The sequence below is a fragment of the Heterodontus francisci genome, chromosome 18 (genome assembly GCF_036365525.1).
Source record: "Heterodontus francisci isolate sHetFra1 chromosome 18, sHetFra1.hap1, whole genome shotgun sequence".
NCBI classification, from domain to species: domain Eukaryota; kingdom Metazoa; phylum Chordata; class Chondrichthyes; order Heterodontiformes; family Heterodontidae; genus Heterodontus; species Heterodontus francisci.
The window spans coordinates 95,165,214-95,233,257 of NC_090388.1; positions in this window are offsets into that span (position 1 = coordinate 95,165,214).

Sequence of the window (68,044 nt, forward strand, 5' to 3'; positions counted from 1 at the left end):
AGAGTGTCAGAGAGTGATAGAGAGTGATAGAGAGTGTCAGAGTGTGTCAGAGAGTTTCAGAGAGTCATAGAGTGTCTTACAGGTTGTCATTGATTAATAGTGAGTGTCAGGGAGTGTCAGAGATTGATAGAGAGTGATAGAGAGTGTCAGAGAGTGTCAGAGAGTGAAAGAGAGTGATAGAGAGTGTCAGAGTGTGTCAGAGAGTGATAGAGAGTGTCAGAGAGTGATAGAGAGTGCCAGAGAGTGTCAGAGAGTGTCAGAGAGTGATAGAGAGTGATAGAGAGTGATAGAGAGTGTCAGAGAGTGATAGAGAGTGTCAGAGAGTGTCAGAGAGTGATAGAGAGTGATAGAGAGTGACAGAGAGTGTCAGAGAGTGATAGAGAGTGTCAGAGTGTGTCAGAGATTGATAGAGAGTGATAGAGAGTGTCAGAGAGTGATAGAGAGTTACAGAGAGTGTCAGAGAGTGATAGAGAGTGTCAGAGAGTGTCAGAGAGTGATACGGAGTGTGAGAGAGAGTGTCTGAGAGTGTCAGAGTGTGTCAGAGAGTGTCAGAGAGTGTCAGAGAGTGATGGAGAGTGATAGAGAGTGTCACAGAGGGTCATTGAGTGATAGAGAGTGTCAGAGAGTGTCAGAGAGTGATAGGGCGTGTCAGAGAGTGACAGAGCGAGTCTGAGAATGTCAGAGAGTGATAGAGAATGTCAGAGAGTGATAGAGAGTGATAGAGAGTCTCTGAGAGTGTCAGAGAGTTTCAGAGAGTGCGAGAGAGATTCTGAGAGTGTCAGAGAGTGTCAGAGAGTGATTGAGAGTGATAGAGAGTCTCTGAGAGTGTCAGAGAGTGTCAGAGAGCGAAAGAGAGTGTCAGTGAGTGACAGATAGTGTCAGAGAGTGATAGAGAGTGTCAGAGAGTGTCAGAGAGTGTCAGAGAGTGACAGAGAGTGTCTGAGAGTGACAGCGAGTGTCTGAGAGTGTCAGTGAGTGTCAGAGAGTGATAGAGTGTGATAGGGAGTGTCAGAGAGTGTCAGAGAGTGATAGAGAGTGTAAGAGAGTGATAGAAAGTGATAGAGAGTGTCAGAGAGTGATAGAGAGTGTCAGAGAGTGTCAGAGAGTGATAGAGAGTGTAAGAGAGATATAGAGAGTGATAGAGAGTGTCAGAGATTGATAGAGAGTGACAGAGAGTGACAGAGAGTGACAGAGAGTGTCTGAGAGTGTCAGAGAGTGTCAGAATGTGTCAGAGAGTGATAGAGAGTGTCTGAGTGTGTCAGAGAGTGTCATAGAGTGATAGAGAGTGTCAGAGTGCTTCAGAGAGTGATAGAGAGTGATTGAGTGTGTCAGAGAGTGTCAGAGAGTGATAGAGAGTGTCAGAGAGTGATAGAGAGTGTCAGAGAGTGATAGAGAGTGTCTGAGAGTGTCTGCGATTGTCTGAGAGTGACAGTGAGTGTCAGAGACTGATAGAGGGTGTCTGAGAGTGTCAGTGAGTGATAGAGAGTGATAGAGACCCTCTGAGAGTGTCAGAGAGTGTCAGAGAGTGATAGAGAGTGTCAGAGAGTGTCAGAGAGTGATAGAGAGTGACAGAGAGTGATGGAGAGTGATAGAGAGCCTATGAGAGTGTCAGAGAGTGTCAGAGTGTGTCAGAGGGTGTCAGAGAGTGTCAGAGAGTGATAGAGAGGGATAGAGAGTGTCACAGAGTGTCATTGAGTAATAGAGAGTGTCAGAAAGTGTCAGAGATTGATAGAGAGTGTCAGAGAGTTTCAGAGAGTGATACGGAGTGTGATTGAGAGTGTCTGAGAGTGTCAGAGAGTGTCAGAGAGTGTCAGAGAGTGATGGCGAGTGTCAGACCGTGTCAGAGTGTGACAGAGAGTGTCTGAGAGTGTCAGAGAGTGTCAGAGTGTGTCAGAGAGTGATAGAGAGTGACAGAGAGTGATAGAGAGTGTCAGAGAGTGTCATAGAGTGATAGAGAGTGTCTGAGTGTGTCAGAGAGTGATAGAGAGTGATTGAGTGTGTCAGAGAGTGTCAGAGAGCGATAGAGAGTGTCAGAGAGAGATAGACAGTGTCAGAGAGTGATAGAGAGTGTCTGAGAGTGTCTGCGATTGTCTGAGAGTGACAGAGAGTGAAAGAGAGTGTCTGAGAGTGTCAGTGAGTGTCAGAGACTGATAGAGGGTGTCTGAGAGTGTCAGTGAGTGTTAGAGAGTGATAGAGACCCTCTGAGAGTGTCAGAGAGTGTCAGAGAGTGATAGAGAGTGTCTGAGAGTGTCAGAGAGTGATAGAGATTGGCAGAGAGTGATGGAGAGTGATAGAGAGCCTATGAGAGTGCCAGAGAGTGTCAGAGTGTGTCAGAGGGTGTCAGAGAGTGTCAGAGAGTGATAGAGAGTGATAGAGAGTTTCAGAGAGTGTCAGAGAGTGATGGAGAGTGTCAGAGAGTGTCACAGAGTGTCAGAGAGTGATGGAGAGTGATCGAGAGTGATAGAGAGTGTCAGAGTGTGTCAGAGAGTGTCAGAGAGTGATAGAGAGTGATAGATAGCGTCAGAGAGTGTCATAGAGTGATAGAGAGGGATAGAGAGTGTCACAGAGTGTCATTGAGTAATAGAGAGTGTCAGAAAGTGTCAGAGAGTGATAGAGAGTGTCAGAGAGTGTCAGAGAGTGATACAGAGTGTGATTGATAGTGTCTGAGAGTGTCTGAGAGTGTCAGAGTGTGTCAGAGAGTGTCAGAGAGTGATGGAGAGTGATAGAGAGTGTCATTGAGTGATAGAGAGTGTCAGAGAGTGTCAGAGAGTGATAGAGAGTGATAGAGAGTGTCAGAGAGTGTCAGAGAGTGATAGAGAGTGTCAGAGAGTGTAAGAGAGTGATAGTGAGTGTCAGAGAGTGATAGAGAGTGATAGAGAGTGTCAGAGAGTGTCATAGAGTGATGGAGAGTCTCAGAGAGTGTCAGAGAGTGTCAGAGAGTGATAGAGAGTGATAGAGAGTGTCAGAGTGTGTCAGAGAGTTTCAGAGAGTCATAGAGAGTGTCACAGAGTGTCATTGATTAATAGTGAGTGTCAGGGAGTGTCAGAGATTGATAGAGAGTGATAAAGAGTGTCAGAGAGTGTCAGAGAGTGAAAGAGAGTGATAGAGAGTGTCAGAGTGTGTCAGAGAGTGATAGAGAGTGATAGAGAGTGTCAGAGAGTGATAGAGAGTGTCAGAGAGTGTCAGAGAGTGTCAGAGAGTGATAGAGAGTGATAGAGAGTGATAGAGAGTGTCAGAGAGTGATAGAGAGTGTCAGAGAGTGTCAGAGAGTGATAGAGAGTGATAGAGAGTGACAGAGAGTGTCAGAGAGTGATAGAGAGTGTCAGAGTGTGTCAGAGAGTGATAGAGAGTGATAGAGAGTGTCAGAGAGTGATAGAGAGTTACAGAGAGTGTCAGAGAGTGATAGAGAGTGTCAGAGAGTGTCAGAGAGTGATACGGAGTATGATAGAGAGAGTCTGAGAGTGTCAGAGTGTGTCAGAGAGTGTCAGAGAGTGTCAGAGAGTGATGGAGAGTGATAGAGAGTGTCACAGAGGGTCATTGAGTGATAGAGAGTGTCAGAGAGTGTCAGAGAGTGATAGGGCGTGTCAGAGAGTGACAGAGCGAGTCTGAGAATGTCAGAGAGTGATAGAGAATGTCAGAGAGTGATAGAGAGTGATAGAGAGTCTCTGAGAGTGATAGAGAGTGATAGAGAGTGTCAGAGAGTGTCATAGAGTGATGGAGAGTGATAGAGAGTGTCAGAGAGTGTAAGAGAGTGATAGTGAGTGTCAGAGAGTGATAGAGAGTGATAGAGAGTGTCAGAGAGTGTCATAGAGTGATGGAGAGTCTCAGAGAGTGTCAGAGAGTGTCAGAGAGTGATAGAGAGTGATAGAGAGTGTCAGAGTGTGTCAGAGAGTTTCAGAGAGTCATAGAGAGTCTTACAGGTTGTCATTGATTAATAGTGAGTGTCAGGGAGTGTCAGAGATTGATAGAGAGTGATAGAGAGTGTCAGAGAGTGTCAGAGAGTGAAAGAGAGTGATAGAGAGTGTCAGAGTGTGTCAGAGAGTGATAGAGAGTGTCAGAGAGTGATAGAGAGTGCCAGAGAGTGTCAGAGAGTGTCAGAGAGTGATAGAGAGTGATAGAGAGTGATAGAGAGTGTCAGAGAGTGATAGAGAGTGTCAGAGAGTGTCAGAGAGTGATAGAGAGTGATAGAGAGTGTCAGAGTGTGTCAGAGAGTTTCAGAGAGTCATAGAGAGTGTCACAGAGTGTCATTGATTAATAGTGAGTGTCAGGGAGTGTCAGAGATTGATAGAGAGTGATAAAGAGTGTCAGAGAGTGTCAGAGAGTGAAAGAGAGTGATAGAGAGTGTCAGAGTGTGTCAGAGAGTGATAGAGAGTGATAGAGAGTGTCAGAGAGTGATAGAGAGTGTCAGAGAGTGTCAGAGAGTGTCAGAGAGTGATAGAGAGTGATAGAGAGTGATAGAGAGTGTCAGAGAGTGATAGAGAGTGTCAGAGAGTGTCAGAGAGTGATAGAGAGTGATAGAGAGTGACAGAGAGTGTCAGAGAGTGATAGAGAGTGTCAGAGTGTGTCAGAGAGTGATAGAGAGTGATAGAGAGTGTCAGAGAGTGATAGAGAGTTACAGAGAGTGTCAGAGAGTGATAGAGAGTGTCAGAGAGTGTCAGAGAGTGATACGGAGTATGATAGAGAGAGTCTGAGAGTGTCAGAGTGTGTCAGAGAGTGTCAGAGAGTGTCAGAGAGTGATGGAGAGTGATAGAGAGTGTCACAGAGGGTCATTGAGTGATAGAGAGTGTCAGAGAGTGTCAGAGAGTGATAGGGCGTGTCAGAGAGTGACAGAGCGAGTCTGAGAATGTCAGAGAGTGATAGAGAATGTCAGAGAGTGATAGAGAGTGATAGAGAGTCTCTGAGAGTGATAGAGAGTGATAGAGAGTGTCAGAGAGTGTCATAGAGTGATGGAGAGTGATAGAGAGTGTCAGAGAGTGTAAGAGAGTGATAGTGAGTGTCAGAGAGTGATAGAGAGTGATAGAGAGTGTCAGAGAGTGTCATAGAGTGATGGAGAGTCTCAGAGAGTGTCAGAGAGTGTCAGAGAGTGATAGAGAGTGATAGAGAGTGTCAGAGTGTGTCAGAGAGTTTCAGAGAGTCATAGAGTGTCTTACAGGTTGTCATTGATTAATAGTGAGTGTCAGGGAGTGTCAGAGATTGATAGAGAGTGATAGAGAGTGTCAGAGAGTGTCAGAGAGTGAAAGAGAGTGATAGAGAGTGTCAGAGTGTGTCAGAGAGTGATAGAGAGTGTCAGAGAGTGATAGAGAGTGCCAGAGAGTGTCAGAGAGTGTCAGAGAGTGATAGAGAGTGATAGAGAGTGATAGAGAGTGTCAGAGAGTGATAGAGAGTGTCAGAGAGTGTCAGAGAGTGATAGAGAGTGATAGAGAGTGACAGAGAGTGTCAGAGAGTGATAGAGAGTGTCAGAGTGTGTCAGAGATTGATAGAGAGTGATAGAGAGTGTCAGAGAGTGATAGAGAGTTACAGAGAGTGTCAGAGAGTGATAGAGAGTGTCAGAGAGTGTCAGAGAGTGATACGGAGTGTGAGAGAGAGTGTCTGAGAGTGTCAGAGTGTGTCAGAGAGTGTCAGAGAGTGTCAGAGAGTGATGGAGAGTGATAGAGAGTGTCACAGAGGGTCATTGAGTGATAGAGAGTGTCAGAGAGTGTCAGAGAGTGATAGGGCGTGTCAGAGAGTGACAGAGCGAGTCTGAGAATGTCAGAGAGTGATAGAGAATGTCAGAGAGTGATAGAGAGTGATAGAGAGTCTCTGAGAGTGTCAGAGAGTTTCAGAGAGTGCGAGAGAGATTCTGAGAGTGTCAGAGAGTGTCAGAGAGTGATTGAGAGTGATAGAGAGTCTCTGAGAGTGTCAGAGAGTGTCAGAGAGCGAAAGAGAGTGTCAGTGAGTGACAGATAGTGTCAGAGAGTGATAGAGAGTGTCAGAGAGTGTCAGAGAGTGTCAGAGAGTGACAGAGAGTGTCTGAGAGTGACAGCGAGTGTCTGAGAGTGTCAGTGAGTGTCAGAGAGTGATAGAGTGTGATAGGGAGTGTCAGAGAGTGTCAGAGAGTGATAGAGAGTGTAAGAGAGTGATAGAAAGTGATAGAGAGTGTCAGAGAGTGATAGAGAGTGTCAGAGAGTGTCAGAGAGTGATAGAGAGTGTAAGAGAGATATAGAGAGTGATAGAGAGTGTCAGAGATTGATAGAGAGTGACAGAGAGTGACAGAGAGTGACAGAGAGTGTCTGAGAGTGTCAGAGAGTGTCAGAATGTGTCAGAGAGTGATAGAGAGTGTCTGAGTGTGTCAGAGAGTGTCATAGAGTGATAGAGAGTGTCAGAGTGCTTCAGAGAGTGATAGAGAGTGATTGAGTGTGTCAGAGAGTGTCAGAGAGTGATAGAGAGTGTCAGAGAGTGATAGAGAGTGTCAGAGAGTGATAGAGAGTGTCTGAGAGTGTCTGCGATTGTCTGAGAGTGACAGTGAGTGTCAGAGACTGATAGAGGGTGTCTGAGAGTGTCAGTGAGTGATAGAGAGTGATAGAGACCCTCTGAGAGTGTCAGAGAGTGTCAGAGAGTGATAGAGAGTGTCAGAGAGTGTCAGAGAGTGATAGAGAGTGACAGAGAGTGATGGAGAGTGATAGAGAGCCTATGAGAGTGTCAGAGAGTGTCAGAGTGTGTCAGAGTGTGTCAGAGAGTGTCAGAGAGTGATAGAGAGGGATAGAGAGTGTCACAGAGTGTCATTGAGTAATAGAGAGTGTCAGAAAGTGTCAGAGATTGATAGAGAGTGTCAGAGAGTTTCAGAGAGTGATACGGAGTGTGATTGAGAGTGTCTGAGAGTGTCAGAGAGTGTCAGAGAGTGTCAGAGAGTGATGGCGAGTGTCAGACCGTGTCAGAGTGTGACAGAGAGTGTCTGAGAGTGTCAGAGAGTGTCAGAGTGTGTCAGAGAGTGATAGAGAGTGACAGAGAGTGATAGAGAGTGTCAGAGAGTGTCATAGAGTGATAGAGAGTGTCTGAGTGTGTCAGAGAGTGATAGAGAGTGATTGAGTGTGTCAGAGAGTGTCAGAGAGCGATAGAGAGTGTCAGAGAGAGATAGACAGTGTCAGAGAGTGATAGAGAGTGTCTGAGAGTGACAGAGAGTGAAAGAGAGTGTCTGAGAGTGTCAGTGAATGTCAGAGAGTGATAGAGAGTGTCAGAGAGTGGTAGAGAGTGACAGAGAGTGTCTGAGAGTTATAGAGAGTGTCAGAGTGTTTCAGAGAGTGATAGAGAGTGATTTAGTGTGTCAGAGAGTGCCAGAGAGCGATAGAGAGTGTCAGAGAGTGATAGAGAGTGTCTGAGAGTGTCTGAGAGTGACAGAGAGTGAAAGAGAGTGTCTGAGACTGTCAGTGAGTGTCAGAGACTGATAGAGAGTGTCTGAGAGTGTCAGTGAGTGATAGAGAGTGATAGAGACCCTCTGAGAGTGTCAGAGAGTGTCAGAGTGTGATAGAGAGTGTCAGAGAGTGTCAGAGAGTGATAGAGAGTGATAGAGAGCCTATGAGAGTGTCAGAGATTGTCAGAGTGTGTCAGAGTGTGTCAGAGGGTGTCAGAGAGTGTCAGAGAGTGATAGAGTGTGATAGAGAGTAATGGAGAGTGTCAGAGAGTGATGGAGAGTGTCAGAGATTGTCACAAAGTGTCAGAGAGTGATAGAGAGTGATAGAGAGTGATAGACAGTGTCAGAGAGTGTCAGAGAGTGATGGAGAGTGTCAGACCGTGTCAGAGTGTGATAGAGAGTGTCTGAGAGTGATAGAGAGTGTCAGAGAGTGTCAGAGAGTGATGGAGAGTGTCAGACCGTGTCAGAGTGTGATAGAGAGTGTCTGAGAGTGTCAGAGAGTGTCAGAGTGTGTCAGAGAGTGATAGAGAGTGATAGAGAGTGATAGAGAGTGTCAGAGAGTGTCAGAGAGTGATAGAGAGTGTCAGAGTGTGTCAGAGAGTGATAGAGAGTGATAGAGTGTGTCAGAGAGTGATAGAGTGTGATTGAGTGTGTCAGAGAGTTTCAGAGAGCGATAGACAGTTTCAGAGAGTGATAGAGAGTGTCTGAGATTGTCTGAGAGTGACAGAGAGTGAAAGAGAGTGTCTGAGAGTGTCAGTGAGTGTCAGAGAGTGATAGTGAGTGTCTGAGAGTGTCAGTGAGTGATAGAGAGTTATAGAGAGCCTCTGAGAGTGTCAGAGAGATTCAGAGAGTGATAGAGAGAGTCAGAGAGTGATAGTGAGCGGCAGAGAGTGTCTGAGAGTGTCAGTGTGTGTCAGAGAGTGATAGAGAGTGTCAGAGAGTGTAAGAGAGTGATAGTGAGTGTCAGAGAGTGATAGAGAGTGATAGAGAGTGTCAGAGAGTGTCATAGAGTGATGGAGAGTCTCAGAGAGTGTCAGAGAGTGTCAGAGAGTGCTAGAGAGTGATAGAGAGTGTCAGAGTGTATCAGAGAGTTTCAGAGAGTCATAGAGAGTGTCACAGAGTGTCATTGATTAATAGTGAGTGTCAGGGAGTGTCAGCGATTGATAGAGAGTGATAGAGATTGTCAGAGAGTGTCAGAGAGTGAAAGAGAGTGATAGAGAGTGTCAGAGTGTGTCAGAGAGTGATAGAGAGTGATAGAGAGTGTCAGAGAGTGATAGAGAGTGTCAGAGAGTGTCAGAGAGTGTCAGAGAGTGATAGAGAGTGATAGAGAGTGATAGAGAGTGTCAGAGAGTGATAGAGAGTGTCAGAGAGTGTCAGAGAGTGATAGAGAGTGATAGAGAGTGACAGAGAGTGTCAGAGAGTGATAGAGAGTGTCAGAGTGTGTCAGAGAGTGATAGAGAGTGATAGAGAGTTACAGAGAGTGTCAGAGAGTTACAGAGAGTGTCAGAGAGTGATAGAGAGTGTCAGAGAGTGTCAGAGAGTGATACGGAGTGTGATAGAGAGTGTCTGAGAGTGTCAGAGTGTGTCAAAGAGTGTCAGAGAGTGTCAGAGAGTGATGGAGAGTGATAGAGAGTGTCACAGAGGGTCATTGAGTGATAGAGAGTGTCAGAGAGTGTCAGAGAGTGATAGGGCGTGTCAGAGAGTGACAGAGCGAGTCTGAGAATGTCAGAGAGTGATAGAGAATGTCAGAGAGTGATAGAGAGTGATAGAGAGTCTCTGAGAGTGTCAGAGAGTTTCACAGAGTGCGAGAGAGATTCTGAGAGTGTCAGAGAGTGTCAGAGAGTGATAGAGAGTGATAGAGAGTCTCTGAGAGTGTCAGAGAGTGTCAGAGAGCGAAAGAGAGTGTCAGTGAGTGACAGATAGTGTCAGAGAGTGATAGAGAGTGTCAGAGAGTGTCAGAGAGTGTCAGAGAGTGACAGAGAGTGTCTGAGAGTGACAGCGAGTGTCTGAGAGTTTCAGTGAGTGTCAGAGAGTGATAGAGTGTGATAGGGAGTGTCAGAGAGTGTCAGAGAGTGATAGAGAGTGTAAGAGAGTGATAGAAAGTGATAGAGAGTGTCAGAGAGTGTCAGAGAGTGATAGAGAGTGTAAGAGAGACATAGAGAGTGATAGAGAGTGTCAGAGATTGATAGAGAGTGACAGAGAGTGACAGAGAGTGACAGAGAGTGTCTGAGAGTGTCAGAGAGTGTCAGAGTGTGTCAGAGAGTGATAGAGAGTGATAGAGAGTGTCAGAGAGTGTCATAGAGTGATAGAGAGTGTCAGAGTGCTTCAGAGAGTGATAGAGAGTGATTGAGTGTGTCAGAGAGTGTCAGAGAGTGATAGAGAGTGTCAGAGAGTGATAGAGTGTGTCAGAGAGTGATATAGAGTGTCTGAGAGTGTCTGCGATTGTCTGAGAGTGACAGAGAGTGAAAGAGAGTGTCTGAGAGTGTCAGTGAGTGTCACAGACTGATAGAGGGTGTCTGAGAGTGTCAGTGAGTGATAGAGAGTGATAGAGACCCTCTGAGAGTGTCAGAGAGTGTCAGAGAGTGATAGAGAGTGTCAGAGAGTGTCAGAGAGTGATAGAGATTGACAGAGAGTGATGGAGAGTGATAGAGAGCCTATGAGAGTGCCAGAGAGTGTCAGAGTGTGTCAGAGGGTGTCAGAGAGTGTCAGAGAGTGATAGAGAGTGATAGAGAGTTTCAGAGAGTGTCAGAGAGTGATGGATAGTGTCAGAGAGTGTCACAGAGTGTCAGAGAGTGATGGAGAGTGATCGAGAGAGATAGAGAGTGTCAGAGTGTGTCAGAGTGTGTCAGAGAGTGATAGAGAGTGATAGATAGCGTCAGAGAGTGTCATAGAGTGATAGAGAGGGATAGAGAGTGTCACAGAGTGTCATTGAGTAATAGAGAGTGTCAGAAAGTGTCAGAGAGTGATAGAGAGTGTCAGAGAGTGTCAGAGAGTGATACAGAGTGTGATTGATAGTGTCTGAGAGTGTCTGAGAGTGTCAGAGTGTGTCAGAGAGTGTCAGAGAGTGATGGAGAGTGATAGAGAGTGTCATTGAGTGATAGAGAGTGTCAGAGAGTGTCAGAGAGTGATAGAGAGTGATAGAGAGTGTCAGAGAGTGTCAGAGAGTGATAGAGAGTGTCAGAGAGTGTAAGAGAGTGATAGTGAGTGTCAGAGAGTGATAGAGAGTGATAGAGAGTGATAGAGAGTGTCAGAGAGTGTCATAGAGTGATGGAGAGTCTCAGAGAGTGTCAGAGAGTGATAGAGAGTGATAGAGAGTGTCAGAGTGTGTCAGAGAGTTTCAGAGAGTCATAGAGAGTGTCACAGAGTGTCATTGATAAATAGTGAGTGTCAGGGAGTGTCAGAGATTGATAGAGAGTGATAAAGAGTGTCAGAGAGTGTCAGAGAGTGAAAGAGAGTGATAGAGAGTGTCAGAGTGTGTCAGAGAGTGATAGAGAGTGATAGAGAGTGTCAGAGAGTGATAGAGAGTGTCAGAGAGTGTCAGAGAGTGTCAGAGAGTGATAGAGAGTGATAGAGAGTGATAGAGAGTGTCAGAGAGTGATAGAGAGTGTCAGAGAGTGTCAGAGAGTGATAGAGAGTGATAGAGAGTGACAGAGAGTGTCAGAGAGTGATAGAGAGTGTCAGAGTGTGTCAGAGAGTGATAGAGAGTGATAGAGAGTGTCAGAGAGTGATAGAGAGTTACAGAGAGTGTCAGAGAGTGATAGAGAGTGTCAGAGAGTGTCAGAGAGTGATACGGAGTATGATAGAGAGTGTCTGAGAGTGTCAGAGTGTGTCAGAGAGTGTCAGAGAGTGTCAGAGAGTGATGGAGAGTGATAGAGAGTGTCACAGAGGGTCATTGAGTGATAGAGAGTGTCAGAGAGTGTCAGAGAGTGATAGGGCGTGTCAGAGAGTGACAGAGCGAGTCTGAGAATGTCAGAGAGTGATAGAGAATGTCAGAGAGTGATAGAGAGTGATAGAGAGTCTCTGAGAGTGATAGAGAGTGATAGAGAGTGTCAGAGAGTGTCATAGAGTGATGGAGAGTGATAGAGAGTGTCAGAGAGTGTAAGAGAGTGATAGTGAGTGTCAGAGAGTGATAGAGAGTGATAGAGAGCGTCAGAGAGTGTCATAGAGTGATGGAGAGTCTCAGAGAGTGTCAGAGAGTGTCAGAGAGTGATAGAGAGTGATAGAGAGTGTCAGAGTGTGTCAGAGAGTTTCAGAGAGTCATAGAGAGTCTTACAGGTTGTCATTGATTAATAGTGAGTGTCAGGGAGTGTCAGAGATTGATAGAGAGTGATAGAGAGTGTCAGAGAGTGTCAGAGAGTGAAAGAGAGTGATAGAGAGTGTCAGAGTGTGTCAGAGAGTGATAGAGTGTGATAGAGAGTGTCAGAGAGTGATAGAGAGTGCCAGAGAGTGTCAGAGAGTGTCAGAGAGTGATAGAGAGTGATAGAGAGTGATAGAGAGTGTCAGAGAGTGATAGAGAGTGTCAGAGAGTGTCAGAGAGTGATAGAGAGTGATAGAGAGTGTCAGAGTGTGTCAGAGATTGATAGAGAGTGATAGAGAGTGTCAGAGAGTGATAGAGAGTGTCAGAGTGTGTCAGAGATTGATAGAGAGTGATAGAGAGTGTCAGAGAGTGATAGAGAGTTACAGAGAGTGTCAGAGAGTGATAGAGAGTGTCAGAGAGTGTCAGAGAGTGATACGGAGTGTGAGAGAGAGTGTCTGAGAGTGTCAGAGTGTGTCAGAGAGTGTCAGAGAGTGTCAGAGAGTGATGGAGAGTGATAGAGAGTGTCACAGAGGGTCATTGAGTGATAGAGAGTGTCAGAGAGTGTCAGAGAGTGATAGGGCGTGTCAGAGAGTGACAGAGCGAGTCTGAGAATGTCAGAGAGTGATAGAGAATGTCAGAGAGTGATAGAGAGTGATAGAGAGTCTCTGAGAGTGTCAGAGAGTTTCAGAGAGTGCGAGAGAGATTCTGAGAGTGTCAGAGAGTGTCAGAGAGTGATAGAGAGTGATAGAGAGTCTCTGAGAGTGTCAGAGAGTGTCAGAGAGCGAAAGAGAGTGTCAGTGAGTGACAGATAGTGTCAGAGAGTGATAGAGAGTGTCAGAGAGTGTCAGAGAGTGTCAGAGAGTGACAGAGAGTGTCTGAGAGTGACAGCGAGTGTCTGAGAGTGTCAGTGAGTGTCAGAGAGTGATAGAGTGTGATAGGGAGTGTCAGAGAGTGTCAGAGAGTGATAGAGAGTGTAAGAGAGTGATAGAAAGTGATAGAGAGTGTCAGAGAGTGATAGAGAGTGTCAGAGAGTGTCAGAGAGTGATAGAGAGTGTAAGAGAGATATAGAGAGTGACAGAGAGTGTCAGAGATTGATAGAGAGTGACAGAGAGTGACAGAGAGTGACAGAGAGTGTCTGAGAGTGTCAGAGAGTGTCAGAATGTGTCAGAGAGTGATAGAGAGTGTCTGAGTGTGTCAGAGAGTGTCATAGAGTGATAGAGAGTGTCAGAGTGCTTCAGAGAGTGATAGAGAGTGATTGAGTGTGTCAGAGAGTGTCAGAGAGTGATAGAGAGTGTCAGAGAGTGATAGAGAGTGTCTGAGAGTGTCTGCGATTGTCTGAGAGTGACAGTGAGTGTCAGAGACTGATAGAGGGTGTCTGAGAGTGTCAGTGAGTGATAGAGAGTGATAGAGACCCTCTGAGAGTGTCAGAGAGTGTCAGAGAGTGATAGAGAGTGTCAGAGAGTGTCAGAGAGTGATAGAGAGTGACAGAGAGTGATGGAGAGTGATAGAGAGCCTATGAGAGTGTCAGAGAGTGTCAGAGTGTGTCAGAGGGTGTCAGAGAGTGTCAGAGAGTGATAGAGAGTGATAGAGAGTTTCAGAGAGTGTCAGAGAGTGATGGAGAGTGTCAGAGAGTGTCACAGAGTGTCAGAGAGTGATAGAGAGTGATCGAGAGTGATAGAGAGTGTCAGAGTGTGTCAGAGAGTGTCAGAGAGTGATAGAGAGTGATAGATAGCGTCAGAGAGTGTCATAGAGTGATAGAGAGGGATAGAGAGTGTCACAGAGTGTCATTGAGTAATAGAGAGTGTCAGAAAGTGTCAGAGAGTGATAGAGAGTGTCAGAGAGTGTCAGAGAGTGTCAGAGAGTGATACGGAGTGTGATTGATAGTGTCTGAGAGTGTCTGAGAGTGTCAGAGTGTGTCAGAGAGTGTCAGAGAGTGATGGAGAGTGATAGAGAGTGTCATTGAGTGATAGAGAGTGTCAGAGAGTGTCAGAGAGTGATAGAGAGTGATAGAGAGTGTCAGAGAGTGTCAGAGAGTGATAGGGAGTGTCAGATAGTGATCGAGAGTGATAGAGAGCTTCAGAGTGTGTCAGAGAGTGATAGAGAGTGATAGGGAGTGTCAGAGAGTGTCAGAGAGTGATAGAGAGTGGTAGAGGGTATCAGGGAGTGTCAGAGAGTGATAGAGAGTGATACAGAGTGTCAGAGAGTGTTAGAGAGTGTCAGAGAGTGTCAGAGAGCGATAAAGAGCGATAGAGCGTGTCTGAGAGAGTCAGAGAGTGTCTGAGAGTGTCTGAGTGTGTCAGAGAGTGTCAGAGAGTGTCAGAGAGTGATAGACAGTGATAGAGATTTTTTAGAGAGTGTCATTGAGTGAGAGAGAGTGTCAGAGAGTGATAGAGAGTGATAGAGAGTTTCTGAGAGTGTCAAAGAGTGTCAGAGTGTGTCAGAGAGTGATGAAGAATGTTAGAGCGTTTCAGAGAGTGTCTGAGAGCGTCAGAGAGTGTCAGAGAGTGATAGAGAGTGTCTGAGAGCGATAGAGAGAGTCTGAGAGTGTCTGAGAGCGTCAGAGAGTGTCAGAGAGTGTCTGAGAGCGTCAGAGAGTGTCACAGAGTGTCTGAGTGCGTCAGAGAGTGTCTGAGAGCGTCAAAGAGCGTTAGAGTGTGATAGAGATTGTCTGAGAGTGACAGAGAGTGTCTGAGAGTGTCAGAGTGTGACAGAGAGTGTCAGATAGTGCCAGAGTGTGTGAGTGTGTCAGAGAGCGAAATAGAGTGTCAGAGAGTGTCAGAGAGTGATGGAGAGTGTCAGAGAGTGATATAGAGTGTCTGAGCGTGTCTGAGAGTGACAGAGAGTGACAGAGAGTGACAGAGAGTGTTTCAGAGTGTCAGTGAGTGTCAGAGAGTGATAGAGAGTGTCTGAGAGTGTCAGAGAGTGTCAGAGAGTGATAGAGAGTGATAGAGAGTGTGAGAGAGTGTCAGAGAGTGTCAGAGAGTGATAGAGTGTGATAGAGCGTGTCAGAGAGTGTCATAGAGTGATAGAGAGAGTCAGAGAGTGTCTGAGAGTGTCAGAGAGTGATAGAGAGTGACAGAGAGTGTCAGAGTGTGTCAGTGAGTGTCATAGAGTGACAGAGAGTGTCACAGTGCGTCACAGAAAGTCTGAGAGTGTCAGAGAGTGTCACAGATTGATCGAGAGTGTCAGAGAGTGATAGAGTGTGTCAGAGAGTGAAATAGAGTGTCAGAGAGTGATAGAGAGAGATAGAGAGTGTCACAGAGTGATTAAGAGTGTCAGAGAGTGATACAGAATGATAGAGAGTACTTGAGAGTGTCTGTGAGTGTCAGAGAGAGTCAGAGAGTGTCAGAGAGTGTCAGAGACCGTCAGAGAGTGTCAGAGAGTGTCAGAGAGCGATAGAGTGTGTCAGAGAGAGATAGACAGTGTCAGAGAGTGATAGAGAGTGTCTGAGAGTGACAGAGAGTGATAGAGAGTGTCAGAGTGTGTCAGGGAGTGTCAGAGAGTGATAGAGAGTGATAGATAGCGTCAGAGAGTGTCATAGAGTGATAGAGAGGGATAGAGAGTGTCACAGAGTGTCATTGAGTAATAGAGAGTGTCAGAAAGTGTCAGAGAGTGATAGAGAGTGTCAGAGAGTGTCAGAGAGTGATACAGAGTGTGATTGAGAGTGTCTGAGAGTGTCAGAGTATGTCAGAGAGTGTCAGAGAGTGATGGAGATTGATAGAGAGTGTCATTGAGTGATAGAGAGTGTCAGAGAGTGATAGAGAGTGATAGCGAGTTTCAGAGAGTGTCAGAGAGTGATGGGGAGTGATAGAGAGTGTCAGAGTGTATCAGAGAGTGTCAGAGAGTGATAGAGAGTGATAGATAGCGTCAGAGAGTGTCATAGAGTGATAGAGAGGGATAGAGAGTGTCACAGTGTCATTGAGTAATAGAGAGTGTCAGAAAGTGTCAGAGAGTGATAGAGAGTGTCAGAGAGTGTCAGAGAGTGTCAGAGAGTGATACGGAGTGTGATTGAGATTGTCTGAGAGTGTCAGAGAGTGTCAGAGAGTGTCAGAGAGTGATGGAGAGTGATGGAGATTGTCAGACCGTGTCAGAGTGTGATAGAGAGTGTCTGAGAGTGTCAGAGAGTGTCAGAGTGTGTCAGAGAGTGATAGAGAGTGATAGAGAGTGTCAGGGAGTGTCAGAGAGTGATAGAGAGTGTCAGAGTGTGTCAGAGAGTGATAGAGATTGATTGAGTTTGTCAGAGAGTGTCAGAGAGCGATAGAGAGTGTCAGAGAGAGATATACAGTGTCAGAGAGTGATAGAGAGTGTCTGAGAGTGACAGAGAGTGAAAGAGAGTGTCTGAGAGTGTCAGTGAGTGTCAGAGAGTGATAGAGAGTGTCTGAGAGTGTCAGTGAGTGATTGAGAGTGATAGAGAGCCTCTGAGAGTGTCAGAGAGTGATAGAGAGTGTCAGAGAGTGGTAGAGAGTGACAGAGAGTGTCTGAGAGTGATAGAGAGTGTCAGAGAGTGATAGAGAATGTCAGAGAGTGATAGAGAGAGTCAGAGTGTGTCAGAGAGTGATAGAGTGTGACTGAGTGTGTCAGAGAGTGTCAGAGAGCGATAGACAGTTTCAGAGAGTGTCAGAGAGTGTCAGAGATTGATAGAGAGTGATAGAGAGTGTCAGAGAGTGTCAGAGAGTGAAAGAGAGTGATAGAGAGTGTCAGAGTGTGTCAGAGAGTGATAGAGAGTGATAGAGAGTGTCAGAGAGTGATAGAGAGTTACAGAGAGTGTCAGAGAGTGATAGAGAGTTACAGAGAGTGTCAGAGAGTGATAGAAAGTTTCAGAGAGTGTCAGAGTGTGTCAGAGAGTGTCAGAGAGTGATGGAGAGTGATAGAGAGTGTCACAGAGGGTCATTGAGTGATAGAGAGTGTCAGAGAGTGATAGAGAGTGTCAGAGAGTGTCAGAGAGTGATAGGGAGTGTCAGAGAGTGACAGAGAGAGTCTGAGCATGTCAGAGAGTGATAGAGAATGTCAGAGAGTGATAGAGAGTGATAGAGAGTCTCTGAGAGTGTCAGAGAGTTTCAGAGAGTGAGAGAGAGATTCTGAGAGTGTCAGAGAGTGTCAGAGAGTGATGGAGAGTGATAGAGATTCTCTGAGAGTGTCAGAGAGTGTCAGAGAGTGTCAGAGTGTGTCATAGAGTGATAGAGAGTGATAGAGAGTTTCAGAGAGTGTCAGAGAGTGTCACAGAGTGTCAGAGAGTGATATAGAGTGATAGAGAGTGATGGAGAGTGTCAGAGTGTGTCAGAGAGTGTCAGAGAGTGATAGAGAGTGATAGATAGCGTCAGAGAGTGTCATAGAGTGGTAGAGAGGGATAGAGAGTGTCACAGAGTGTCATTGAGTAATAGAGAGTGGCAGAAAGTGTCAGAGAGTGATAGAGAGTGTCAGAGAGTGATGGAGAGTGATAGAGAGTTTCACTGAGTGATAGAGCGTGTCAGAGAGTGATAGAGAGTGTCAGAGAGTGTCAGAGAGTGTCAGAGAGTTATACGGAGTGTGATTGAGATTGTCTGAGAGTGTCAGAGAGTGTCAGAGAGTGTCAGAGAGTGTCAGAGAGTGATGGAAAGTGATGGAGAGTGTCAGACCGTGTCAGAGTGTGATAGAGAGTGTCTGAGAGTGTCAGAGAGTGTCAGAGTGTGTCAGAGAGTGATAGAGAGTGATAGAGAGTGTCAGAGAGTGTCAGAGAGTGATAGAGAGTGTCAGAGTGTGTCAGAGAGTGATAGAGATTGATTGAGTTTGTCAGAGAGTGTCAGAGAGCGATAGAGAGTGTCAGAGAGAGATAGACAGTGTCAGAGAGTGATAGAGAGTGTCTGAGAGTGACAGAGAGTGAAAGAGAGTGTCTGAGAGTGTCAGTGAGTGTCAGAGAGTGATAGAGAGTGTCTGAGAGTGTCAGTGAGTGATTGAGAGTGATAGAGAGCCTCTGAGAGTGTCAGAGAGTGTCAGAGAGTGATAGAGAGTGTCAGAGAGTGGTAGAGAGTGACAGGGAGTGTAAGAGAGTGATAGAGAGTGTCAGAGAGTGATAGAGAATGTCAGAGAGTGATAGAGAGAGTCAGAGTGTGTCAGAGAGTGATAGAGTGTGATTGAGTGTGTTTGAGAGTGTCAGAGAGCGATAGACAGTTTCAGAGAGTGTCAGAGAGTGTCAGAGATTGATAGAGAGTGATAGAGAGTGTCAGAGAGTGTCAGAGAGTGAAAGAGAGTGATAGAGAGTGTCAGAGTGTGTCAGAGAGTGATAGAGAGTGATAGAGAGTGTCAGAGAGTGATAGAGAGTTACAGAGAGTGTCAGAGAGTGATAGAGAGTTACAGAGAGTGTCAGAGAGTGATAGAGAGTTTCAGAGAGTGTCAGAGTGTGTCAGAGAGTGTCAGAGAGTGATGGAGAGTGATAGAGAGTGTCACAGAGGGTCATTGAGTGATAGAGAGGGTCAGAGAGTGTCAGAGAGTGATAGAGAGTGTCAGAGAGTGTCAGAGAGTGATAGGGAGTGTCAGAGAGTGACAGAGAGAGTCTGAGAATGTCAGAGAGTGATAGAGAATGTCAGAGAGTGATAGAGAGTGATAGAGAGTCTCTGAGAGTGTCAGAGAGTTTCAGAGAGTGATGGAGAGTGATAGAGAGTCTCTGAGAGTGTCAGAGAGTGTCAAAGAGCGAAATAGAGTGTCAGTGAGTGACAGAGAGTGTCAGAGAGTGATAGAGAGTATCAGAGAGTGTCAGAGAGTGACAGAGAATGTCTGAGAGCGACAGCAAGTGTCTGAGAGTGTCAGTGAGTGTCAGAGAGTGATAGGGAGTGATAGAGAGTGTAAGAGAGTGATAGAGAGTGATTGAGAGTGTCAGAGATTGATAGAGAGTGACAGAGAGTGACAGAGAGTGTCTGAGAGTGTCAGAGAGTGTCAGCGTGTGTCAGAGAGTGATAGAGAGTGATAGAGAGTGTCAGAGTGTTTCAGAGAGTGATAGAGAGTGATTGAGTGTTTCAGAGAGTGTCAGAGAGCGATATAGAGTGTCAGAGAGTGATAGAGAGTGTCAGAGAGTGATCGAGAGTGTCTGAGAGTGTCTGAGAGTGTCAGAGACTGATAGAGAGTGTCTGAGAGTGTCAGTGAGTGATAGAGAGTGATAGAGACCCACTGAGAGTGTCAGAGAGTGTCAGAGAGTGATAGAGAGTGTCAGAGAGTGTCAGAGAGTGATAGAGAGTGACAGAGAGTGATGGAGAGTGATAGAGAGCCTATGAGAGTGTCAGAGAGTGTCAGAGTGTGTCAGAGGGTGTCAGAGAGTGTCAGAGAGTGATAGAGAGTGATAGAGAGTTTCAGAGAGTGTCAGAGAGTGATGGAGAGTGTCAGAGAGTGTCACAGAGTGTCAGAGAGTGATAGAGAGTGATAGAGAGTGATAGAGAGTGTCAGAGTGTGTCAGAGAGGGTCAGACAGTGATAGAGAGTGATAGATAGCGTCAGAGAGTGTCATAGAGTGATAGAGAGTGATAGAGAGTGTTACAGAGTGTCATTTGGTAATAGAGAGTGTCAGAAAGTGTCAGAGAGTGATAGAGAGCTTCAGAGAGTGTCAGAGAGTGTCAGAGAGTGATGCGGAGTGTGATTGAGAGTGTCTGAGAGTGTCAGAGTGTGTCAGAGAGTGTCAGAGAGTGATGGAGAGTGATATAGAGTGTCATTGAGTGATAGAGAGTGTCATTGAGTTATAGAGAGTGTCAGAGAGTGATAGAGAGTGTCAGAGAGTGTCAGAGAGTGATACGGAGTGTGATTGAGAAAGTCTGAGAGTGTCAGAGAGTGTCAGAGAGTGTCAGAGAGTGATGGAGAGTGTCAGACCGTGTCAGAGTGTGAAAGAGAGTGTCTGAGAGTGTCAGATAATGTCAGAGAGTGTCAGAGATTGATAGAGAGTGATAGAGAGTGTCAGAGAGTGTCAGAGAGTGATAGAGAGTGTCAGAGTGTGTCAGAGAGTGATAGAGATTGATTGAGTGTGTCAGAGAGTGTCAGAGAGCGATAGAGAGTGTCAGAGAGAGATAGACAGTGTCAGAGAGTGATAGAGAGTGTCTGAGAGTGTCTGAGAGTGACAGAGAGTGAAAGAGAGTGTCTGAGAGTGTCAGTGAGTGTCAGAGAGTGATAGAGAGTGTCTGAGAGTGTCAGTGAGTGATTGAGAGTGATAGAGAGCCTCTGAGAGTGTCAGAGAGTGTCAGAGAGTGATAGAGAGTGTCAGAGAGTGGTAGAGAGTGACAGAGAGTGTCTGAGAGTGATAGAGAGTGTCAGAGAGTGATAGAGAATGTCAGAGAGTGTCAGAGAGCGATAGACAGTTTCAGAGAGTGTCAGAGAGTGTCAGAGATTGATAGAGAGTGACAGAGAATGTCAGAGAGTGTCAGAGAGTGAAAGAGAGTGATAGAGAGTGTCAGAGTGTGTCAGAGAGTGATAGAGAGTGATAGAGATTGTCAGAGAGTGATAGAGAGTTACAAAGAGTGTCAGAGAGTGATAGAGAGTTACAGAGAGTGTCAGAGAGTGATAGAGAGTGTCAGAGAGTGTCAGAGATTGTCAGAGAGTGTCAGAGAGTGATGGAGAGTGATAGAGAGTGTCACAGAGGGTCATTGAGTGATAGAGAGTGTCAGAGAGTGTCAGAGAGTGATATAGAGTTTCAGAGAGTGTCAGAGAGTGATAGGGAGTGTCAGAGAGTGACAGAGAGAGCCTGAAAATGTCAGAGAGTGATAGAGAATGTCAGAGAGTGATAGAGAGTGATAGAGAGTCTCTGAGCGTGTCAGAGAGTTTCAGAGAGTGAGAGAGAGATTCTGAGAGTGTCAGAGAGTGATAGAGAGTGATAGAGAGTATCTGAGAGTGTCAGAGAGTGTCAGAGAGTGAAAGAGAGTGTCAGTGAGTGACAGAGAGTGTCAGAGAGTGATAGAGAGTATCAGAGAGTGTCAGAGAGTGACAGAGAGTGTCTGAGAGCGACAGCGAGTGTCTGAGAGTGTCAGTGAGTGTCAGAGAGTGATAGGGAGTGATAGACAGTTTCAGAGTGTGTCATTGAGTGAAAGAGAGTGTCAGAGAGTGTCAGAGTGTGCTAGAGAGTGTCAGAGAATGTCAGAGAGTGATAGAGAGTGTAAGAGAGTGATAGAGAGTGATAGAGAGTGTCAGAGATTGATAGAGAGTGACAGAGAGTGACAGAGATTGTCAGAGAGTGTCAGAGAGTGTCAGAGTGTGTCAGAGTGTGTCAGAGAGTGATAGAGAGTGATAGAGAGTGTCCGAGTGTTTCAGAGAGTGATAGAGAGTGATTGAGTGTGTAAGAGAGCGATAGAGAGTGTCAGAGAGTGATAGAGAGTGTCAGAGAGTGATGGAGAGTGTCTGAGAGTGTCTGAGAGTGACAGAGAGTGAAAGAGAGTGTCAGAGAGAGTCAGAGAGTGATAGAGAGTGTCAGAGAGTGTCAGAGAGTGTCAGAGAGTGATACGGAGTGTGATTGAGAGTTTCTGAGAGTGTCAGAGAGTGTCAGAGAGTGTCAGAGAGTGATGGAGAGTGTCAGACCGTGTCAGAGTGTGATAGAGAGTGTCTGAGAGTGTCAGATAATGTCAGAGTGTGTCAGAGAGTGATAGTGAGTGATAGAGAGTGATAGAGAGTGTCAGAGAGTGTCAGAGAGTGACAGAGAGTGTCAGAGAGAGACGGACAGTGTCAGAGAGTGATAGAGAGTGTCTGAGAGTGTCTGAGAGTGACAGAGAGTGAAATAGAGTGTCTGAGAGTGTCAGTGAGTGTCAGAGAGTGATAGAGATTGATTGAGTGTGTCAGAGAGTGTCAGAGAGCGATAGAGAGTGTCAGAGAGAGACAGACAGTGTCAGAGAGTGATAGAGAGTGTCTGAGAGTGTCTGAGAGTGACAGAGAGTGAAATAGAGTGTCTGAGAGTGTCAGTGAGTGTCAGAGAGTGATAGATAGTGTCTGAGAGTGTCAGTGAGTGATTGAGAGTGATAGAGAGCCTCTGAGAGTGTCAGAGAGTGATAGAGAGTGTCAGAGAGTGGTAGAGAGTGACAGAGAGTGTCTGAGAGTGATAGAGAGTGTCAGAGAGTGATAGAGAATGTCAGAGAGTGATAGAGAGTGATAGAGAGTGACAGAGAGTGTCTGAGAGTGTCAGAGACTGTCAGAGTGTGTCAGAGAGTGACAGAGAGTGATAGAGAGTGTCAGAGAGTGTCATAGAGTGATAGAGAGTGTCAGAGTGTGTCAGAGAGTGATAGAGTGTGATTGAGTGTGTCAGAGAGTGTCAGAGAGCGATAGACAGTTTCAGAGAGTGTCAGAGTGTGTCAGAGATTGATAGAGAGTGATAGAGAGTGTCACAGAGTGTCAGAGAGAGAAAGAGAGTGATAGAGAGTGCCAGAGTGTGTCAGAGAGTGATAGAGAGTGATAGAGAGTGTCAGAGAGTGATAGAGAGTTACAGAGAGTGTCAGAGTGTGCCAGAGAGTGATAGAGAGTTACAGAGAGTGTCAGAGAGTGATAAAGTGTGTCAGAGAGTGTCAGAGTGTGTCAGAGAGTGTCAGAGAGTGATGAAGAGTGATAGAGAGTGTCACAGAGGGTCATTGAGTGATAGAGAGTGTCAGAGAGTGATAGAGAGTGTCAGAGAGTGTCAGAGAGTGATAGGGAGTGTCAGAGAGTGACAGAAAGAGTCTGAGAATGTCAGAGAGTGATAGATAGTGATAGAGAGTCTCTGAGAGTGTCAGAGAGTTTCAGAGAGTGAGAGAGAGATTCTGAGAGTGTCAGAGAGTGTCAGAGAGTGATAGAGAGTGATAGAGAGTCTCTGAGAGTGTCAGAGAGTGTCAGAGAGCAAAAGAGAGTGTCAGTGAGTGACAGAGAGTGTCAGAGAGTGATAGAGAGTATCAGAGAGTGTCAGAGAGTGTCAGAGAGTGACAGAGAGTGACAGAGTGTGTCAGAGAGTGGTAGAGAGTGATAGAGAGTGTCAGAGAGTGATAGAGAGTTACAGAGAGTGTCAGAGAGTGATAGAGAGTTACAGAGAGTGTCAGAGAGTGATAGAGAGTTTCAGAGAGTGTCAGAGTGTGTCAGAGAGTGTCAGAGAGTGATGGAGAGTGATAGAGAGTGTCACAGAGGGTCATTGAGTGATAGAGAGGGTCAGAGAGTGTCAGAGAATGATAGAGAGTGTCAGAGAGTGTCAGAGAGTGATAGGGAGTGTCAGAGAGTGACAGAGAGAGTCTGAGAATGTCAGAGAGTGATAGAGAATGTCAGAGAGTGATAGAGAGTGATAGAGAGTCTCTGAGAGTGTCAGAGAGTTTCAGAGAGTGAGAGAGAGATTCTGAGAGTGTCAGAGAGTGTCAGAGAGTGATGGAGAGTGATAGAGAGTCTCTGAGAGTGTCAGAGAGTGTCAAAGAGCGAAATAGAGTGTCAGTGAGTGACAGAGAGTGTCAGAGAGTGATAGAGAGTATCAGAGAGTGTCAGAGAGTGACAGAGAATGTCTGAGAGCGACAGCAAGTGTCTGAGAGTGTCAGTGAGTGTCAGAGAGTGATAGGGAGTGATAGAGAGTGTAAGAGAGTGATAGAGAGTGATTGAGAGTGTCAGAGATTGATAGAGAGTGACAGAGAGTGACAGAGAGTGTCTGAGAGTGTCAGAGAGTGTCAGCGTTTGTCAGAGAGTGATAGTGAGTGATAGAGAGTGTCAGAGTGTTTCAGAGAGTGATAGAGAGTGATTGAGAGTGTCAGAGAGTGTCAGAGAGCGATATAGAGTGTCAGAGAGTGATAGAGAGTGTCAGAGAGTGATCGAGAGTGTCTGAGAGTGTCTGAGAGTGTCAGAGACTGATAGAGAGTGTCTGAGAGTGTCAGTGAGTGATAGAGAGTGATAGAGACCCACTGAGAGTGTCAGAGAGTGTCAGAGAGTGATAGAGAGTGTCAGAGAGTGTCAGAGAGTGATATAGAGTGACAGAGAGTGATGGAGAGTGATAGAGAGCCTATGAGAGTGTCAGAGAGTGTCAGAGCGTGTCAGAGGGTGTCAGAGAGTGTCAGAGAGTGATAGAGAGTGATAGAGAGTTTCAGAGAGTGTCAGAGAGTGTGGGAGAGTGTCAGAGAGTGTCACAGAGTGTCAGAGAGTGATAGAGAGTGATAGAGAGTGATAGAGAGTGTCAGAGTGTGTCAGAGAGTGTCAGACAGTGATAGAGAGTGATAGATAGCGTCAGAGAGTGTCATAGAGTGATAGAGAGTGATAGAGAGTGTTACAGAGTGTCATTTGGTAATAGAGAGTGTCAGAAAGTGTCAGAGAGTGATAGAGAGCTTCAGAGAGTGTCAGAGAGAGTCAGAGAGTGATGCGGAGTGTGATTGAGAGTGTCTGAGAGTGTCAGAGTGTGTCAGAGAGTGTCAGAGAGTGATGGAGAGTGATATAGAGTGTCATTGAGTGATAGAGAGTGTCATTGAGTGATAGAGAGTGTCAGAGAGTGATAGAGAGTGTCAGAGAGTGTCAGAGAGTGTCAGAGAGTGATACGGAGTGTGATTGAGAAAGTCTGAGAGTGTCAGAGAGTGTCAGAGAGTGTCAGAGAGTGATGGAGAGTGTCAGACCGTGTCAGAGTGTGAAAGAGAGTGTCTGAGAGTGTCAGATAATGTCAGAGTGTGTCAGAGAGTGATAGAGAGTGATAGAGAGTGATAGAGAGTGTCAGAGAGTGTCAGAGAGTGATAGAGAGTGTCAGAGTGTGTCAGAGAGTGATAGAGATTGATTGAGTGTGTCAGAGAGTGTCAGAGAGCGATAGAGAGTGTCAGAGAGAGATAGACAGTGTCAGAGAGTGATAGAGAGTGTCTGAGAGTGTCTGAGAGTGTCTGAGAGTGACAGAGAGTGAAAGAGAGTGTCTGAGAGTGTCAGTGAGTGTCAGAGAGTGATAGAGAGTGTCTGAGAGTGTCAGTGAGTGATTGAGAGTGATAGAGAGCCTCTGAGAGTGTCAGAGAGTGTCAGAGAGTGATAGAGAGTGTCAGAGAGTGGTAGAGAGTGACAGAGAGTGTCTGAGAGTGATAGAGAGTGTCAGAGAGTGATAGAGAATGTCAGAGAGTGATAGAGAGTGTCAGAGAGGGTCTGCGAGTGTCAGAGAGTGTCAGAGTGTGTCAGAGAGTGACAGAGAGTGACAGAAAGTGTCAGAGAGTGTCATAGAGTGATAGAGAGAGTCAGAGTGTGTCAGAGAGTGATAGAGTGTGATTGAGTGTGTCAGAGAGTGTCAGAGAGCGATAGACAGTTTCAGAGAGTGTCAGAGAGTGTCAGAGATTGATAGAGAGTGACAGAGAGTGTCAGAGAGTGATAGAGAGTGTCAGAGTGTGTCAGAGAGTGATAGAGAGTGATAGAGAGTGTCAGAGAGTGATAGAGAGTTACAGAGAGTGTCAGAGAGTGATAGAGAGTTACAGAGAGTGTCAGAGAGTGATAGAGAGTGTCAGAGAGTGTCAGAGTGTGTCAGAGAGTGTCAGAGAGTGATGGAGAGTGATAGAGAGTGTCACAGAGGGTCATTGAGTGATAGAGAGTGTCAGAGAGTGTCAGAGAGTGATATAGAGTTTCAGAGAGTGTCAGAGAGTGATAGGGAGTGTCAGAGAGTGACAGAGAGAGTCTGAAAATGTCAGAGAGTGATAGAGAATGTCAGAGAGTGATAGAGAGTGATAGAGAGTCTCTGAGCGTGTCAGAGAGTTTCAGAGAGTGAGAGAGAGATTCTGAGAGTGTCAGAGAGTGATAGAGAGTGATAGAGAGTATCTGAGAGTGTCAGAGAGTGTCAGAGAGTGAAAGAGAGTGTCAGTGAGTGACAGAGAGTGTCAGAGAGTGATAGAGAGTATCAGAGAGTGTCAGAGAGTGACAGAGAGTGTCTGAGAGCGACAGCGAGTGTCTGAGAGTGTCAGTGAGTGTCAGAGAGTGATAGGGAGTGATAGACAGTTTCAGAGTGTGTCATTGAGTGAAAGAGAGTGTCAGAGAGTGTCAGAGTTTGCTAGAGAGTGTCAGAGAATGTCAGAGAGTGATAGAGAGTGTAAGAGAGTGATAGAGAGTGATAGAGAGTGTCAGAGATTGATAGAGAGTGACAGAGAGTGACAGAGATTGTCAGAGAGTGTCAGAGAGTGTCAGAGTGTGTCATAGAGTGATAGAGAGTGATAGAGAGTGTCAGAGTGTTTCAGAGAGTGATAGAGAGTGATTGAGTGTGTCAGAGAGCGATAGAGAGTGTCAGAGAGTGATAGAGAGTGTCAGAGAGTGATGGAGAGTGTCTGAGAGTGTCTGAGAGTGACAGAGAGTGAAATAGAGTGTCAGAGAGTGTCAGAGAGTGATAGAGAGCTTCAGAGAGTGTCAGAGAGTGTCAGAGAGTGATACGGAGTGTGATTGAGAGTGTCTGAGAGTGTCAGAGAGTGTCAGAGAGTGTCAGAGAGTGATGGAGAGTGTCAGACCGTGTCAGAGTGTGATAGAGAGTGTCTGAGAGTGTCAGATAATGTCAGAGTGTGTCAGAGAGTAATAGTGAGTGATAGAGAGTGATAGAGAGTGTCAGAGAGTGTCAGAGAGTGACAGAGAGTGTCAGAGAGAGACAGACAGTGTCAGAGAGTGATAGAGAGTGTCTGAAGTGTCTGAGAGTGACAGAGAGTGAAATAGAGTGTCTGAGAGTGTCAGTGAGTGTCACAGAGTGATAGAGATTGATTGAGTGTGTCAGAGAGTGTCAGAGAGCGATAGAGAGTGTCAGAGAGAGACATACAGTGTCAGAGAGTGATAGAGAGTGTCTGAGAGTGTCTGAGAGTGACAGAGAGTGAAATAGAGTGTCTGAGAGTGTCAGTGAGTGTCAGAGAGTGATAGAGAGTGTCTGAGAGTGTCAGTGAGTGATTGAGAGTGATAGAGAGCCTCTGAGAGTGTCAGAGAGTGATAGAGAGTGTCAGAGAGTGGTAGAGAGTGACAGAGAGTGTCTGAGAGTGATAGAGAGTGTCAGAGAGTGATAGAGAATGTCAGAGAGTGATAGAGAGTGATAGAGAGTGACAGAGAGTGTCTGAGAGTGTCAGAGAGTGTCAGAGTGTGTCAGAGAGTGACAGAGAGTGATAGAGAGTGTCAGAGAGTGTCATAGAGTGATAGAGAGAGTCAGAGTGTGTCAGAGAGTGATAGACAGTTTCAGAGAGTGTCAGAGAGTATCAGAGATTGAAAGAGAGTGATAGAGAGTGTCACAGAGTGTCAGAGAGAGAAAGAGAGTGATAGAGAGTGTCAGAGTGTGTCAGAGAGTGATAGAGAGTGATAGAGAGTGTCAGAGAGTGATAGAGAGTTACAGAGAGTGTCAGAGTGTGTCAGAGAGCGATAGAGAGTTACAGAGAGTGTCAGAGAGTGATAGAGAGTGTCAGAGAGTGTCAGAGTGTGTCAGAGAGTGTCAGAGAGTGATGAAGAGTGATAGAGAGTGTCACAGAGGGTCATTGAGTGATAGAGAGTGTCAGAGAGTGATAGAGAGTGTCAGAGAGTGTCAGAGAGTGATAGGGAGTGTCAGAGTGTGACAGAAAGAGTCTGAGAATGTCAGAGAGTGATAGAGAATGTCAGAGAGTGATAGAGAGTGATAGAGAGTCTCTGAAAGTGTCAGAGAGTTTCAGAGAGTGAGAGAGAGATTCTGAGAGTGTCAGAGAGTGTCAGAGAGTGATAGAGAGTGATAGAGAGTCTCTGAGAGTGTCAGAGAGTGTCAGAGAGTGTCAGAGAGCAAAAGAGAGTGTCAGTGAGTGACAGAGAGTGTCAGAGAGTGATAGAGAGTATCAGAGAGTGTCTGAGAGCGACAGCGAGTGTCTGAGAGTGTCAGTGAGTGTCAGAGAGTGATAGGGAGTGATAGACAGTTTCAGAGTGTGTCATTGAGTGATAGAGAGTGTCAGAGAGTATCAGAGTGTGATAGAGAGTGTCAGAGAGTGTCAGAGAGTGATAGAGAGTGTAAGAGATTGATAGAGAGTGACAGAGAGTGACAGAGAGTGACAGAGAGTGTCAGAGAGTGTCAGAGAGTGTCAGAGAGTGTCAGAGTGTGTCAGAGTGTGTCAGAGAGTGATAGAGAGTGTCAGAGTGTTTCAGAGAGTAATAGAGAGTGATTGAGTGTGTCAGAGAGTGTCAGAGAGCGATAGAGAGTGTCAGAGAGTGATAGAGAGTGTCAGAGAGTGATAGAGAGTGTCTGAGAGTGTCTGAGAGTGTCTGAGAGTGACAGAGAGTGAAAGAGAGTGGCTGAGAGTGTCAGTGAGTGTCAGAGACTGATAGAGAGTGTCTGAGAGTGTCAGTGAGTGATAGAGAGCGATAGAGACCCTCTGAGAGTGTCAGAGAATGTCAGAGAGTGAAAGAGAGTGTCAGAGAGTGTCAGAGAGTGATAGAGAGTGACAGAGAGTGATGGAGAGTGATAGAGAGCCTATGAGAGTGTCAGAGAGTGTCAGAGTGTGTCAGAGGGTGTCAGAGAGTGTCAGAGAGTGATAGAGAGTGATAGAGAGTTTCAGAGAGTGTCAGAGAGTGATGGAGAGTGCCAGAGAGTGTCACAGAGTGTCATTGAGTGATAGAGAGTGATAGAGAGTGATAGAGAGTGTCAGAGTGTGTCAGAGAGTGTCAGAGAGTGATAGAGAGTGATAGATAGCGTCAGAGAGTGTCATAGAGTGATAGAGAGGGATAGAGAGTGTCACAGAGTGTCATTGAGTAATAGAGAGTGTCAGAAAGTGTCAGAGAGTGATAGAGAGTGTCAGAGAGTGTCAGAGAGTGATACGGAGTGTGATTGAGAGTGTCTGAGAGTGTCAGAGTGTGTCAGAGAGTGTCAGAGAGTGATGGAGAGTGATAGAGAGTGTCATTGAGTGATAGAGAGTGTCAGAGAGTGCCAGAGAGTGATAGAGAGTGTCAGAGAGTGTCAGAGAGTGATACGGAGTGTGATTGAGAGTGTCTGAGAGTGTCAGAGAGTGTCAGAGAGTGATGGAGAGTGTCAGACCGTGTCAGAGTGTGATAGAGAGTGTCTGAGAGTGTCAGAGAGTGTCAGAGTGTGTCAGAGAGTGATAGAGAGTGATAGAGAGTGTCAGAGAGTGTCAGAGAGTGATAGAGAGTGTCAGAGTGTGTCAGAGAGTGATAGAGATTGATTGAGTGTGTCAGAGAATGTCAGAGAGCGATAAAGAGTGTCAGAGAGAGATAGACAGTGTCAGAGAGTGATAGAGAGTGTCTGAGAGTGTCTGAGAATGACAGAGAGTGAAAGAGAGTGTCTGAGAGTGTCAGTGAGTGTCAGAGAGTGATAGAGAGTGTCTGAGATTTTCAGTGAGTGATTGAGAGTGATAGAGACCCTCTGAGAGTGTCAGAGAGTGTCAGAGAGTGATAGAGAGTGTCACAGAGTGGTAGAGTGTGACAGAGAGTGTCTGAGAGTGATAGAGAGTGTCAGAGAGTGATAGAGAATGTCAGAGAGTGATAGAGAGTGACAGAGAGGGTCTGAGAGTGTCAGAGAGTGTCAGAGTGTGTCAGAGAGTGACAGAGAGTGATAGAGAGAGTCAGAGAGTGTCATAGAGTGATAGAGAGAGTCAGAGTGTGTCAGAGAGTGATAGAGTGTGATTGAGTGTGTCAGAGAGTGTCAGAGAGCGATAGACAGTTTCAGAGAGTGATAGAGAGTGTCTGAGATTGTCTGAGAGTGACAGAGAGTGAAAGAGAGTGTCTCAGAGTGTCAGTGAGATTCAGAGAGTGATAGAGAGTGTCAGAGAGTGATAGTGAGTGGCAGAGAGTGTCTGAGTGTGTCAGTGAGTGTCAGAGAGTGATAGAGAGTGTCAGAGAGTGTCAGAGAGTGATAGAGAGTGTCAGAGAGTGATAGAGAGTGATAGAGAGTGTCAGAGAGTGTCAAAGAGTGATGGAGAGTCACAGAGAGTGTCAGAGAGTGATAGAGAGTGATAGAGAGTGTCAGAGTGTGTCAGAGAGTTTCAGAGAGTCATAGAGAGTGTCACAGAGTGTCATTGATTAATAGAGAGTGTCAGAGAGTGTCAGAGATTGATAGAGTTTGATAGAGAGTGTCAGAGAGTGTCAGCAAGTGAAAGAGAGTGATAGAGAGTTACAGAGTGTGTCAGAGAGTGATAGAGAGTGTCAGAGAGTGATAGAGAGTTACAGAGAGTGTCAGAGAGTGATACAGAGTGTCAGAGAGTGTCAGAGTGTGTCAGAGAGTGTCAGAGAGTGATAGAGAGTGTCAGAGAGTGTCAGAGAGTGATAGAGAGTGTCAGAGAGTGTCAGAGAGTGATAGGGAGTGTCAGAGAGTGACAGAGAGAGTCTGAGAATGTCAGAGAGTGATAGAGAATGGCAGAGAGAGATAGAGAGTGATAAAGAGTCTCTGAGAGTGTCAGAGAGTGTCAGAGAGCGAAAGAGAGTGTCAGTGAGTGACAGAGAGTGTCAGAGTGTGTCAGAGGGTGTCAGAGAGTGTCAGAGAGTGATAGAGAGTGATAGAGAGTTTCAGAGAGTGTCAGAGAGTGATGGAGAGTGTTAGAGAGTGTCACAGAGTGTCAGAGAGTGACAGAGAGTGATAGAGAGTGATAGAGAGTGTCAGAGTGTGTCAGAGAGTGTCAGACAGTGATAGAGAGTGATAGATTGCGTCAGAGAGTGTCATAGAGTGATAGAGAGGGATAGAGAGTGTCACAGAGTGTCATTGAGTAATAGAGAGTGTCAGAAAGTGTCAGAGAGTGATAGGGAGTGTCAGAGAGTGTCAGAGAGTGATACAGAGTGTGATAGAGAGTGTCATTGATTGATGGAGTGTGTCAGAGAGTGTCATTGAGTGATAGAGAGTGATAGAGAGTGTCATTGAGTGATAGAGAGTGTCAGAGAGTGTCAGAGAGTGATAGAGAGTGCCAGAGAGTGTCAGAGAGTGATACGGAGTGTGATTGAGAGGGTCTGAGAGTGTCAGAGAGTGTCAGAGAGTGTCAGAGAGTGATGGAGAGTGTCAGACCGTGTCAGAGTGTGATAGAGAGTGTCATTGAGTGATGGAGTGTGTCAGAGAGTGTCAGAGAGTGATAGAGAGTGTCAGAGAGTGTCAGAGAGTGATACGGAGTGTGATTGAGAGTGTCTGAGAGTGTCAGAGTGTGTCAGAGAGTGTCAGAGAGTGATGGAGAGTGTCAGACCGTGTCAGAGTGTGATAGAGAGTGTCTGAGAGTGTCAGAGAGTGTCAGAGTGTGTCAGAGAGTGATAGAGAGTGATAGAGAGTGATAGAGAGAGTCAGAGAGTGTCAGAGAGTGATAGAGAGTGTCAGAGTGTTTCAGAGAGTGATAGAGATTGATTGAATGTGTCAGAGAGTGTCAGAGAGCGATAGAGAGTGTCAGAGAGAGATAGACAGTGTCAGAGAGTGATAGAGAGTGTCTGAGAGTGACAGAGAGTGAAAGAGAGTGTCTGAGAGTGTCAGTGAGTGTCAGAGAGTGATAGAGAGTGTCTGAGAGTTTCAGTGAGTGATTGAGAGTGATAGAGAGCCTCTGAGAGTGTCAGAGAGTGTCAGAGAGTGATAGAGAGTGTCAGAGAGTGTTAGAGAGTGACAGAGAGTGTCTGAGAGTGATAGAGAGTGTCAGAGAGTGATAGAGAATGTCAGAGAGTGTCAGAGCGTGTCAGAGAGTGACAGAGAGTGATAGAGAGTGTCAGAGAGTGTCATAGAGTGATAGAGGGTGTCAGAGTGTGTCAGAGCGTGATAGAGTGTGATTGAGTGTGTCAGAGAGTGTCAAAGAGCGATAGACAGTTTCAGAGAGTGATAGAGAGTGTCTGAGATTGTCTGAGAGTGACAGAGAGTGAAAGAGAGTGTCTGAGAGTGTCAGTGAGTGTCAGAGAGTGATAGAGAGTGTCTGAGAGTGTCAGTGAGTGATAGAGAGCCTCTGAGAGTGTCAGAGAGATTCAGAGGGTGATAGAGAGTCAGAGAGTGATAGTGAGTGGCAGAGAGTGTCTGAGAGTGTCAGTGAGTGTCAGAGAGTGATAGAGAGTGTCAGAGAGTGTAAGAGAGTGATAGAGAGTGTCAGAGAGTGATAGAGAGTGATAGAGAGTGTCAGAGAGTGTCATAGAGTGATGGAGAGTCTCAGAGAGTGTCAGAGAGTGATAGAGAGTGATAGAGAGTGTCAGAGTGTGTCAGAGAGTTTCAGAGAGTCATAGAGAGTGTCACAGAGTGTCATTGATTAATAGAGAGTGTCAGAGAGTGTCAGAGATTGATAGAGTGTGATAGAGAGTGTCAGAGAGTGTCAGCAAGTGAAAGAGAGTGATAGAGAGTTACAGAGAGTGTCAGAGAGTGATAGAGAGTGTCAGAGAGTGTCAGAGAGTTACAGAGAGTGTCAGAGAGTGATACAGAGTGTCAGAGAGTGTCAGAGTGTGTCAGAGAGTGTCAGAGAGTGATGGAGAGTGGTAGAGAGTGTCACAGAGGGTCATTGAGTGATAGAGAGTGTCAGAGAGTGTCAGAGAGTGATAGAAAGTGTCAGAGAGTGTCAGAGAGTGATAGGGAGTGTCAGAGAGTGACAGAGAGAGTCTGAGAATGTCAGAGAGTGATAGAGAATGCCAGAGAGTGATAGAGAGTGATAGAGAGTCTCTGAGAGTGTCAGAGAGTTTCAGAGAGTGAGAGAGAGATTCTGAGAGTGTCAGAGAGTGTCAGAGAGTGATAGAGAGTGATGAGAGTCTCTGAGAGTGTCAGAGAGTGTCAGAGAGCGAAAGAGAGTGTCAGTGAGTGACAGAGAGTGTCAGAGTGTGTCAGAGGGTGTCAGAGAGTGTCAGAGAGTGATAGGGACTGATAGAGAGTTTCAGAGAGTGTCAGAGAGTGATGGAGAGTGTCAGAGAGTGTCACAGAGTGTCAGAGAGTGATAGAGAGTGATAGAGAGTGATAGAGAGTGTCAGAGTGTGTCAGAGAGTGTCAGAGAGTGATAGAGAGTGATATATAGCGTCAGAGAGTGTCATAGAGTGATAGAGAGGGATAGAGAGTGTCACAGAGTGTCATTGAGTAATAGAGAGTGTCAGAAAGTGTCAGAGAGTGATAGAGAGTGTCAGAGAGTGTTACGGAGTGTGATTGAGAGTGTCTGAGAGTGTCAGAGTGTGTCAGAGTGAGTCATTGAGTGATGGAGAGTGATAGAGAGTGTCATTGAGTGATAGAGAGTGTTAGAGAGTGTCAGAGAGTGATAGAGAGTGTCAGAGAGTGTCAGAGAGTGATACGGAGTGTGATTGAGAGTGTCTGAGAGTGTCAGAGAGTGTCTGAGAGTGTCAGAGAGTGATGGAGAGTGTCAGACCGTGTCAGAGTGTGATAGAGTGTGTCTGAGAGTGTCAGAGAGTGTCAGAGTGTGTCAGAGAGTGATAGAGAGTGATAGAGAGTGATAGAGAGTGTCAGAGAGTGATAGAGAGCGAAAGACAGTGTCAGTGAGTGACAGAGAGTGTCAGAGTGTGTCAGAGGGTGTCAGAGAGTGTCAGAGAGTGATAGGGACTGATAGAGAGTTTCAGAGTGTGTCAGAGAGTGATGGAGAGTGTCAGAGAGTGTCACAGAGTGTCAGAGAGTGATAGAGAGTGATAGAGAGTGATAGAGAGTGTCAGAGTGTGTCAGAGAGTGTCAGAGAGTGATAGAGAGTGATATATAGCGTCAGAGAGTGTCATAGAGTGATAGAGAGGGATAGAGAATGTCACAGAGTGTCATTGAGTAATAGAGAGTGTCAGAAAGTGTCAGAGAGTGATAGAGATTGTCAGAGAGTGTTACGGAGTGTGATTGAGAGTGTCTGAGAGTGTCAGAGTGTGTCAGAGAGTGTCATTGAGTGATGGAGAGTGATAGAGAGTGTCATTGAGTGATAGAGAGTGTTAGAGAGTGTCAGAGAGTGATAGAGAGTGTCAAGTAGTGTCAGAGAGTGATACGGAGTGTGATTGAGAGTGTCTGAGAGTGTCAGAGAGTGTCAGAGAGTGTCAGAGAGTGATGGAGAGTGTCAGACCGTGTCAGAGTGTGATAGAGTGTGTCTGAGAGTGTCAGAGAGTGTCAGAGTGTGTCAGAGAGTGATAGAGAGTGATAGAGAGTGATAGAGAGTGTCACAGAGTGTCAGAGAGTGATAGAGATTGTCAGAGTGTGTCAGAGAGTGATAGAGATTGATTGAGTGTGTTAGAGAGTGTCAGAGAGTGATAGAGAGTGTCAGAGAGAGATAGACAGTGTCAGAGAGTGATAGAGAGTGTCTGAGAGTGTCTGAGAGTGACAGAGAGTGAAAGAGAGTGTCTGAGAGTGTCAGTGAGTGTCAGAGAGTGATAGAGAGTGTCTGAGAGTTTCAGTGAGTGATTGAGAGTGATAGAGAGCCTCTGAGAGTGTCAGAGAGTGTCAGAGAGTGATAGAGAGTGTCAGAGAGTGTTAGAGAGTGACAGAGAGTGATAGAGAATGTCAGAGAGTGATAGAGAGTGACAGAGAGGGTCTGAGAGTGTCAGAGAGTGTCAGAGTGTGTCAGAGAGTGACAGAGAGTGATAGAGAGTGATAGAGAGTGTCAGAGAGTGTCATAGAGTGATAGAGAGTGATATATAGCGTCAGAGAGTGTCATAGAGTGATAGAGAGGGATAGAGAGTGTCACAGAGTGTCATTGAGTAATAGAGAGTGTCAGAAAGTGTCAGAGAGTGATTGAGAGTGTCAGAGAGTGTTACGGAGTGTGATTGAGAGTGTCTGAGAGTGTCAGAGTGTGTCAGAGAGTGTCATTGAGTGATGGAGAGTGATAGAGAGTGTCATTGAGTGATAGAGAGTGTCAGAGAGTGTCAGAGAGTGATAGAGAGAGTCAGAGAGTGTCAGAGAGTGATACGGAGTGTGATTGAGAGTGTCTGAGAGTGTCAGAGAGTGTCAGAGAGTGTCAGAGAGTGATGGAGAGTGTCAGACCGTGTCAGAGTGTGATAGAGAGTGTCTGAGAGTGTCAGAGAGTGTCAGAGTGTGTCAGAGAGTGATAGAGAGTGATAGAGAGTGATAGTGAGTGTCAGAGTGTGTCAGAGAGTGATAGAGATTGATTGAGTGTGTCAGAGAGTGTCAGAGAGTGATAGAGAGTGTCAGAGAGAGATAGACAGTGTCAGAGAGTGATAGAGAGTGTCTGAGAGTGTCTGAGAGTGACAGAGAGTGAAAGAGAGTGTCTGAGAGTGTCAGTGAGTGTCAGAGAGTGATCGAGAGTGTCTGAGAGTTTCAGTGAGTGATTGAGAGTGATAGAGAGCCTCTGAGAGTGTCAGAGAGTGTCAGAGAGTGATAGAGAGTGTCAGAGAGTGTTAGAGAGTGACAGAGAGTGATAGAGAATGTCAGAGAGTGATAGAGAGTGACAGAGAGGGTCTGAGAGTGTCAGAGAGTGTCAGAGTGTGTCAGAGAGTGACAGAGAGTGATAGAGAGTGATAGAGAGTGTCAGAGAGTGTCATAGAGTGATAGAGAGAGTCAGAGTGTGTCAGAGAGTGATAGAGTGTGATTGAGTGTGTCAGAGAGTGTCAGAGAGCGATAGACAGTTTCAGAGAGTGTTAGAGAGTGTCTGAGATTGTCTGAGAGTGACAGAGAGTGTAAGAGAGTGTCTGAGAGTGTCAGTGAGTGTCAGAGAGTGATAGAGAGTGTCTGAGAGTGTCAGTGAGTGATAGAGAGTGATAGAGAGCCTCTGAGAATGTCAGAGAGATTCAGAGAATTATAGAGAGAGTCAGAGAGTGATAGTGAGTGGCAGAGAGTGTCTGAGAGTGTCAGTGAGTGTCAGAGAGTGATAGAGAGTGTCAGAGAGTGTAAGAGAGTGATAGAGAGTGTCAGAGAGTAATAGAGTGTGATAGAGAGTGATAGAGAGTGTCAGAGAGTGTCATAGAGTGATGGAGAGACTCGGAGAGTGTCAGAGAGTGATAGAGAGTGATAGACAGTGTCAGAGTGTGTCAGAGAGTTTCAGAGAGTCATAGAGAGTGTCACAGAGTGTCATTGATTAATAGAGAGTGTCAGAGAGTGTCAGAGATTGATAGAGTGTGATAGAGAGTGTCAGAGAGTGATAGAGAGTGTCAGAGAGTGTCAGAGAGTGATACGGAGTGTGATTGAGAGTGTCTGAGAGTGTCAGAGAGTGTCACAGAGTGTCATTGAGTAATAGAGAGTGTCAGAAAGTGTCAGAGAGTGATAGAGAGTGTCAGAGAGTGTTACGGAGTGTGATAGAGAGTGATAGAGAGTGTCAGAGAGTGTCATAGAGTGATAGAGAGAGTCAGAGTGTGTCAGAGAGTGATAGAGTGTGATTGAGTGTGTCAGAGAGTGTCAGAGAGCGATAGACAGTTTCAGAGAGTGTTAGAGAGTGTCTGAGATTGTCTGAGAGTGACAGAGAGTGTAAGAGAGTGTCTGAGAGTGTCAGTGAGTGTCAGAGAGTGATAGAGAGTGTCTGAGAGTGTCAGTGAGTGATAGAGAGTGATAGAGAGCCTCTGAGAATGTCAGAGAGATTCAGAGAATTATAGAGAGAGTCAGAGAGTGATAGTGAGTGGCAGAGAGTGTCTGAGAGTGTCAGTGAGTGTCAGAGAGTGATAGAGAGTGTCAGAGAGTGTAAGAGAGTGATAGAGAGTGTCAGAGAGTAATAGAGTGTGATAGAGAGTGATAGAGAGTGTCAGAGAGTGTCATAGAGTGATGGAGAGACTCAGAGAGTGTCAGAGAGTGATAGAGAGTGATAGACAGTGTCAGAGTGTGTCAGAGAGTTTCAGAGAGTCATAGAGAGTGTCACAGAGTGTCATTGATTAATAGAGAGTGTCAGAGAGTGTCAGAGATTGATAGAGTGTGATAGAGAGTGTCAGAGAGTGATAGAGAGTGTCAGAGAGTGTCAGAGAGTGATACGGAGTGTGATTGAGAGTGTCTGAGAGTGTCAGAGAGTGTCACAGAGTGTCATTGAGTAATAGAGAGTGTCAGAAAGTGTCAGAGAGTGATAGAGAGTGTCAGAGAGTGTTACGGAGTGTGATTGAGAGTGTCTGAGAGTGTCAGAGTGTGTCAGAGAGTGTCATTGAGTGATGGAGAGTGATATAGAGTGTCATTGAGTGATAGAGAGTGTTAGAGAGTGTCAGAGAGTGATAGAGAGTGTCAGAGAGTGTCAGAGAGTGATACGGAGTGTGATTGAGAGTGTCTGAGAGTGTCAGAGAGTGTCAGAGAGTGTCAGAGAGTGATGGAGAGTGTCAGACCGTGTCAGAGTGTGATAGAGTGTGTCTGAGAGTGTCAGAGAGTGTCAGAGTGTGTCAGAGAGTGATAGAGAGTGATAGAGAGTGTCAGAGAGTGTCAGTGAGTGATAGAGATTGTCAGAGTGTGTCAGAGAGTGATAGAGATCGATTGAGTGTGTTAGAGAGTGTCAGAGAGTGATAGAGAGTGTCAGAGAGAGATAGACAGTGTCAGAGAGTGATAGAGAGTGTCTGAGAGTGTCTGAGAGTGACAGAGAGTGAAAGAGAGTGTCTGAGAGTGTCAGTGAGTGTCAGAGAGTGATAGAGAGTGTCTGAGAGTTTCAGTGAGTGATTGAGAGTGATAGAGAGCCTCTGAGAGTGTCAGAGAGTGTCAGAGAGTGATAGAGAGTGTCAGAGAGTGTTAGAGAGTGACAGAGAGTGATAGAGAATGTCAGAGAGTGATAGAGAGTGACAGAGAGGGTCTGAGAGTGTCAGAGAGTGTCAGAGTGTGTCAGAGAGTGACAGAGAGTGATAGAGAGTGATAGAGAGTGTCAGAGAGTGTCATAGAGTGATAGAGAGTGATATATAGCGTCAGAGAGTGTCATAGAGTGATAGAGAGGGATAGAGAGTGTCACAGAGTGTCATTGAGTAATAGAGAGTGTCAGAAAGTGTCAGAGAGTGATAGAGAGTGTCAGAGAGTGTTACGGAGTGTGATTGAGAGTGTCTGAGAGTGTCAGAGTGTGTCAGAGAGTGTCATTGAGTGATGGAGAGTGATAGAGAGTGTCATTGAGTGATAGAGAGTGTCAGAGAGTGTCAGAGAGTGATAGAGAGTGTCAGAGAGTGTCAGAGAGTGATACGGAGTGTGATTGAGAGTGTCTGAGAGTGTCAGAGAGTGTCACAGAGTGTCATTGAGTAATAGAGAGTGTCAGAAAGTGTCAGAGAGTGATAGAGAGTGTCAGAGAGTGTTACGGAGTGTGATTGAGAGTGTCTGAGAGTGTCAGAGTGTGTCAGAGAGTGTCATTGAGTGATGGAGAGTGATATAGAGTGTCATTGAGTGATAGAGAGTGTTAGAGAGTGTCAGAGAGTGATAGAGAGTGTCAGAGAGTGTCAGAGAGTGATACGGAGTGTGATTGAGAGTGTCTGAGAGTGTCAGAGAGTGTCAGAGAGTGTCAGAGAGTGATGGAGAGTGTCAGACCGTGTCAGAGTGTGATAGAGTGTGTCTGAGAGTGTCAGAGAGTGTCAGAGTGTGTCAGAGAGTGATAGAGAGTGATAGAGAGTGATAGAGAGTGTCAGAGAGTGTCAGAGAGTGATAGAGATTGTCAGAGTTTGTCAGAGAGTGATAGAGATCGATTGAGTGTGTTAGAGAGTGTCAGAGAGTGATAGAGAGTGTCAGAGAGAGATAGACAGTGTCAGAGAGTGATAGAGAGTGTCTGAGAGTGTCTGAGAGTGACAGAGAGTGAAAGAGAGTGTCTGAGAGTGTCAGTGAGTGTCAGAGAGTGATAGAGAGTGTCTGAGAGTTTCAGTGAGTGATTGAGAGTGATAGAGAGCCTCTGAGAGTGTCAGAGAGTGTCAGAGAGTGATAGAGAGTGTCAGAGAGTGTTGGAGAGTGACAGAGAGTGATAGAGAATGTCAGAGAGTGATAGAGAGTGACAGAGAGGGTCTGAGAGTGTCAGAGAGTGTCAGAGTGTGTCAGAGAGTGACAGAGAGTGATAGAGAGTGATAGAGAGTGTCAGAGAGTGTCATAGAGTGATAGAGAGTGATATATAGCGTCAGAGAGTGTCATAGAGTGATAGAGAGGGATAGAGAGTGTCACAGAGTGTCATTGAGTAATAGAGAGTGTCAGAAAGTGTCAGAGAGTGATAGAGAGTGTCAGAGAGTGTTACGGAGTGTGATTGAGAGTGTCTGAGAGTGTCAGAGTGTGTCAGAGAGTGTCATTGAGTGATGGAGAGTGATAGAGAGTGTCATTGAGTGATAGAGAGTGTCAGAGAGTGTCAGAGAGTGATAGAGAGTGTCAGAGAGTGTCAGAGAGTGATACGGAGTGTGATTGAGAGTGTCTGAGAGTGTCAGAGAGTGTCAGAGAGTGTCAGAGAGTGATGGAGAGTGTCAGACCGTGTCAGAGTGTGATAGAGAGTGTCTGAGAGTGTCAGAGAGTGTCAGAGTGTGTCAGAGAGTGATAGAGAGTGATAGAGAGTGTCTGAGAGTGTCAGAGAGTGTCAGAGAGTGATAGAGATTGTCAGAGTGTGTCAGAGAGTGATAGAGATTGATTGAGTGTGTCAGAGAGTGTCAGAGAGTGATAGAGAGTGTCAGAGAGAGATAGACAGTGTCAGAGAGTGATAGAGAGTGTCTGAGAGTGTCTGAGAGTGACAGAGAGTGAAAGAGAGTGTCTGAGAGTGTCAGTGAGTGTCAGAGAGTGATCGAGAGTGTCTGAGAGTTTCAGTGAGTGATTGAGAGTGATAGAGAGCCTCTTAGAGTGTCAGAGAGTGTCAGAGAGTGATAGAGAGTGTCAGAGAGTGTTAGAGAGTGACAGAGAGTGATAGAGAATGTCAGAGAGTGATAGAGAGTGACAGAGAGGGTCTGAGAGTGTCAGAGAGTGTCAGAGTGTGTCAGAGAGTGACAGAGAGTGATAGAGAGTGATAGAGAGTGTCAGAGAGTGTCATAGAGTGATAGAGAGAGTCAGAGTGTGTCAGAGAGTGATAGAGTGTGATTGAGTGTGTCAGAGAGTGTCAGAGAGCGATAGACAGTTTCAGAGAGTGTTAGAGAGTGTCTGAGATTGTCTGAGAGTGACAGAGAGTGAAAGAGAGTGTCTGAGAGTGTCAGTGAGTGTCAGAGAGTGATAGAGAGTGATAGAGAGCCTCTGATAATGTCAGAGAGATTCAGAGAATTATAGAGAGAGTCAGAGAGTGATAGTGAGTGGCAGAGAGTGTCTGAGAGTGTCAGTGAGTGTCAGAGAGTGATAGAGAGTGTCAGAGAGTGTAAGAGAGTGATAGAGAGTGTCAGAGAGTAATAGAGTGTGATAGAGAGTGATAGAGAGTGTCAGAGAGTGTCATAGAGTGATGGAGAGACTCAGAGAGTGTCAGAGAGTGATAGAGAGTGATAGAGAGTGTCAGAGTGTGTCAGAGAGTTTCAGAGAGTCATAGAGAGTGTCACAGAGTGTCATTGATTAATAGAGAGTGTCAGAGAGTGTCAGAGATTGATAGAGTGTGATAGAGAGTGTCAAGAGTGTCAGCGAGTGAAAGAGAGTGACAGAGAGTGTCAGAGTGTGTCAGAGAGTGATAGAGAGTGTCAGAGAGTGATAGAGAGTTACAGAGAGTGTCAGAGAGTGTTAGAGAGTTTCAGAGAGTGTCCGAGTGTGTCAGAGAGTGTCAGAGAGTGATGGAGAGTGATAGAGAGTGTCACAGAGGGTCATTGAGTGATAGAGAGTGTCAGAGAGTGTCAGAGAGTGATGGAGAGTGTCAGACCGTGTCAGAGTGTGATAGAGTGTGTCTGAGAGTGTCAGAGAGTGTCAGAGTGTGTCAGAGAGTGATAGAGAGTGATAGAGAGTGATAGAGAGTGTCAGAGAGTGTCAGAGAGTGTCAGAGAGTGATAGAGATTGTCAGAGTGTGTCAGAGAGTGATAGAGATTGATTGAGTGTGTTAGAGAGTGTCAGAGAGTGATAGAGAGTGTCAGAGAGAGATAGACAGTGTCAGAGAGTGATAGAGAGTGTCTGAGAGTGTCTGAGAGTGACAGAGAGTGAAAGAGAGTGTCTGAGAGTGTCAGTGAGTGTCAGAGAGTGATAGAGAGTGTCTGAGAGTTTCAGTGAGTGATTGAGAGTGTCAGAGAGTGTTAGAGAGTGACAGAGAGTGATAGAGAATGTCAGAGAGTGATAGAGAGTGACAGAGAGGGTCTGAGAGTGTCAGAGAGTGTCAGAGTGTGTCAGAGAGTGACAGAGAGTGATAGAGAGTGATAGAGAGTGTCAGAGAGTGTCATAGAGTGATAGAGAGTGATATATAGCGTCAGAGAGTGTCATAGAGTGATAGAGAGGGATAGAGAGTGTCACAGAGTGTCATTGAGTAATAGAGAGTGTCAGAAAGTGTCAGAGAGTGATAGAGAGTGTCAGAGAGTGTTACGGAGTGTGATTGAGAGTGTCTGAGAGTGTCAGAGTGTGTCAGAGAGTGTCATTGAGTGATGGAGAGTGATAGAGAGTGTCATTGAGTGATAGAGAGTGTCAGAGAGTGTCAGAGAGTGATAGAGAGTGTCAGAGAGTGTCAGAGAGTGATACGGAGTGTGATTGAGAGTGTCTGAGAGTGTCAGAGAGTGTCAGAGAGTGTCAGAGAGTGATGGAGAGTGTCAGACCGTGTCAGAGTGTGATAGAGAGTGTCTGAGAGTGTCAGAGAGTGTCAGAGTGTGTCAGAGAGTGATAGAGAGTGATAGTGAGTGTCAGAGTGTGTCAGAGAGTGATAGAGATTGATTGAGTGTGTCAGAGAGTGTCAGAGAGTGATAGAGAGTGTCAGAGAGAGATAGACAGTGTCGGAGAGTGATAGAGAGTGTCTGAGAGTGTCTGAGAGTGACAGAGAGTGAAAGAGAGTGTCTGAGAGTGTCAGTGAGTGTCAGAGAGTGATCGAGAGTGTCTGAGAGTTTCAGTGAGTGATTGAGAGTGATAGAGAGCCTCTGAGAGTGTCAGAGAGTGTCAGAGAGTGATAGAGAGTGTCAGAGAGTGTTAGAGAGTGACAGAGAGTGATAGAGAATGTCAGAGAGTGATAGAGAGTGACAGAGAGGGTCTGAGAGTGTCAGAGAGTGTCAGAGTGTGTCAGAGAGTGACAGAGAGTGATAGAGAGTGATAGAGAGTGTCAGAGAGTGTCATAGAGTGATAGAGAGTGTCAGAGTGTGTCAGAGAGTGATAGAGTGTGATTGAGTGTGTCAGAGAGTGTCAGAGAGCGATAGACAGTTTCAGAGAGTGTTAGAGAGTGTCTGAGATTGTCTGAGAGTGACAGAGAGTGAAAGAGAGTGTCTGAGAGTGTCAGTGAGTGTCAGAGAGTGATAGAGAGTGTCTGAGAGTGTCAGTGAGTGATAGAGAGTGATAGAGAGCCTCTGAGAATGTCAGAGAGATTCAGAGAATTATAGAGAGAGTCAGAGAGTGATAGTGAGTGGCAGAGAGTGTCTGAGAGTGTCAGTGAGTGTCAGAGAGTGATAGAGAGTGTCAGAGAGTGTAAGAGAGTGATAGAGAGTGTCAGAGAGTAATAGAGTGTGATAGAGAGTGATAGAGAGTGTCAGAGAGTGTCATAGAGTGATGGAGAGACTCAGAGAGTGTCAGAGAGTGATAGAGAGTGATAGAGAGTGTCAGAGTGTGTCAGAGAGTTTCAGAGAGTCATAGAGAGTGTCACAGAGTGTCATTGATTAATAGAGAGTGTCAGAGAGTGTCAGAGATTGATAGAGTGTGATAGAGAGTGTCAGAGAGTGTCAGCGAGTGAAAGAGAGTGACAGAGAGTGTCAGAGTGTGTCAGAGAGTGATAGAGAGTGTCAGAGAGTGATAGAGAGTTACAGAGAGTGTCAGAGAGTGATAGAGAGTGTCAGAGAGTGTCCGAGTGTGTCAGAGAGTGTCAGAGAGTGATGGAGAGTGATAGAGAGTGTCACAGAGGGTCATTGAGTGATAGAGAGTGTCAGAGAGTGTCAGAGAGTGATAGAGAGTGTCAGAGAGTGTCAGAGAGTGATAGAGAGTGTCAGAGAGTGACAGAGAGTGATAGGCAGTGTCAGAGAGTGACAGAGAGATCTGAGAATGTCAGAGAGTGATAGAGAATGTGAGAGAGTGATAGAGAGTGATAGAGAGTCTCTGAGAGTGTCAGAGAGTTTCAGAGAGTGAGAGAGAGATTCTGAGAGTGTCAGAGAGTGTCAGAGAGTGATAGAGAGTGATAGAGTGTCTCTGAGAGTGTCAGAGAGTGTCAGAGAGCGAAAGAGAGTGTCAGTGAGTGACAGAGAGTGTCAGAGAGTGATATAGAGTGTCAGAGAGTGTCAGAGAGTGTCAGAGAGTGACAGAGAGTGTCTGAGAGCGACAGCGAGTGTCTGAGAGTGTCAGTGAGTGTCAGAGAGTGATAGAGAGTGATAGGGAGTGATAGACAGTTTCAGAGTGTGTCATTGAGTGATAGAGAGTGTCAGAGAGTGGCTGAGAGTGTCTGAGAGTGACAGAGAGTGAAAGAGAGTGTCTGAGAGTGTCAGTGAGTGTCAGAGACTGATAGAGTGTGTCTGAGAGTTTCAGTGAGTGATAGAGAGTGATAGAGACCCTCTGAGAGTGTCAGAGAGTGTCAGAGAGTGATAGAGAGTGTCAGAGAGTGATAGAGAGTGACACAGAGTGATGGAGAGTGATAGAGAGCCTATGAGAGTGTCAGAGAGTGTCAGAGTGTGTCAGAGGGTGTCAGAGAGTGTCAGAGAGTGATAGAGAGTGATAGAGAGTTTCAGAGAGTGTCAGAGAGTGATGGAGAGTGATAGAGAGTGTCAGAGTGTATCAGAGAGTGTCAGAGAGTGATAGAGAGTGATAGATAGCGTCAGAGAGTGTCATAGAGTGATAGAGAGGGATAGAGAGTGTCACAGAGTGTCATTGAGTAATAGAGAGTGTCAGAAAGTGTCAGAGAGTGATAGAGAGTGTCAGAGAGTGTCAGAGAGTGTCAGAGAGTGATACGGAGTGTGATTGAGAGTGTCTGAGAGTGTCAGAGTGTGTCAGAGAGTGTCAGAGAGCGATGGAGAGTGATAGAGAGTGTCATTGAGTGATAGAGAGTGTCAGAGAGTGTCAGAGAGTGATAGAGAGTGATAGAGAGTGTCAGAGAGTGTCAGAGAGTGATAGAGTGTGTCAGAGAGTGTTAGAGAGTGTCAGAGAGTGATACGGAGTGTGATTGAGAGTGTCTGAGAGTGTCAGAGTGTGTCAGAGAGTGTCAGAGAGTGATGGAGAGTGATAGAGAGTGTCATTGAGTGATAGAGAGTGTCAGAGAGTGTCAGAGATGATAGAGAGTGTCAGAGAGTGTCAGAGAGTGTCAGAGAGTGATACGGAGTGTGATTGAGAGTGTCTAAGACTGTCAGAGAGTGTCAGAGAGTGATGGAGAATGTCAGAACGTGTCAGAGTGTGATAGAGAGTGTCAGAGAGTGTCAGAGAGTGTCAGAGAGTGATGGAGAGTGATAGAGAGTGTCATTGAGTGATAGAGAGTGTCAGAGAGTGTCAGAGATGATAGAGAGTGTCAGAGAGTGTCAGAGAGTGTCAGAGAGTGATACGGAGTGTGATTGAGAGTGTCTAAGAGTGTCAGAGAGTGTCAGAGAGTGATGGAGAATGTCAGAACGTGTCAGAGTGTGATAGAGAGTGTCTGAGAGTGTCAGAGAGTGTCAAAGTGTGTCAGAGAGTGATAGAGAGTGTCTGAGAGTGTCAGTGAGTGATAGAGAGTGATAGAGAGCCTCTGAGAGTGTCAGAGAGATTCAGAGAGTGATAGAGTGAGTCAGAGAGTGATAGTGAGTGGCAGAGAGTGCCTGAGAGTGTCAGTGAGTGTCAGAGAGTGTAAGAGAGTGATAGAGAGTGTCAGAGAGTGATAGAGAGTGATAGAGAGTGATAGAGAGTGTCAGAGAGTGTGATAGAGTGATGGAGAGTCTCAGAGAGTGTCAGAGAGTGATAGAGAGTGTCAGAGTGTGTCAGAGAGTTTCAGAGAGTCATAGAGAGTGTCACAGAGTGTCATTGATTAATGGAGAGTGTCAGAGAGTGTCAGAGATTGATAGAGAGCGATAGAGAGTGTCAGAGTGTGTCAGAGAGTGATAGAGAGTGTCAGAGTGTGTCAGAGAGTGATAGAGATTGATTGAGTGCGTCAGAGAGTGTCAGAGAGCGATAGAGAGTGTCAGAGAGAGATAGACAGTGTCAGAGAGTGATAGAGCGTGTCTGAGAGTGTCTGAGAGTGACAGAGAGTGAAAGAGAGTGTCTGAGAGTGTCAGTGAGTGTCAGAGAGTGTCAGAGAGTGATAGAGAGTGTCTGAGAGTTTCAGTGAGTGATTGAGAGTGATAGAGAGCCTCTGAGAGTGTCAGAGAGTGTCAGAGAGTGATAGAGAGTGTCAGAGAGTGGTAGAGAGTGACAGAGAGTGTCTGAGAGTGATAGAGAGTGATACGGAGTGTGATTGAGAGTGTCTGAGAGTGTCAGAGTGTGTCAGAGAGTGTCAGAGAGTGATGGAGAGTGATAGAGAGTGTCATTGAGTGATAGTACATGTCAGAGTGTGATAGAGAGTGTTTGAGAGTGTCAGAGAGTGTCAGAGTGTGTCAGAGAGTGATAGAGAGTGTCTGAGAGTGTCAGTGAGTGATAGAGAGTGATAGAGAGCCTCTGAGAGTGTCAGAGAGTGATAGAGAGAGTCAGAGAGTGATAGTGAGTGGCAGAGAGTGTCTGAGAGTGTCAGTGAGTGTCAGAGAGTGTAAGAGAGTGATAGAGAGTGTCAGAGAGTGATAGAGAGTGTCAGAGAGTGTCATAGAGTGATGGAGAGTCTCAGAGAGTGTCAGAGAGTGATAGAGAGTGATAGAGAGTGTCAGAGTGTGTCAGAGAGTTTCAGAGAGTCATAGAGAGTGTCACAGAGTGTCATTGATTAATAGAGAGTGTCAGAGAGTGATAGAGAGTGTCAGAGAGTGATAGAGAGTGTCAGAGAGTGATAGAGAGTGTCTGAGAGTGTCTGAGAGTGACAGAGAGTGAAAGAGAGTGTCTGAGAGTGTCAGTGAGTGTCAGAGACTGATAGAGTGTGTCTGAGAGTGTCAGTGAGTGATAGAGAGTGATAGAGACCCTCTGAGAGTGTCAGAGAGTGTCAGAGAGTGATAGAGAGTGTCAGAGAGTGTCAGAGAGTGATAGAGAGTGACACAGAGTGATGGAGAGTGATAGAGAGCCTATGAGAGTGTCAGAGAGTGTCAGAGGGTGTCAGAGGGTGTCAGAGAGTGTCAGAGAGTGATAGAGAGTGATAGAGAGTGATAGAGAGTTTCAGAGAGTGTCAGAGAGTGATGGAGAGTGATAGAGAGTGTCAGAGTGTATCAGAGAGTGTCAGAGAGTGATAGAGAGTGATAGATAGCGACAGAGAGTGTCATAGAGTGATAGAGAGGGATAGAGAGTGTCACAGAGTGTCATTGAGTAATAGAGAGTGTCAGAAAGTGTCAGAGAGTGATAGAGAGTGTCAGAGAGTGTCAGAGAGTGTCAGAGAGTGATACGGAGTGTGATTGAGAGTGTCTGAGAGTGTCAGAGTGTGTCAGAAAGTGTCAGAGAGTGATGGAGAGTGATAGAGAGTGTCATTGAGTGATAGAGAGTGTCAGTGAGTGTCAGAGAGTGTCAGAGAGTGATAGAGAGTGTCTGAGAGTTTCAGTGAGTGATTGAGAGTGATAGAGAGCCTCTGAGAGTGTCAGAGAGTGTCAGAGAGTGATAGAGAGTGTCAGAGAGTGGTAGAGAGTGACAGAGAGTGTCTGAGAGTGATAGAGAGTGTCAGAGAGTGATAGAGAGTGACAGAGAGGGTCTGAGAGTGTCAGAGAGTGTCGGAGTGTGTCAGAGAGTGACAGAGAGTGATAGAGAGTGTCAGAGAGTGTCAGAGAGTGATAGAGAGTGACACAGAGTGATGGAGAGTGATAGAGAGCCTATGAGAGTGTCAGAGAGTGTCAGAGTGTGTCAGAGGGTGTCAGAGGGTGTCAGAGAGTGTCAGAGAGTGATAGAGAGTGATAGAGAGTGATAGAGAGTTTCAGAGAGTGTCAGAGAGTGATGGAGAGTGATAGAGAGTGTCAGAGTGTATCAGAGAGTGTCAGAGAGTGATAGAGAGTGATAGATAGCGACAGAGAGTGTCATAGAGTGATAGAGAGGGATAGAGAGTGTCACAGAGTGTCATTGAGTAATAGAGAGTGTCAGAAAGTGTCAGAGAGTGATAGAGAGTGTCAGAGAGTGTCAGAGAGTGTCAGAGAGTGATACGGAGTGTGATTGAGAGTGTCTGAGAGTGTCAGAGTGTGTCAGAAAGTGTCAGAGAGTGATGGAGAGTGATAGAGAGTGTCATTGAGTGATAGAGAGTGTCAGTGAGTGTCAGAGAGTGTCAGAGAGTGATAGAGAGTGTCTGAGAGTTTCAGTGAGTGATTGAGAGTGATAGAGAGCCTCTGAGAGTGTCAGAGAGTGTCAGAGATTGATAGAGAGTGTCCGAGAGTGGTAGAGAGTGACAGAGAGTGTCTGAGAGTGATAGAGAGTGTCAGAGAGTGATAGAGAGTGACAGAGAGGGTCTGAGAGTGTCAGAGAGTGTCGGAGTGTGTCAGAGAGTGACAGAGAGTGATAGAGAGTGTCAGAGAGTGTCATAGAGTGATAGGGAGTGTCAGAGAGTGACAGAGAGAGTCTGAGAATGTCAGAGAGTGATAGAGAATTTCAGAGATTGATAGAGAGTGATAGAGAGTCTCTGAGAGTGTCAGAGAGTTTCAGAGAGTGAGAGAGAGTGATCGAGAGTCTCTGAGAGTGTCAGAGAGTGTCAGAGAGCGAAAGAGAGTGTCAGTGAGTGACAGAGAGTGTCAGAGAGTGATAGAGAGTATCAGAGAGTGTCAGAGAGTGACAGAGAGTGTCTGAGAGCGACAGCGAGTGTCTGAGAGTGTCAGTGAGTGTCAGAGAGTGATAGAGAGTGATAGGGAGTGATAGACAGTTTCAGAGTGTGTCATTGAGTGATAGAGAGTGTCAGAGAGTGTCAGAGTGTGATAGAGAGTGTCAGAGAGTGTCAGAAAGTGATAGAGAGTGTAAGAGAGTGATAGAGAGTGATAGAGAGTGTCAGAGATTGATAGAGAGTGTCAGAGAGTGTCAGAGTGTGTCAGAGAGTGATAGAGAGTGATAGAGAGTGTCAGAGAGTGTCATAGAGTGATAGAGAGTGTCAGAGTGTTTCAGAGAGTGATAGAGAGTGATTGAGTGTGTCAGAGAGTGTCAGAGAGCGATAGAGAGTGTCAGAGAGTGATAGAGAGTGTCTGAGAGTGTCTGAGAGTGACAGAGAGTGAAAGAGAGTGTCTGAGAGTGTCAGTGAGTGTCAGAGACTGATAGAGTGTGTCTGAGAGTGTCAGTGAGTGATAGAGAGTGATAGAGACCCTCTGAGAGTGTCAGAGTGTGTCAGAGAGTGATAGAGAGTGTCAGAGAGTGTCAGAGAGTGATAGAGAGTGACACAGAGTGATGGAGAGTGATAGAGAGCCTATGAGAGTGTCAGAGAGTGATAGAGAGGGATAGAGAGTGTCACAGAGTGTCATTGAGTAATAGAGAGTGTCAGAAAGTGTCAGAGAGTGATAGAGAGTGTCAGAGAGTGTCAGAGAGTGTCAGAGAGTGATACGGAGTGTGATTGAGAGTGTCTGAGAGTGTCAGAGTGTGTCAGAAAGTGTCAGAGAGTGATGGAGAGTGATAGAGAGTGTCATTGAGTGATAGAGAGTGTCAGTGAGTGTCAGAGAGTGTCAGAGAGTGATAGAGAGTGTCTGAGAGTTTCAGTGAGTGATTGAGAGTGATAGAGAGCCTCTGAGAGTGTCAGAGAGTGTCAGAGAGTGATAGAGAGTGTCAGAGAGTGGTAGAGAGTGACAGAGAGTGTCTGAGAGTGATAGAGAGTGTCAGAGAGTGATAGAGAGTGACAGAGAGGGTCTGAGAGTGTCAGAGAGTGTCGGAGTGTGTCAGAGAGTGACAGAGAGTGATAGAGAGTGTCAGAGAGTGTCAGAGAGTGATAGAGAGTGACACAGAGTGATGGAGAGTGATAGAGAGCCTATGAGAGTGTCAGAGAGTGTCAGAGTGTGTCAGAGGGTGTCAGAGGGTGTCAGAGAGTGTCAGAGAGTGATAGAGAGTGATAGAGAGTGATAGAGAGTTTCAGAGAGTGTCAGAGAGTGATGGAGAGTGATAGAGAGTGTCAGAGTGTATCAGAGAGTGTCAGAGAGTGATAGAGAGTGATAGATAGCGACAGAGAGTGTCATAGAGTGATAGAGAGGGATAGAGAGTGTCACAGAGTGTCATTGAGTAATAGAGAGTGTCAGAAAGTGTCAGAGAGTGATAGAGAGTGTCAGAGAGTGTCAGAGAGTGTCAGAGAGTGATACGGAGTGTGATTGAGAGTGTCTGAGAGTGTCAGAGTGTGTCAGAAAGTGTCAGAGAGTGATGGAGAGTGATAGAGAGTGTCATTGAGTGATAGAGAGTGTCAGTGAGTGTCAGAGAGTGTCAGAGAGTGATAGAGAGTGTCTGAGAGTTTCAGTGAGTGATTGAGAGTGATAGAGAGCCTCTGAGAGTGTCAGAGAGTGTCAGAGATTGATAGAGAGTGTCAGAGAGTGGTAGAGAGTGACAGAGAGTGTCTGAGAGTGATAGAGAGTGTCAGAGAGTGATAGAGAGTGACAGAGAGGGTCTGAGAGTGTCAGAGAGTGTCGGAGTGTGTCAGAGAGTGACAGAGAGTGATAGAGAGTGTCAGAGAGTGTCATAGAGTGATAGGGAGTGTCAGAGAGTGACAGAGAGAGTCTGAGAATGTCAGAGAGTGATAGAGAATTTCAGAGATTGATAGAGAGTGATAGAGAGTCTCTGAGAGTGTCAGAGAGTTTCAGAGAGTGAGAGAGAGTGATTGAGAGTCTCTGAGAGTGTCAGAGAGTGTCAGAGAGCGAAAGAGAGTGTCAGTGAGTGACAGAGAGTGTCAGAGAGTGATAGAGAGTATCAGAGAGTGTCAGAGAGTGACAGAGAGTGTCTGAGAGCGACAGCGAGTGTCTGAGAGTGTCAGTGAGTGTCAGAGAGTGATAGAGAGTGATAGGGAGTGATAGACAGTTTCAGAGTGTGTCATTGAGTGATAGAGAGTGTCAGAGAGTGTCAGAGTGTGATAGAGAGTGTCAGAGAGTGTCAGAAAGTGATAGAGAGTGTAAGAGAGTGATAGAGAGTGATAGAGAGTGTCAGAGATTGATAGAGAGTGTCAGAGAGTGTCAGAGTGTGTCAGAGAGTGATAGAGAGTGATAGAGAGTGTCAGAGAGTGTCATAGAGTGATAGAGAGTGTCAGAGTGTTTCAGAGAGTGATAGAGAGTGATTGAGTGTGTCAGAGAGTGTCAGAGAGCGATAGAGAGTGTCAGAGAGTGATAGAGAGTGTCTGAGAGTGTCTGAGAGTGACAGAGAGTGAAAGAGAGTGTCTGAGAGTGTCAGTGAGTGTCAGAGACTGATAGAGTGTGTCTGAGAGTGTCAGTGAGTGATAGAGAGTGATAGAGAGTGTCTGAGAGTGTCAGAGTGTGTCAGAGAGTGATAGAGAGTGTCAGAGAGTGTCAGAGAGTGATAGAGAGTGACACAGAGTGATGGAGAGTGATAGAGAGCCTATGAGAGTGTCAGAGAGTGATAGAGAGTGATAGATAGCGTCAGAGAGTGTCATAGAGTGATAGAGAGGGATAGAGAGTGTCACAGAGTGTCATTGAGTAATAGAGAGTGTCAGAAAGTGTCAGAGAGTGATAGAGAGTGTCAGAGAGTGTCAGAGAGTGTCAGAGAGTGATACGGAGTGTGATTGAGAGTGTCTGAGAGTGTCAGAGTGTGTCAGAGAGTGTCAGAGAGTGATGGAGAGTGATAGAGAGTGTCATTGAGTGATAGTACGTGTCAGAGTGTGATAGAGAGTGTCTGAGAGTGTCAGAGAGTGTCAGAGTGTGTCAGAGAGTGATAGAGAGTGTCTGAGAGTGTCAGTGAGTGATAGAGAGTGATAGAGAGGCTCTGAGAGTGTCAGAGAGTGATAGAGAGAGTCAGAGAGTGATAGAGAGTGGCAGAGAGTGTCTGAGAGTGTCAGTGAGTGTCAGAGAGTGTAAGAGAGTGATGGAGAGTGTCAGAGAGTGATAGAGAGTGATAGAGAGTGATAGAGAGTGTCAGAGAGTGTCATAGAGTGTCATAGAGTGATGGAGAGTCTCAGAGAGTGTCAGAGAGTGATAGAGAGTGATAGAGAGTGTCAGAGTGTGTCAGAGAGTTTCAGAGAGTCATAGAGAGTGTCACAGAGTGTCATTGATTAATAGAGAGTGTCAGAGAGTGATAGAGAGTGTCAGAGAGTGATAGAGAGTGTCAGAGAGAGATAGAGAGTGTCTGAGAGTGTCTGAGAGTGTCTGTGAGTGACATAGAGTGAAAGAGAGTGTCTGAGAGTGTCAGTGAGTGTCAGAGACTGATAGAGTGTGTCTGAGAGTGTCAGTGAGTGATAGAGAGTGATAGAGACCCTCTGAGAGTGTCAGAGAGTGTCAGAGAGTGATAGAGAGTGTCAGAGAGTGTCAGAGAGTGATAGAGAGTGACACAGAGTGATGGAGAGTGATAGAGAGCCTATGAGAGTGTCAGAGAGTGTCAGAGTGTGTCAGAGGGTGTCAGAGGGTGTCAGAGAGTGTCAGAGAGTGATAGAGAGTGATAGAGAGTTTCAGAGAGTGTCAGAGAGTGATGGAGAGTGATAGAGAGTGTCAGAGTGTATCAGAGAGTGTCAGAGAGTGATAGAGAGTGATAGATAGCGACAGAGAGTGTCATAGAGTGATAGAGAGGGATAGAGAGTGTCACAGAGTGTCATTGAGTAATAGAGAGTGTCAGAAAGTGTCAGAGAGTGATAGAGAGTGTCAGAGAGTGTCAGAGAGTGTCAGAGAGTGATACGGAGTGTGATTCAGAGTGTCTGAGAGTGTCAGAGTGTGTCAGAGAGTGATGGAGAGTGATAGAGAGTGTCATTGAGTGATAGAGAGTGTCAGAGAGTGTCAGAGAGTGATAGAGAGTGATAGAGAGTGTCAGAGAGTGTCAGAGAGTGATAGAGAGTGTCAGAGAGTGTTAGAGAGTGTCAGAGAGTGATACGGAGTGTGATTGAGAGTGTCTGAGAGTGTCAGAGTGTGTCAGAGAGTGTCAGAGAGTGATGGAGAGTGATGGAGAGTGATAGAGTGTGTCATTGAGTGATAGAGAGTCTCAGAGAGTGTCAGAGAGTGTCAGAGAGTGATACGGAGTGTGATTGAGAGTGTCTAAGAGTGTCAGAGAGTGTCAGAGAGTGATGGAGAATGTCAGAACGTGTCAGAGTGTGATAGAGAGTGTCTGAGAGTGTCAGAGAGTGTCAAAGTGTGTCAGAGAGTGATAGAGAGTGTCTGAGAGTGTCAGTGAGTGATAGAGAGTGATAGAGAGCCTCTGAGAGTGTCAGAGAGATTCAGAGAGTGATAGAGAGAGTCAGAGAGTGATAGTGAGTGGCAGAGAGTGTCTGAGAGTGTCAGAGAGTGATAGAGAGTGATAGAGAGTGATAGAGAGTGATAGAGAGTGTCAGAGAGTGTCATAGAGTGATGGAGAGTCTCAGAGAGTGTCAGAGAGTGATAGAGAGTGATAGAGAGTGTCAGAGTGTGTCAGAGAGTTTCAGAGAGTCATAGAGAGTGTCACAGAGTGTCATTGATTAATAGAGAGTGTCAGAGAGTGTCAGAGATTGATAGAGAGTGATAGAGAGTGTCAGAGAGTGTCAGAGAGTGATAGAGAGTGTCAGAGTGTGTCAGAGAGTGTCAGAGAGTGATAGAGAGTAATAGAGAGTGATAGAGAGTGTCAGAGAGTGTCATAGAGTGATGGAGAGTGTCAGAGAGTGTCAGAGAGTGATAGAGAGTGATAGAGAGTGTCAGAGAGTGTCAGAGTGTGTCAGAGAGTGATAGAGAGTGATAGAGAGTGTCAGAGAGTGTCATAGAGTGATAGAGAGTGTCAGAGTGTTTCAGAGAGTGATAGAGAGTGATTGAGTGTGTCAGAGAGTGTCAGAGAGCGATAGAGAGTGTCAGAGAGTGATAGAGAGTGTCTGAGAGTGTCTGAGAGTGACAGAGAGTGAAAGAGAGTGTCTGAGAGTGTCAGTGAGTGTCAGAGACTGATAGAGTGTGTCTGAGAGTGTCAGTGAGTGATAGAGAGTGATAGAGAGTGTCTGAGAGTGTCAGAGTGTGTCAGAGAGTGATAGAGAGTGTCAGAGAGTGTCAGAGAGTGATAGAGAGTGACACAGAGTGATGGAGAGTGATAGAGAGCCTATGAGAGTGTCAGAGAGTGATAGAGAGTGATAGATAGCGTCAGAGAGTGTCATAGAGTGATAGAGAGGGATAGAGAGTGTCACAGAGTGTCATTGAGTAATAGAGAGTGTCAGAAAGTGTCAGAGAGTGATAGAGAGTGTCAGAGAGTGTCAGAGAGTGTCAGAGAGTGATACGGAGTGTGATTGAGAGTGTCTGAGAGTGTCAGAGTGTGTCAGAGAGTGTCAGAGAGTGATGGAGAGTGATAGAGAGTGTCATTGAGTGATAGTACGTGTCAGAGTGTGATAGAGAGTGTCTGAGAGTGTCAGAGAGTGTCAGAGTGTGTCAGAGAGTGATAGAGAGTGTCTGAGAGTGTCAGTGAGTGATAGAGAGTGATAGAGAGGCTCTGAGAGTGTCAGAGAGTGATAGAGAGAGTCAGAGAGTGATAGAGAGTGGCAGAGAGTGTCTGAGAGTGTCAGTGAGTGTCAGAGAGTGTAAGAGAGTGATGGAGAGTGTCAGAGAGTGATAGAGAGTGATAGAGAGTGATAGAGAGTGTCAGAGAGTGTCATAGAGTGTCATAGAGTGATGGAGAGTCTCAGAGAGTGTCAGAGAGTGATAGAGAGTGATAGAGAGTGTCAGAGTGTGTCAGAGAGTTTCAGAGAGTCATAGAGAGTGTCACAGAGTGTCATTGATTAATAGAGAGTGTCAGAGAGTGTCAGAGAGTGATAGAGAGTGTCAGAGAGTGATAGAGAGTGTCAGAGAGAGATAGAGAGTGTCTGAGAGTGTCTGAGAGTGTCTGTGAGTGACATAGAGTGAAAGAGAGTGTCTGAGAGTGTCAGTGAGTGTCAGAGACTGATAGAGTGTGTCTGAGAGTGTCAGTGAGTGATAGAGAGTGATAGAGACCCTCTGAGAGTGTCAGAGAGTGTCAGAGAGTGATAGAGAGTGTCAGAGAGTGTCAGAGAGTGATAGAGAGTGACACAGAGTGATGGAGAGTGATAGAGAGCCTATGAGAGTGTCAGAGAGTGTCAGAGTGTGTCAGAGGGTGTCAGAGGGTGTCAGAGAGTGTCAGAGAGTGATAGAGAGTGATAGAGAGTTTCAGAGAGTGTCAGAGAGTGATGGAGAGTGATAGAGAGTGTCAGAGTGTATCAGAGAGTGTCAGAGAGTGATAGAGAGTGATAGATAGCGACAGAGAGTGTCATAGAGTGATAGAGAGGGATAGAGAGTGTCACAGAGTGTCATTGAGTAATAGAGAGTGTCAGAAAGTGTCAGAGAGTGATAGAGAGTGTCAGAGAGTGTCAGAGAGTGTCAGAGAGTGATACGGAGTGTGATTCAGAGTGTCTGAGAGTGTCAGAGTGTGTCAGAGAGTGATGGAGAGTGATAGAGAGTGTCATTGAGTGATAGAGAGTGTCAAAGAGTGTCAGAGAGAGATAGAGAGTGATAGAGAGTGTCAGAGAGTGTCAGAGAGTGATAGAGAGTGTCAGAGAGTGTTAGAGAGTGTCAGAGAGTGATACGGAGTGTGATTGAGAGTGTCTGAGAGTGTCAGAGTGTGTCAGAGAGTGTCAGAGAGTGATGGAGAGTGATGGAGAGTGATAGAGTGTGTCATTGAGTGATAGAGAGTCTCAGAGAGTGTCAGAGAGTGTCAGAGAGTGATACGGAGTGTGATTGAGAGTGTCTAAGAGTGTCAGAGAGTGTCAGAGAGTGATGGAGAATGTCAGAACGTGTCAGAGTGTGATAGAGAGTGTCTGAGAGTGTCAGAGAGTGTCAAAGTGTGTCAGAGAGTGATAGAGAGTGTCTGAGAGTGTCAGTGAGTGATAGAGAGTGATAGAGAGCCTCTGAGAGTGTCAGAGAGATTCAGAGAGTGATAGAGAGAGTCAGAGAGTGATAGTGAGTGGCAGAGAGTGTCTGAGAGTGTCAGAGAGTGATAGAGAGTGATAGAGAGTGATAGAGAGTGATAGAGAGTGTCAGAGAGTGTCATAGAGTGATGGAGAGTCTCAGAGAGTGTCAGAGAGTGATAGAGAGTGATAGAGAGTGTCAGAGTGTGTCAGAGAGTTTCAGAGAGTCATAGAGAGTGTCACAGAGTGTCATTGATTAATAGAGAGTGTCAGAGAGTGTCAGAGATTGATAGAGAGTGATAGAGAGTGTCAGAGAGTGTCAGAGAGTGATAGAGAGTGTCAGAGTGTGTCAGAGAGTGTCAGAGAGTGATAGAGAGTAATAGAGAGTGATAGAGAGTGTCAGAGAGTGTCATAGAGTGATGGAGAGTCTCAGAGAGTGTCAGAGAGTGATAGAGAGTGATAGAGAGTGTCAGAGTGTGTCAGAGAGTTTCAGAGAGTCATAGAGAGTGTCACAGAGTGTCATTGATTAATAGAGAGTGTCAGAGAGTGTCAGAGAGTGATGGAGAGAGTCAGTGTGTGTCAGAGAGTGATAGAGTGTGATTGAGTGTGTCAGAGAGTGTCAGAGAGCGATAGACAGTTTCAGAGAGTGATAGAGAGTGTCTGAGATTGTCTGAGAGTGACAGAGAGTGAAAGAGAGTGTCTGAGAGTGTCAGTGAGTGTCAGAGAGTGATAGAGAGTGTCTGAGAGTGTCAGTGAGTGATAGAGAGTGATAGAGAGCCTCTGAGAGTGTCAGAGAGATTCAGAGAGTGATAGAGAGAGTCAGAGAGTGATAGTGAGTGGCAGAGAGTGTCTGAGAGTGTCAGTGAGTGTCAGAGAGTGATAGAGAGTGTCAGAGATTGATAGAGAGTGATAGAGAGTGATATAGAGTGTCAGAGAGTGTCATAGAGTGATGGAGAGTCTCAGAGAGTGTCAGAGAGTGATAGAGAGTGATAGAGAGTGTCAGAGTGTGTCAGAGAGTTTCAGAGAGTCATAGAGAGTGTCACAGAGTGTCATTGATTAATAGAGAGTGTCAGAGAGTGTCAGAGAGTGATAGAGAGTGTCAGAGAGTGATAGAGAGTGTCAGAGTGTATCAGAGAGTGTCAGAGAGTGATAGAGAGTGATAGATAGCGTCAGAGAGTGTCATAGAGTGATAGAGAGGGATAGAGAGTGTCACAGATTGTCATTGAGTAATAGAGAGTGTCAGAAAGTGTCAGAGAGTGATAGAGAGTGTCAGAGAGTGTCAGAGAGTGTCAGAGAGTGATAGAGAGTGTCATTGAGTGATAGTACGTGTCAGAGTGTGATAGAGAGTGTCTGAGAGTGTCAGAGAGTGTCAGAGTGTGTCAGAGAGTGATAGAGAGTGTCTGAGAGTGTCAGTGAGTGATAGAGAGTGATAGAGAGCCTCTGAGAGTGTCAGAGAGTGATAGAGAGAGTCAGAGAGTGATAGTGAGTGGCAGAGAGTGTCTGAGAGTTTCAGTGAGTGTCAGAGAGTGTAAGGGAGTGATAGAGAGTGTCAGAGAGTGATAGAGAGTGATAGAGAGTGTCAGAGTGTGTCAGAGAGTTTCAGAGAGTTTCAGAGAGTCATAGAGAGTGTCACAGAGTGTCATTGATTAATAGAGAGTGTCAGAGAGTGTCAGAGAGTGATAGAGAGTGTCAGAGAGTGATAGAGAGTGTCAGAGAGTGATAGAGAGAGTCTGAGAGTGTCTGTGAGTGACAGAGAGTGAAAGAGAGTGTCTGAGAGTCTCAGTGAGTGTCAGAGACTGATATAGTGTGTCTGAGAGTGTCAGTGAGTGATAGAGAGTGATAGAGACCCTCTGAGAGTGTCAGAGAGTGTCAGAGAGTGATAGAGAGTGTCAGAGAGTGTCAGAGAGTGATAGAGAGTGACACAGAGTGATGGAGAGTGATAGAGAGCCTATGAGAGTGTCAGAGAGTGTCAGAGTGTGTCAGAGGGTGTCAGAGGGTGTCAGAGAGTGTCAGAGAGTGATAGAGAGTGATAGAGAGTTTCAGAGAGTGTCAGAGAGTGATGGAGAGTGATAGAGAGTGTCAGAGTGTATCAGAGAGTGTCAGAGAGTGATAGAGAGTGATAGATAGCGACAGAGAGTGTCATAGAGTGATAGAGAGGGATAGAGAGTGTCACAGAGTGTCATTGAGTAATAGAGAGTGTCAGAAAGTGTCAGAGAGTGATAGAGAGTGTCAGAGAGTGTCAGAGAGTGTCAGAGAGTGATACAGAGTGTGATTGAGAGTGTCTGAGAGTGTCAGAGTGTGTCAGAGAGTGATGGAGAGTGATAGAGAGTGTCATTGAGTGATAGAGAGTGTCAGAGAGTGTCAGAGAGTGATAGAGAGTGATAGAGAGTGTCAGAGAGTGTCAGAGAGTGATAGAGAGTGTCAGAGAGTGTTAGAGAGTGTCAGAGAGTGATACGGAGTGTGATTGAGAGTGTCTGAGACTGTCAGAGTGTGTCAGAGAGTGTCAGAGAGTGATGGAGAGTGATAGAGAGTGTCATTGAGTGATAGAGAGTTTCAGAGAGTGTCAGAGAGTGATAGAGAGTGTCAGAGAGTGTCAGAGAGTGTCAGAGAGTGATACGGAGTGTGATTGAGAGTGTCTAAGAGTGTCAGAGAGTGTCAGAGAGTGTCAGAGAGTGATGGAGAATGTCAGAACGTGTCAGAGTGTGATAGAGAGTGTCTGAGAGTGTCAGAGAGTGTCAAAGTGTGTCAGAGAGTGATAGAGAGTGTCTGAGAGTGTCAGTGAGTGATAGAGAGTGATAGAGAGCCTCTGAGAGTGTCAGAGAGATTCAGAGAGTGATAGAGAGAGTCAGAGAGTGATAGTGAGTGGCAGAGAGTGTCTGAGAGTGTCAGAGAGTGATAGAGAGTGATAGAGAGTGATAGAGAGTGTCAGAGAGTGTCATAGAGTGATGGAGAGTCTCAGAGAGAGTCAGAGAGTGATAGAGAGTGTCAGAGTGTGTCAGAGAGTTTCAGAGACTCATAGAGAGTGTCACAGAGTGTCATTGATTAATAGAGAGTGTCAGAGAGTGTCAGAGATTGATAGAGAGTGATAGAGAGTGTCAGAGAGTGTCAGAGAGTGATAGAGAGTGTCAGAGTGTGTCAGAGAGTGATAGAGATTGATTGAGTGTGTCAGAGAGTGTCAGAGAGCGATAGAGAGTGTCAGAGAGAGATAAACAGTGTCAGAGAGTGATAGAGAGTGTCTGAGAGTGTCTGAGAGTGACAGAGAGTGAAAAAGAGTGTCTGAGAGTGTCAGTGAGTGTCAGAGAGTGTCAGAGAGTGATAGAGAGTGTGTGAGAATTTCAGTGCGTGATTGAGAGTGATAGAGAACCTCTGAGAGTGTCAGAGAGTGTCAGAGAGTGATAGAGAGTGTCAGAGAGTGGTAGAGAGTGACAGAGAGTGTCTGAGAGTGATAGAGAGTGTCAGAGAGTGATAGAGAATGTCAGAGAGTGATAAAGAGTGTCAGAGAGTGTCAGAGTGTGTCAGAGAGTGACAGAGAGTGATAGAGAGTGTCATAGAGTGATAGGGAGTGTCAGAGAGTGACAGAGAGAGTCTGAGAATGTCAGAGAGTGATAGAGAATGTCAGAGAGCGATAGAGAGTGATAGAGAGTCTCTGAGAGTGTCAGAGAGTTTCAGAGAGTGAGAGAGAGATTCTGAGAGTGTCAGAGAGTGACAGAGAGTGATAGAGAGTGATAGAGAGTCTCTGAGAGTGTCAGAGAGTGTCAGATAGCGAAAGAGAGTGTCAGTGAGTGACAGAGAGTGTCAGAGAGTGATAGAGAGTATCAGAGAGTGATAGAGAGTGTCAGAGAGTGTCAGAGAGTGTCAGAGAGTGATACGGAGTGTGATTGAGAGTGTCTGAGAGTGTCAGAGTGTGTCAGAGAGTGTCAGAGAGTGATGGAGAGTGATAGAGAGTGTCATTGAGTGATAGTGAGTGTCAGAGAGTGTCAGAGAGTGATAGAGAGTGATAGAGAGAGTCAGAGAGTGTCAGAGAGTGATAGAGAGTGTCAGAGAGTGTTAGAGAGTGTCAGAGAGTGATACGGAGTGTGATTGAGAGTGTCTGAGAGTGTCAGAGTGTGTCAGAGAGTGTCAGAGAGTGATGGAGCGTGATAGAGAGTGTCATTGAGTGTCTGAGAGTGTCAGTGAGTTTCAGAGAGTGATAGAGAGTGATAGGGAGTGATAGACAGTTTCAGAGTGTGTCATTGAGTGATAGAGAGTGTCAGAGAGTGTCAGAGTGTGATAGAGAGTGTCAGAGAGTGTCAGTGAGTGATAGAGAGTGATAGAGAGCCTCTGAGAGTGTCAGAGAAATTCAGAGAGAGTCAGAGAGTGATAGTGAGTGGCAGAGAGTGTCTGTGAGTGTCAGTGAGTGTCAGAGAGTGTAAGAGAGTGATAGAGAGTGTCAGAGAGTGATAGAGAGTGATCGAGAGTGATAGAGAGTGTCAGAGAGTGTCATAGAGTGATGGAGAGTCTCAGAGAGTGTCAGAGAGTGATAGAGAGTGATAGAGAGTGTCAGAGTGTGTCATTGATTAATAGAGAGTGTCAGAGAGTGTCAGAGATTGATAGAGAGTGATAGAGAGTGTCAGAGAGTGATAGAGAGTGTCAGAGTGTGTCAGAGGGTGATAGAGATTGATTGAGTGTGTCAGAGAGTGTCAGAGAGCGATAGAGAGTGTCAGAGAGAGATAGACAGTGTCAGAGAGTGATAGAGAGTGTCTGAGAGTGTCTGAGAGTGACAGAGAGTGACAGAGAGTGAAATAGAGTGTCTGAGAGTGTCAGTGAGTGTCAGAGAGTGAGAGAGAGTCAGAGAGTGGTAGAGAGTGACAGAGAGTGTCTGAGAGTGATAGAGAGTGTCAGAGAGTGATAGAGAATGTCAGAGAGTGATAGAGAGTGACAGAGAGGGTCTGAGAGTGTCAGAGAGTGTCAGAGTGTGTCAGAGAGTGACAGAGAGTGATAGAGAGTGTCAGAGAGTGTCATAGAGTGATAGGGAGTGTCAGAGAGTGACAGAGAGAGTCTGAGAATGTCAGAGAGTGATAGAGAATGTCAGAGAGTGATAGAGAGTGATAGAGAGTCTCTGAGAGTGTCAGAGAGTTTCAGAGAGTGAGAGAGAGATTCTGAGAGTGTCAGAGAGTGTCAGAGAGTGATAGAGAGTGATAGAGAGTCTCTGAGAGTGTCAGAGAGTGTCAGAGAGCGAAAGAGAGTGTCAGTGAGTGACAGAGAGTGTCAGAGAGTGATAGAGAGGATCACAGAGTGTCAGTGAGTGTCAGAGAGTGATAGAGAGTGATAGACAGTTTCAGAGTGTGTCATTGAGTGATAGAGAGTGTCAGAGAGTGTCAGAGTGTGATAGAGAGTGTCAGAGAGTGTCAGAGAGTGATAGAGAGTGTAAGAGAGTGATAGAGAGTGATAGAGAGTGTCAGAGATTGATAGAGAGTGTCAGAGAGTGTCAGAGTGTGTCAGAGAGTGATAGAGAGTGATAGAGAGTGTCAGAGAGTGTCAGAGAGTGATGGAGAATGTCAGAACGTGTCAGAGTGTGATAGAGAGTGTCTGAGAGTGTCAGAGAGTGTCAGAGTGTGTCAGAGAGTGATAGAGAGTGTCTGAGAGTGTCAGTGAGTGATAGAGAGTGATAGAGAGCCTCTGAGAGTGTCAGAGAGATTCAGAGAGTGATAGAGAGAGTCAGAGAGTGACAGTGAGTGGCAGAGAGTGTCTGAGAGTGTCAGTGAGTGTCAGAGAGTGTAAGAGAGTGATAGAGAGTGTCAGAGAGTGATAGAGAGTGATCGAGAGTGATAGAGAGTGTCAGAGAGTGTCATAGAGTGATGGAGAGTCTCAGATAGTGTCAGAGAGTGATAGAGAGTGATAGAGAGTGTCAGAGTGTGTCATTGATTAATAGAGAGTGTCAGAGAGTGATAGAGATTGATTGAGTGTGTCAGAGAGTGTCAGAGAGCGATAGAGAATGTCAGAGAGAGATAGACAGTGTCAGAGAGTGATAGAGAGTGTCTGAGAGTGTCTGAGAGTGTCAGTGAGTGTCAGAGAGTGAGAGAGAGTCAGAGAGTGGTAGAGAGTGACAGAGAGTGTCTGAGAGTGATAGAGAGTGTCAGAGAGTGATAGAGAATGTCAGAGAGTGATAGAGAGTGACAAAGAGGGTCTGAGAGTGTCAGAGAGTGTCAGAGTGTGTCAGAGAGTGACAGAGAGTGATAGAGAGTGTCAGAGAGTGTCATAGAGTGATAGGGAGTGTCAGAGAGTGACAGAGAGAGTCTGAGAATGTCAGAGAGTGATAGAGATTGTCAGAGAGTGATAGAGAGTGATAGAGAGTCTCTGAGAGTGTCAGAGAGTTTCAGAGAGTGAGAGAGAGATTCTGAGAGTGTCAGAGAGTGTCAGAGAGTGATAGAGAGTGATAGAGAGTCTCTGAGAGGGTCAGAGAGTGTCAGAGAGCGAAAGAGAGTGTCAGTGAGTGACAGAGAGTGTCAGATAGTGATAGAGAGGATCACAGAGTGTCAGAGAGTGTCAGAGAGTGACAGAGAGTGTCTGAGAGCGACAGCGAGTGTCTGAGAGTGTCAGTGAGTGTCAGAGAGTGATAGAGAGTGATAGGGAGTGATAGACAGTTTCAGAGTGTGTCATTGAGTGATAGAGAGTGTCAGAGAGTGTCAGAGTGTGATAGAGAGTGTCAGAGAGTGTCAGAGAGTGATAGAGTGTGTAAGAGAGTGATAGAGAGTGTCAGAGATTGATAGAGAGTGTCAGAGAGTGTCAGAGTGTGTCAGAGAGTGATAGAGAGTGTCAGAGAGTGTCATAGAGTGATAGAGAGTGTCAGAGTGTTTCAGAGAGTGATAGAGAGTGATTGAGTGTGTCAGAGAGTGTCAGAGAGTGATAGAGAGTGTCAGAGAGTGATAGAGAGTGTCAGAGAGTGATAGAGAGTGTCTGAGAGTGTCTGAGAGTGTCTGAGAGTGACAGAGAGTGAAAGAGAGTGAAAGAGAGTGTCTGAGAGTGTCAGAGACTGATAGAGTGTGTCTGAGAGTGTCAGCGAGTGACAGAGAGTGATAGAGACCCTCTGAGAGTGTCAGGGAGTATCAGAGAGTGATAGAGTGTGTCAGAGAGTGTCAGAGAGTGATAGAGAGTGACGCAGAGTGATGGAGAGTGATAGAGAGCCTATGAGAGTGTCAGAGAGTGTCAGAGTGTGTCAGAGGGTGTCAGGGAGTGTCAGAGAGTGATAGAGAGTGATAGAGAGTTTCAGAGAGTGTCAGAGAGTGATGGAGAGTGATAGAGAGTGTCAGAGTGTATCAGAGAGTGTCAGAGAGTGATAGAGAGTGATAGATAGCGTCAGAGAGTGTCATAGAGTGATAGAGAGGGATAGAGAGTGTCACAGAGTCTCATTGAGTAATAGAGAGTGTCAGAAAGTGTCAGAGAGTGATAGAGAGTGTCAGAGAGTGTCAGAGAGTGTCAGAGAGTGATACGGAGTGTGATTGAGAGTGTCTGAGAGTGTCAGAGTGTGTCAGAGAGTGTCAGAGAGTGATGGAGAATGTCAGAACGTGTCAGAGTGTGATAGAGAGTGTCTGAGAGTGTCAGAGAGTGTCAGAGTGTGTCAGAGAGTGATAGAGAGTGTCTGAGAGTGTCAGTGAGTGATAGAGAGTGATAGAGAGCCTCTGTGAGTGTCAGAGAGATTCAGAGAGTGATAGAGAGAGTCAGAGAGTGATAGTGAGTGTCAGAGAGTGTAAGAGAGTGATAGAGAGTGTCAGAGAGTGATAGAGAGTGATAGAGAGTGATAGAGAGTGTCAGAGAGTGTCATAGAGTGATAGGGAGTGTCAGAGAGTGACAGAGAGAGTCTGAGAATGTCAGAGAGTGATAGAGAATGTCAGAGAGTGATAGAGAGTCTCTGAGAGTGTCAGAGAGTTTCAGAGAGTGAGAGAGAGATTCTGAGAGTGTCAGAGAGTGTCAGAGAGTGATAGAGAGTGATAGAGAGTCTCTGAGAGTGTCAGTGAGTGTCAGAGAGTGATAGAGAGTGATAGGGAGTGATAGACAGTTTCAGAGTGTGTCATTGAGTGATAGAGAGTGTCAGAGAGTGTCAGAGTGTGATAGAGAGTGTCAGAGAGTGTCAGAGAGTGATAGAGTGTGTAAGAGAGTGATAGAGAGTGTCAGAGATTGATAGAGAGTGTCAGAGAGTGTCAGAGTGTGTCAGAGAGTGATAGAGAGTGTCAGAGAGTGTCATAGAGTGATAGAGAGTGTCAGAGTGTTTCAGAGAGTGATAGAGAGTGATTGAGTGTGTCAGAGAGTGTCAGAGAGTGATAGAGAGTGTCAGAGAGTGATAGAGAGTGTCAGAGAGTGATAGAGAGTGTCTGAGAGTGTCTGAGAGTGTCTGAGAGTGACAGAGAGTGAAAGAGAGTGAAAGAGAGTGTCTGAGAGTGTCAGAGACTGATAGAGTGTGTCTGAGAGTGTCCGCGAGTGACAGAGAGTGATAGAGACCCTCTGAGAGTGTCAGGGAGTATCAGAGAGTGATAGAGTGTGTCAGAGAGTGTCAGAGAGTGATAGAGAGTGACGCAGAGTGATGGAGAGTGATAGAGAGCCTATGAGAGTGTCAGAGAGTGTCAGAGTGTGTCAGAGGGTGTCAGGGAGTGTCAGAGAGTGATAGAGAGTGATAGAGAGTTTCAGAGAGTGTCAGAGAGTGATGGAGAGTGATAGAGAGTGTCAGAGTGTATCAGAGAGTGTCAGAGAGTGATAGAGAGTGATAGATAGCGTCAGAGAGTGTCATAGAGTGATAGAGAGGGATAGAGAGTGTCACAGAGTCTCATTGAGTAATAGAGAGTGTCAGAAAGTGTCAGAGAGTGATAGAGAGTGTCAGAGAGTGTCAGAGAGTGTCAGAGAGTGATACGGAGTGTGATTGAGAGTGTCTGAGAGTGTCAGAGTGTGTCAGAGAGTGTCAGAGAGTGATGGAGAATGTCAGAACGTGTCAGAGTGTGATAGAGAGTGTCTGAGAGTGTCAGAGAGTGTCAGAGTGTGTCAGAGAGTGATAGAGAGTGTCTGAGAGTGTCAGTGAGTGATAGAGAGTGATAGAGAGCCTCTGTGAGTGTCAGAGAGATTCAGAGAGTGATAGAGAGAGTCAGAGAGTGATAGTGAGTGTCAGAGAGTGTAAGAGAGTGATAGAGAGTGTCAGAGAGTGATAGAGAGTGATAGAGAGTGATAGAGAGTGTCAGAGAGTGTCATAGAGTGATAGGGAGTGTCAGAGAGTGACAGAGAGAGTCTGAGAATGTCAGAGAGTGATAGAGAATGTCAGAGAGTGATAGAGAGTCTCTGAGAGTGTCAGAGAGTTTCAGAGAGTGAGAGAGAGATTCTGAGAGTGTCAGAGAGTGTCAGAGAGTGATAGAGAGTGATAGAGAGTCTCTGAGAGTGTCAGAGAGTGTCAGAGAGCGAAAGAGAGTGTCAGTGAGTGACAGAGAGTGTCAGAGAGTGATAGAGAGGATCACAGAGTGTCAGAGAGTGTCAGAGAGTGACAGAGAGTGTCTGAGAGCGACAGCGAGTGTCTGAGAATGTCAGTGAGTGTCAGAGAGTGATAGAGAGTGATAGACAGTTTCAGAGTGTGTCATTGAGTGATAGAGAGTGTCAGAGAGTGTCAGAGTGTGATAGAGAGTGTCAGAGAGTGTCAGAGAGTGATAGAGAGTGTAAGAGAGTGATAGAGAGTGATAGAGAGTGTCAGAGATTGAAAGAGAGTGTCAGAGAGTGTCAGAGTGTGTCAGAGAGTGATAGAGAGTGATAGAGAGTGTCAGAGAGTGTCATAGAGTGATAGAGAGTGTCAGAGTGTTTCAGAGAGTGATAGAGAGTGATTGAGTGTGTCAGAGAGTGTCAGAGAGCGATAGAGAGTGTCAGAGAGTGATAGAGAGTGTCAGAGAGTGATAGAGAGTGTCTGAGAGTGTCTGAGAGTGACAGAGAGTGAAAGAGAGTGTCTGAGAGTGACAGTGAGTGTCAGAGACTGAAAGAGTGTGTCTGAGAGTGTCAGCGAGTGACAGAGAGTGATAGAGACCCTCTGAGAGTTCAGAGAGTGTCAGAGAGTGATAGAGTGTGTCAGAGAGTGTCAGAGAGTGATAGAGAGTGATACGGAGTGTGATTGAGAGTGTCTGAGAGTGTCAGAGTGTGCCAGAGAGTGTCAGAGAGTGATGGAGAGTGATAGAGTGTGTCATTGAGTGATAGTGAGTGTCAGAGAGTGTCAGAGAGTGATAGAGAGTGATAGAGAGTGTCAGAGAGTGTCAGAGAGTGATAGAGAGTGTCAGAGAGTGTTAGACAGTGTCAGAGAGTGATACGGAGTGTGATTGAGAGTGTCTGAGAGTGTCAGAGTGTGTCAGAGAGTGTCAGAGAGTGATGGAGAGTGATAGAGAGTGTCATTGAGTGATAGAGAGTGTCAGAGAGTGTCAGAGAGTGATAGAGAGTGATAGAGAGTGTCAGAGTGTGTCAGAGAGTGATACGGAGTGTGATTGAGAGTGTCTAAGAGTGTCAGAGAATGTCAGAACGTGTCAGAGTGTGATAGAGAGTGTCTGAGAGTGTCAGAGAGTGTCAGAGAGATTCAGAGAGTGATAGAGAGAGTCAGAGAGTGACAGTGAGTGGCAGAGAGTGTCTGAGAGTGTCAGTGAGTGTCAGAGAGTGTAAGAGAGTGATAGAGAGTGTCAGAGAGTGATAGAGAGTCATCGAGAGTGATAGAGAGTGTCAGAGAGTGTCATAGAGTGATGGAGAGTCTCAGAGAGTTTCAGAGAGTGATAGAGAGTGATAGAGAGTGTCAGAGTGTGTCATTGATTAATAGAGAGTGTCAGAGAGTGTCAGAGATTGATAGAGAGTGATAGAGAGTGTCAGAGAGTGATAGAGAGTGTCAGAGTGTGTCAGAGAGTGATAGAGATTGATTGAGTGTGTCAGAGAGTGTCAGAGAGCGATAGAGAATGTCAGAGAGAGATAGACAGTGTCAGAGAGTGATAGAGAGTGTCTGAGAGTGTCTGAGAGTGTCAGTGAGTGTCAGAGAGTGAGAGAGAGTCAGAGAGTGGTAGAGAGTGACAGAGAGTGTCTGAGAGTGATAGAGAGTGTCAGAGAGTGATAGAGAATGTCAGAGAGTGATAGAGAGTGACAAAGAGGGTCTGAGAGTGTCAGAGAGTGTCAGAGTGTGTCAGAGAGTGACAGAGAGTGATAGAGAGTGTCAGAGAGTGTCATAGAGTGATAGGGAGTGTCAGAGAGTGACAGAGAGAGTCTGAAAATGTCAGAGAGTGATAGAGATTGTCAGAGAGTGATAGAGAGTGATAGAGAGTCTCTGAGAGTGTCAGAGAGTTTCAGAGAGTGAGAGAGAGATTCTGAGAGTGTCAGAAAGTGTCAGAGAGTGATAGAGAGTGATAGAGAGTCTCTGAGAGGGTCAGAGAGTGTCAGAGAGCGAAAGAGAGTGTCAGTGAGTGACAGAGAGTGTCAGAGAGTGATAGAGAGGATCACAGAGTGTCAGAGAGTGTCAGAGAGTGACAGAGAGTGTCTGAGAGCGACAGCGAGTGTCTGAGAGTATCAGTGAGTGTCAGAGAGTGATAGAGAGTGATAGGGAGTGATAGACAGTTTCAGAGTGTGTCATTGAGTGATAGAGAGTGTCAGAGAGTGTCAGAGTGTGATAGAGAGTGTCAGAGAGTGTCAGAGAGTGATAGAGTGTGTAAGAGTGATAGAGAGTGTCAGAGATTGATAGAGAGTGTCAGAGAGTGTCAGAGTGTGTCAGAGAGTGATAGAGAGTGTCAGAGAGTGTCATAGAGTGTCATAGAGTGATAGAGAGTGTCAGAGTGTTTCATAGAGTGATAGAGAGTGATTGAGTGTGTCAGAGAGTGTCAGAGAGCGATAGAGAGTGTCAGAGAGTGATAGAGAGTGTCAGAGAGTGATAGAGAGTGTCTGAGAGTGTCTGAGAGTGTCTGAGAGTGACAGAGAGTGAAAGAGAGTGAAAGAGAGTGTCTTAGAGTGTCAGAGACTGATAGAGTGTGTCTGAGAGTGTCAGCGAGTGACAGAGAGTGATAGAGACCCTCTGAGAGTGTCAGGGAGTGTCAGAGAGTGATAGAGTGTGTCAGAGAGTGTCAGAGAGTGATAGAGAGTGACGCAGAGTGATGGAGAGTGATAGAGAGCCTATGAGAGTGTCAGAGAGTGTCAGAGTGTGTCAGAGGGTGTCAGGGAGTGTCAGAGAGTGATAGAGAGTGATAGAGAGTTTCAGAGAGTGTCAGAGAGTGATGGAGAGTGATAGAGAGTGTCAGAGTGTATCAGAGAGTGTCAGAGAGTGATAGAGAGTGATAGATAGCGTCAGAGAGTGTCAGAAAGTGTCAGAGAGTGATAGAGAGTGTCAGAGAGTGTCAGAGAGTGTCAGAGAGTGATACGGAGTGTGATTGAGAGTGTCTGAGAGTGTCAGAGTGTGCCAGAGAGTGTCAGAGAGTGATGGAGAATGTCAGAACGTGTCAGAGTGTGATAGAGAGTGTCTGAGAGTGTCAGAGAGTGTCAGAGTGTGTCAGAGAGTGATAGAGAGTGTCTGAGAGTGTCAGTGAGTGATAGAGAGTGATAGAGAGCCTCTGTGAGTGTCAGAGAGATTCAGAGAGTGATAGAGAGAGTCAGAGAGTGATAGTGAGTGTCAGAGAGTGTAAGAGAGTGATAGAGAGTGTCAGAGAGTGATAGAGAGTGATAGAGAGTGATAGAGAGTGTCAGAGAGTGTCATAGAGTGATGGAGAGTCTCAGAGAGTGTCAGAGAGTGATAGAGAGTGTCAGAGTGTGTCAGAGAGTTTCAGAGAGTCATAGAGAGTGTCACAGAGTGTCATTGATTAATAGAGAGTGTCAGAGAGTGTCAGAGATTGATAGAGAGTGATAGAGAGTGTCAGAGAGTGTCAGAGAGTGATAGAGAGTGTCAAAGTGTGTCAGAGAGTGATAGAGATTGATTGAGTGTGTCAGAGAGTGTCAGAGAGCGATAGAGAGTGTCAGAGAGAGATGGACAGTGTCAGAGAGTGATAGAGAGTGTCTGAGAGTTGCAGTGAGTGATTGAGAGTGATAGAGAGCCTCTGAGAGTGTCAGAGAGTGTCAGAGAGTGATAGAGAGTGTCAGAGAGTGGTAGAGAGTGACAGAGAGTGTCTGAGAGTGTTAGAGAGTGTCAGAGAGTGATAGAGAATGTCAGAGAGTGATAGAGAGTGACAGAGAGGGTCTGAGAGTGTCAGAGAGTGTCAGAGTGTGTCAGAGAGTGACAGAGAGTGATAGAGAGTGTCAGAGAGTGTCATAGAGTGATAGAGAGTGTCAGAGTGTGTCAGAGAGTGAAAGAGTGTGATTGAGTGTGTCAGAGAGTGTCAGAGAGCGATAGACAGTTTCAGAGAGTGATAGAGAGTGTCAGAGAGAGATAGAGAGTGACAGAGAGTGTCAGAGTGTGTCAGAGAGTGATAGAGAGTGATAGAGAGTGTCAGAGAGTGTCATAGAGTGATAGAGAGTGTCAGAGTGTTTCAGAGAGTGATAGAGAGTGATTGAGTGTGTCAGAGAGTGTCAGAGAGCGATAGAGAGTGTCAGAAAGTGATAGAGAGTGTCAGAGAGTGATAGAGAGTGTCAGAGAGTGATAGAGAGTGTCTGAGAGTGTCTGAGAGTGTCTGAGAGTGAC